This window comes from Pinus tabuliformis, chromosome Q (genome assembly GCF_031772625.1).
Source record: "Pinus tabuliformis cultivar Carrire ecotype Pingquan chromosome Q, CPIR1, whole genome shotgun sequence".
In the NCBI taxonomy this organism is placed as follows: Eukaryota; Viridiplantae; Streptophyta; class Pinopsida; order Pinales; family Pinaceae; genus Pinus; species Pinus tabuliformis.
In genome coordinates this window covers 821278487-821350575 of record NC_142296.1, presented here as the reverse complement: position 1 = coordinate 821350575, position 72089 = coordinate 821278487, and positions in this window count along the sequence as shown.

The window sequence follows — 72089 nt, the reverse complement described above, 5'->3', positions numbered from 1 at the left end:
CAAGTCAATTGTTTTAGCATGTTACGATTTGCAGTTTGAATTTACAAAGAATTTATACAATAAACACATAATAGTAAAAAAGTTGCCATTGAATGTGAGGAAAAATAGGTAAATATAGGCTAAAGGAAGGTCAAATGGGCCTTATTATTAACCTATTAATGAGACCCATCACCACTATACCACCATTCCCTTCTGGAAAAGGAGGAAATTAAGTGGTAGATTCAGGAGTTGCTACAAAAAGGGCACATGAGACCAAGTTCCTCACCTTGTGGGAGCATAATTATACTCATAGAGAAGAAGGACGGGACCTGAAGACAATACATTGATTATCAGGCACTGAATAGATCACTGTTAGGAACATATACCCGATCCCATATATTTATGACCTTATAGACGAGATCAAGGGGGCCAAGTACTTAAGCAAGAGTGATATGAATTTTGGCTATCACTAAGTTCCTATAGAATCAACAGATGTATGTAAGTTCACCTTCAAATCAAAGGAGGGCCTCTTTGAGTGGTTGGTCATGCCCTTCAGGTGGAAAAATTCTCCTGCATCTTTTATGAGGCTGGTGTATAACATCTTTCGGCCTTTCACCAACTCATTCATGCTTGTATATCTGGAAAACATCCTCATATTCAACAATATTTGGGCAGAGCACTTGCAACAATTCAACAGGTACTTCAAACCATGAAACAATGCAAACTATGTGCCAATTTGGAGAGATTATCCTTTGGCATGAACCAGGTCCAATATCTAGGCTACATAATTGATGAGAAGGGCATGCATGTGGATTCAGCTAAGATCCAAGTCATTCGAGATTGGCCAGCCAAGATGACTCTCACAAATATTTGCAATTTTTTGGGCCTTGCATATTCCTATCACAGTTTCGTGTTGGGAATCTCTCATATCACTTGGCCTTTGAGTCAAGTTACCAAGGGCGGAGAAAAATCAAAGTGTGTTTGTTCCAAGGAACAACATAAGGCATTTTGGGGCTGAAACATCACCTTTTCTCTGTGCCAATGCTCATATTTCCAAACCTGCAACAACCATTTGAAATTGAGACAGATGCTTCCGACTATGTTATTGGTGCCATCCTCACCCAACAAGGGCATTCGTTGGCATACCGTAGCGAGACACTCTATGATAATATTTGGCAATACCCCAACTATGATAAGGAGATGTACTCCATCGTACAAACTTTCCTACATTGGAAACATTACATTTTGGGAAGGAGACGATCATCCACATAGATCACCGACCTCTTCAGTTTATATAGACATAAGGGAATTTTTAGAACAATCGCCATTAGAAATGGTCCACATACCTGAAACAATTCCATTTGAATATTAAATACAAGAAGGGAAATACCAATAATGTTGTATATTTCCTCATTTGGTCCCCAATTATGGAATTGACCACTGTTCTCAACTCTTGTGGGCACGAGACTTCTAGATGGATGCAATTGTACTAAAATGATCCAAAATTTTCCAACACCTACTAGATGCTAATGTATGTCAAGCAAGTACTTAAATTCCACCTCGAGGATGCATTATTATGCTACTTAGGGAACCTTTGTGTTCATTCAAGTGAGCATGCCAAGCTTATTTTGGAGGAACATTACAGTCAGGTCGTAGGACACTTTGGTTTGGATAAAATCATGGCAGTATTGTAAAAGTATTTTTATTGGCCAAAACTACGACATGATGTTAGAAAATATAATATATCTTGCACTTCTTGTGCCATCACTAAGCTAACCATTAAAAATCTTGACCTATACACTCCTATGCCTACTCTTAGTTAGCCTTGGGAATTGATCTCCATGGACTATATGTTTGGCCTTCCTTCTACCAAGCATGGTAACATCTGTGTATTTCTGGTCGTTGATAGATTTTCTAAGATGGAAATATCGATGGCTTACAAGAAGGGCATCACAACAAAAGACACTGCCAAACTCTTCTTCGAATCAGTGTGGGTACATGTTGAGATCCCATATACCGTTATATCAAATCTGGATAGCAAGTTCCTAAGGGAATTCAGGTCGAGCCTCTGGTTATTCTTGGACACTAAGCTCACCAAGTCAATTGCATTCCATCCTCAGACTGATGGCTAGATGGAGGTTGTTGATAGGATGGTAATGCACATACTACACATGTACAACTCCAAGAATCTAGGAACATCAGATGAGAGTTTCCCCTTTGTGCAACATAGTTATAGGAAAGCTCTCCATAACTCTACTAGCCACAATCCTGTTCAAGTGGGCATGGAATTTCAACCATTTTGTCCCATTGATGTTGCAATACCTATTGTGACTACACAAACATAATCTGCACATGATCAATATGAAGCTAATAAAGACACCAATTTTATTGAACCCATCCAACACATGCACCAACAGGCTCATGATACCATGGATAAAGCCAATTCCAAGTAAAAACAATGTCATGATCAACGTTAGGTGCCGCTTAAGTTTCAAGTGGGCGATAATTTTTGGTTGCATTTGCATAAGGAACAACTTATTAGAGCTGATAGGAAGTCTCAACCAATCTGATATGGGCCTTAGACCATCACCAAGGCTATGGGTGACAATTCTTTCGAGCTTAGCATTCCCCCATTGCTTGGCCTGCACCTAGTGTTCAATGTGGACCACCTTCGACCATACTTTCCACCATTTTTGGACACATAAGACATTGCTGAGAAACTAACATCAACAAAGCTCAACCCATATTGCATTGAAAAGGCCATGAATGATCAAATCATGGACACACAAATTAAGAACACTCGCCAACAAAGAATCCAAATCTATCGGGTTTTCATAGCTGACCAACTCCTGCACCAAGGCAAGTGGCTCACTAGGGACAAAGTTCAACAGAAGTTTCCCGATCTCATGGAGCCACTTTATGTAACGGGGATAATTCCTTCCTAAAGGGGGAGGATTGATCCCAGTGGATATTGGTGGCCACTTGTCTATTCCACTTGGATCCCCAACAATACTATTTCTTTTAAATTTTGTAATTTATAGCACAATTTACTATTTTTGGTAGTTTTTTGGGTCCTAAACATTTGGAGCCATTTTGAGGCACTAAACAACGTTAGGAAAAGAGGCAAACCCAAAGCCTATGATAGGGTTTTTCATTCAAAAGTTGTCCTCAAATAGATCTTTCTAACGAGGTGTTGTAAAAGCCAAATAGAGAATGTATGCCTCATCTTGTGGGAGCCCAATTGTACTTGTATAGAAGAAGGATGGGACCTAGAGACTTTGCATTGATTATCAGGCATTGAATAAGGTAACTTTCAGGAATAGATACCCGATAACATAAATTGATGACCTTTTATACTAGCTCAAGGGGGCCAAGTACTTTAACAAGATTGATATGAAGTCTAGCTGTCACCAAGTTCCTATGGAACCCACAGATGTATGGAAGACCACCTTCAAATCCAAGGATTGCATTTTTGAGTGGCTGGTCATGCCCTGCAGGTTTCGAAATTCCCCTGTAAATTTTATGAGGTTTATGAATGACATCTGGTGGCCTTTCACCAACTCTTTTGTGGTTTTGTATCTGGACGACATCCTCATCTTCATCAAGAGTTGGGTAGAGCATTTGGCACATATTCAATAGGTCCTTCAAACCCTGCAAAATCACAACCTATGTGAAAATTTGGAGAAATGACCCTTTGGTATGAACCGGGTCCAACATCTAGGCTACATAATTAATGAGCAAGGAGTGCATGTGGATCCGCCTAAGATCCAAGTCAGTTGGGATTGCCAATCTTGACGAATCTCATCGAGATTTACAACTTTTTGGGCATTGCTAATTTATATCGGAGGTTCATGTTTGGATTCTCTTATATCATTGACAATCCTCTCTATGGACAGAGACCATCCCTCTATCCGAATGAGTGGGAATAACAACCTACGTGACAATCTACTAGACACTTTCCTAAGTTACAATCAAAATAGAAGAAGAGGAAGATGGCCTACCTTGTTTTGATGCTACGATATCCTCCTTTTTTAAAGACTTCGAATCGCTTGCGCCACGGGCTCGATCTTACTGCCCATATTGTTTAAATGCCTACACAAGAGTTCAAGAGACAACAAAGCATACACATACAAATAGCATAATTGAAAGTAACCTACTTAACAGAACAAGGAGAATTAAGATAAATGATGCATTAACATACACATTTATGGAAAATGAACCAGTAGTTGTATATATTAACAGAATAAAGAAGGAAGCATACATCCAAGCCTTGATGTCAATAAGCTCTCATTGAGTGAATGTCCAAGTCCAATTTCAAGCTCTCCAAGCACTCATTCTCCAAGCCAAATGAGTAGCATGTAGGCACAATCTCAACATATGGGTGCAAATAGACAAAGACAAACCATTTGGGAATGGGAGAGGATGAATATATAGGTAGGGGAATGGAGTTAGGATCTCTCCAAATATAGGAGAAGGCCCTCATCTCAAGGAGGTAGCTCATAGGGATAAGACCAAAAGGCCAATTTGAGAGAACTCGACCTCATCCATGCTGAACAACCTCCAACTCGTCGTTTTGGAAGCCCCTAGATCACGAAGCTTCTTGTCCTCTTTGGGAAAATTTCCTTTTAGGGATCATTGCTGGTATCCAAGTCAAAAGAACTATGGCATCATGGGGCTAGTATAGTGTAACTAGCGATCATCACAATTTCTAGTGTTAGGGGGGCGATGATGCCAAAATTAGGGTTTTAAAGCCATTTCCTTTAGGAAAATCTCAAGGAATTTTTCAATCATTGTTTAAGGGAGGATCTGAGCTACATATCTAGATGAGTAAACTACATGATGGTCATGTTTTGGGCACTTCGAGGTATGTTACAGGGAAGTGCAGGAGGTGTGACAAAATACTATGTAACAGATTCCCCCTAAAGCATGAAGGCATAATATAGAGTGATGGCTGAGATGCTTTACAAGATTTTGCAAGGACGAGAACAAAAACTGTCGGGAGACCTACAAATCAAGGACGCATATACATATACATATCTAATATCAAAACATGAATCCACAATGTGGATGCAACCATCTGGATAATAAGGGCTATGAGAAAGATCCATGGCATGGGAACAACCATCCGAATGAGAAGGATCATCATAAATGTAAAGTCCCATGGTATAGTCACTTCCATCCGTATAGTAGAAACATGTGTACAATCATGAATAATACATAACTCCATGCAACCTTGTTTCCCAGAAAACTAGTGTCTTTTCGATTTGCTAGTCCCACTAGGATTGGTAGCTATCCTAGAAACAAAAAATCAAAGTAATTTGCGATTTCCTTTATTTATCTAAATAAGAGAGGAGCAAAGAGACCAACCTGGATTTTCTACTTGACTTCTTACTTGATTCCTCTCTCCCTTGATAGAGCTTGCACCTCTTCTCCTACTTATCCTGCTCAATGAATACCTGTAGAGACAAAGTAACAAAACACCATCAAAGCATCTCGATCTATTATATCATAAACAATGCAGAATCAGAAATCCATTGATCATATAATGGCATTCACAAACAACAACATTCAAAAATACACGATTGTATGGAGGAAAACTCAAAGAAATTTATTAATAGTAGAAGGGAGAATTACAACCTAGCTGTATGATCCAACATCATCCTCCCAGCATCAAAGCCTTCTTCACCTCATGAAAAGCAAGATCACCCAACAATACAATTCTCTTTCTCAAAGATAAACTATTAGCACTTCCTTACAAATTACAAAATTCCAGCCTCCAGATCTCTCAGATGAGGGATCCATTTATAGATGTCTACAAGGGTGTGAGTCATCTCTAGGTTTTTGATTAGTGTCATTCCACTTGTTGTTCTTGGTTCCACTTGGAGATTTCTTGGATCTCTTACTCATCCCTCGACGAATTCAGAGAGGCAAGTATCATAGGAGAAGTTTCTGGAAGATTCCATGAGCATACACTTAGCAAACTGTCTCAGACATTTTTCCATCCTCACCCATCACACCCTACAGAAAGCCTCTTCAGTATGCATCGTACCTGGCTAGTGTAGACGTCAGTATGCATCGCACCTTGACAGTGGGGCAGTTAGTATGCTCTAGTTTTGGCCAGTTCTGAATAGTTTTTCAAGTGGAACTTTTGGGGAATGATGTAATCAGCTGACCATGATCCTTTAGGGTATGAAACAACACTTTTAGGGGTTAAAGAGCCCTTGGTTTATCGACATATAAGATTGGGGTTGCAGTGCCCAAATATGTCTATAACAAGCCTGAGTCATATCAAACAAGACTCAGGGTCTTGCGCTCCATCCCAACCGGATCAAAGTACGAATTCTAACATGTGAATGAATGTTTCGAAGTTAAACATGCTAGAAAACCACCTGATTATTGGCCAATGATGTGGACTATTAATAGGAACGAGAGAAATCACCTGTAATGACAATGGCTCTCAAGATACAATAGTACAATCCGTGAATGTGAAAATGAAGCTAAAGTCGAATACTCGTGGAATCATCCAATTGAAGGCCAATGATGAAAGCCTGTCATTGAATGCGAAGAAATTTCCATTAAGGCATGGAATTTATAAGGTACTGAAAGGGAGTCTCTAAGTCATCTTCCTAGAAAATGAGCTAAAGTTGACAGGAAGTGACTTGTCGAAGGAGGGCCATGATGATTCCCCCATTATTGACATGAATGAGGAATAAATTGGAATGAAATGAATATGATCCAAGACTATAACAAAGGGTTAGACAATGTATAGGTAATGAACTTTAGATAGGACTTCTCTTGAACATCGGCAACATGACTCAGGAGTGTGGCAGCATTTGACTCAACATAATACTAGGGGTCATGATGAAGTGGAATAGTTAGATGAGAGGAAAAATGGATCACCCAAACCCAGGAAGATAAGTGGTTGGTGAGGTTATCCCAATCCTGACACGAGAAGTAGAAGAGTGTCATGTTCAAGAACGACATGCTGCCTATATAAGGGATGTTTCACTTTCATTTTTCCCCACTATTTCTAGTGAGTACCCCAATTATTTTTTATCACAAGCTTGAAGGGGATAGCATATGCTTGTCATATAAGTTCATTCTTCAAATGAATCCATCCTAGTAAGTTTTACAAGTCCTAGGAAGGATAAACTTGATATCATCATGGTGACGATTCTTTCGTCGTAAAATTTTTAATGGGTCCGACGGAAGAATAACTTGGCATCATTTTTATATTTAGAGAGTTTGAAAAAGAGACGAAAAAGAAAACTCCATCTTGTCCCTTTTCGTAATTTGTCCATCGAACCCGAAAAGGTAGAAAACAATATTTGAGAGAACCTATTGATCATCTCGACCAAGGTGTACCTTTTTCGTAAATAGTCAACCTCAGCCCGAAAAAGGGGTAAACATATACTGAGATGATGTCAATTCATTTAATTTAACGAGTTCGAAAAGACAAGTACTCGACAATCTTTTCATGTTTCGAGAGTCAGAAAAGAGCTTAAAGATGACTCCAGAGGGTTCCTTTTTTGTTTATTTTTAATGAGTCCGAAAAAGAGATAAAATGCGACTCCTTGAATCAGTCAAGAATAATCATTGTATCCACCAAAAAGTACCTGTAACTGCACAAAGATATCCACACATCAATGATATCGAGGAAAATAATAAAATATTAATAAAATATTGGCAAAAATGAGTTTAAAACTTATAAATAGACTACAAGTAAAAACATTTTTACCACTTCATTGGAGTAAGTTTGAGAGTGAATTTTTTCTAGGGCATCATTTCTCAAACCGTTAGTTGCAGGTAAGAGCTCTGCTTTTTCTCTTACATTTCATTGTATTTTTATGCATTTTTATCAAATTTTTTCTTGCTATAAGGAAGGATTTTAATTTTTAATAGCGGGGGAGATTATCATGGGTTTTCTGATCGGACCCATGATGGTCATCCCTAAGCAGAAAGGCCCTTGCGATGACATCACAAGTTTAATAAAAATAATAGCGATGATAGTGGGGTGAATTTTTTTGAGAAAAATGTCCCTCTTAGGGCAAAATTTCTGAGTTGTAATCCATGGAAAGACATTTAATTGATGTTTAATGGTTATTTTATAGGAGCTTTTGGCATCAAGGTCCTTGAATGGAAGGAAATAGGTCGTGAGGTAGAAGATCACCAGGCGGCACAAGATCCAGAATGTGTGAATGCTTTGAGGAACTGTGGGCTACTGAAATTCTTCTAAACTACAGGACTGAGAGCCCAAAATGAGTTGTTGCACTATTTGATTAGTTTATGGGATGTTGATCGGGAGATATTCATTATTGGAGACCAGGAACTGGAACTAGAAGAAACATACATTTACTTCATTACTGGATTATCTAGAAGATGGGAAAGAGTTAAACTCTTCAGATCTCATCCTGGAGGTGAGAGAACCAATGCCCTAATCAGGAGACATTGCCTGAGTGCCGAGATGAAAATGGGTGGGAAGGTGAAGATAACAATAATAAAAATTCTTCCCTTGAGAATGATCCTATTCACCATAGCTCGCATATCTAGGACACAGGCTTTACACGAGACTTCAAAATCTCAATTCTAATATGCAGTAGAATGACTTACTCCAACAGTATTCAACTGGTGTGGGGGGTTATTGGCCAATATGAAGAGGCAACTGACCAAAGGTAAGCGAAGAAACTTGAAACAATTTGGTTTCAGTTCGATTATGGTTACTTTCTTTCTGGAGCGTGTGCCTTTGTTTTGGTATCAGTGGAGGGAGGTACTAGATCTTGCTCCACAAGATCCGAGGCTGGTCAGATGGAGAAAAATCATGCCTCGGGGAGGAGGGGGAAAACATATGCATTTCCCTCCATAATTTTTTATTTGGTTGTGTCACCAATTGATTTTGTGGATGACTATGCCTACACAGGCACATGTTTTAGATGGGATCTGGATATACCTCTGCCACCAGGTGAACAGTGGACTGATGCAAGTAAAACTTGTTTTTGGATTTTTCAAGTTTTATGAATTTTTTGTGAAAGTGTATATGATATTTAACTTGTGATAAATGTGCAAATGTTGGGCCATAAAGGTCTCCTAGTATGTATCCAATAGCATGACGAGTAGCACGTCAGCTAGAAGATGCTCCCTATGAGGAAGGAGAAAATCCCATGGTGGAGATGGAATGCAATTTGGAAGTCATCATTGATGGGATTCCATAATATGCGACTATAGACGATGTTCCATTGCGATACCAGAGGCATACAGTCAGAGTGTCCGTGAGACTATGTCAGTTATTAGGCCGAGTGATTAGAGTAGTCTCGTATTATCACGAGTATCATGCAGGCAAATAATCTTTCTAGCTGTTTTTGCACTATGTAGGATTTGAAAGACAAGTGTCTCGGAACACTTTATTTTTTGAGATTTTGATTTGAAAACTCTGACAGACATGATATATACATATATATATATGCATGTTTTATTTTCTACTTATGTGTTCATGTGTCATGGTGATATGACCAGTTTTACAAATTACGCAAATGTCTATCACCAGAGGCATACAGTCAGAGTGTCTGCGAGACTACGTTAGTTATTAGGCCGAGTGATTAGAGTAGTCTTGTGTTATCATGAGTATCATGCAGGAAAATAACCTTTCTAGCTGTTTTTGCGCTATGTAGGCTTTGAAAGACAAGTGTCTTAGAACAATTTATTTTTTGAGATTTTGATTGAAAAATCTGACAGATGTGATATATATATATATAGATATATATATATATATATTATTCTCTACTTATGTGTTCATGTGTCATGGTGATATGACCAATTTTACAAATTACGCAAATGTCTATCAAGAACATAATTCGCTAATTCATTTGTCAATGTATTCAAATTACGTGGAATGTGTTGATATGTGATAAAATCAAAATTCCTTTCCAGTAATCAAACATGTATATACATACATAGAATTTGTGGATTTCTTATTGAATAATGATTAATTAATTGTAACACAACGAGTTGTGAATTTAATTTAACAACTAAATTTCTAATGGCAAGAGAAACTGCTTCTGACAATAGTTCAATGACTACACTGTATTCAACAATATTATTAATTGTCCATCCCAGGAAAATAAATTGTAAATAGACCAACTCGCCATCAGGGGAAAGAGTGCCCAAGCCGCGGAAGACAGGTTTCGTGTGCTATGAAAAGCACCATCAACAAAACCAAATAACGGTTTGATGAAATCTGCAAACCAAGTGGAACACATCGTAAGCAGAAAAAACATGTGTGTAAAGCAAACAATCACACCAAAAAAGAAAAAAGGCACACCAATGAATTCACACACTAATGTACAAAAGTAATATTTACATAGATTACCACGCGTAAAAAGTTCAGATGGGGCCCATTTTCGGACTCGGGTAATCGATCAACAAAGAATGAAACTGAAGTTTCACTATTGACATGACGTGTAAGCATCGACTCGGTCAAATAATGGAATAAAACTCATAAAAGGTTATGCCCCCATGGCCCCCCCGGGGCGAGTGAGGGTTATGAGTCATAGGATGAAAACCCCATTGCAATAATGGGAAAATGGTAGAGACTCGGTGAAAAAATCTCATGAAATGAGGCAAGAAAAACTTAATCTCATAGCAAGGAAAAGATGCTTCTAGTTGAACTATATTGACAAGTTCAGGTTGAACTGAAAGGTCAACAAGAAAGTTTGTAGTAATATTTCCCATGTTACCTTCAAACAAGACTTCGTTCACTAGGACAAGTGTTTGAAGTGGATGTGTCAGGTTATGAGAAAAGAAAACTTCAAGACATGAAGGAATTTCACTTAGGCTTGGAAGAAACGAAGAACGATGATTGTTATCACCAAAAAATTGATCATCTAGCCTAATTTACTAGATGGATCGAAGTACATGATGTAAGGCCAATTTTACCATAGTAAAATTGCTTTCACCACAAGAAATTACTTAATAAACCACATTTGTTAACTAATTTATAATTAAACCCATGAAGAATAATTAAATAAATAACTATTTATTTAATTTTCATCTAGGAATAATTAATTAAACCATTGATTAATTAATATTCCTTGTCATATTTGACCCAATTATGAAAAATAAACAGATAATTATTAATTATCTTATTTTTCTTTAGGAATAATGAATTAATCACTAATTAATTATTATTCATTGTCAAGTTTGACTAAATCCCTTAGGAATAATTAAATAAATCATTATTTGTTTATTATTCCTTAACCATATTTCTTGAGATGATAAATAAATCATTTATTTATTTATTATTTCTAAATAAAAGTTTAAATTTTTTTTCCCTCCTAACCAAAAATAATAAAATATTCCAAGTAGTTATTTCAAGAATGGGGTTAATAATATTTTATTATTGCTTAGTATTCAAGGATAACTCAATATTTTTTATAAATAGAAGGGCTTTCCATTCATTATTCACTTTTTATCATTTTCATTGTTGCACTCACTGCTATAACTCTGATTATTATCTTTGTCGCACACCATTTTTCTTCCATTTGAGTTCCCATTGAGCTCAAACATTTTATTTGTTGGGTTTACACATTATAGAGGAGAGAGACTCTACACAAGCTGAAGACGTTTGAGGATAGCCAAGAACTCATCCCATAGAGGGGGCCTGGTAGCATTTATTTGTTCCCTTGACAGGTGTTATTTAATAAAATTTATTCTTTGTATATCTGGTTTCCATTGGATTATTGGAGTTACCCGTATTTATTAATATTTCATTTTGTTGTTTAACTATGATTGTGACATAGATCAGGAATTTGGTAGGTTTTGTTTCTATCATTTGCTGCATATCTACAATTTTTAGTAGCCATTTATATTGTTGAGACTATTTGTCATCCACAGCCTTAAGTGTTTTCTTTTAGTACACCTTTGAGAAGAAAACACTATAACAAAGATGATGACTCCACTGGGTTTTTACTTCTGATCCAGAAACCTGGGTGACCTTCAGTTTTCAGCTTAGGGTTTCTTATTTTTTTTCAGTCTCTTAATGTTGTTTACTAGCTTTTTAACCCTAGATCTGTCAAATTTCTAACTTATAGAAGTTTTCTGGTCTTTTTCGCAAGTCAGAGGAATCAGCCGCGCCATAGATGACAAATTTTTCTGAGACTTTCTGACTGGGAATCAAGGAGGATAATTCACACTTTTCTACCCCAAAAGTGCTACCTAGAGGTCCAGAGTGCACCTTTCAGCCCAAAAAGTACGATCCCCCTAAAATCAGGCCAATACCTGGGATTTTTAGGGTTTCTAGGATTTTGTCAGATTTGTTTCTGGGTTTTTCCAAGAGTTGTCTGCTGGGTTGGTTAACCACTTTCCTATCCCGCTTAGGCCTTGATCTACTATGATTTACTCGTCGAAGTGGAATTTAGCCCCTTAGGGCTTCTAGTACGCTTCCACCTTTATAGGAGAAGTTTAGCTGAGTAAGAAGTCTGAGTTTTTGCAGCACTTCCAACCATATTTTCTAGATTTGTACCCTTCTATTTTAGAGATAGGTTATTTCCATCAAAAGTTCCATCTTAAACCTTGTTTTGTCATTGGCCTCAGGGTATCATTGGTTTCCCTAGGTTTTACACCCATCTCCCTATCTTTTTGCAATGATCTTCCTCTCTGGTTTTTGGTTGTTGTTGCACCACTTTCCAAGAGACTAGTGTCATTTGATCCTAGTCACACCGACACTTAGATCTCTTGACCTTCTTAGTGTGTTTTTAGTTGATTTCACCACCAACCAGCACAGTGTTTGCAAACCCAGTTTGGGTGGGTCTTAGTTAATTGATTTTCTGTTGTTAATTTCAGTTTATTTTCAGCAATTTTTTTCTTTTTTCAAACACGATCTGGGCTTAATTAATAAATACACTTGCACACACAAACACACATTAAGCGAAGAGCGCTTGGTTTACATAACCAAGCCAAGACTTAACATAATTAATTTATCTCCCTACACAGAGACAAAGCATATTGTTGATCTCCCTTCACCATTTCCGTGTCACTTGTGTCTTACCACCATTGTGCCACCAAGGCATTTATCATAGAGACTCTTAGGCCTTCGTCCCCAGTTTCCACTTGGGCATATTACTGCTTCCTATAGGGTTCGAGTTCATATTCCCCCAACTCCCCATACCGACCCTTATTTTGTTTCATCTGATTCCTCATCTAATTCTGAGCCTCCTTCACCTCATATCATCACCATGTCTAGACCCACAGTTGGTGGAGGAACCCAACTTGGTGGTTGCTCTGGTTCTACTCTGGTGGTCACATCTAGCAGAACCGTCTCAGGAACCATTCTGGAAGCCTCCATGCTCCCTTTTATGGCTAGGTTAAGTCTCCCAGATTTTAGCTAGTTGATAAATGACCATATACACCATGATGTTGGTTAGCCTGCTATACCGACTATGCTTCCCTCTGACATCTCAAAGTTTGAGGGTAATTCTAGAAAGGACCCTACCAATCATGATTGCTCATTCCACATGTGGTGTTCATCTAATTCCAACACCAATGACTCCATTCATCTTCAACTTTTCCAATGCACGCTCACTGGAGATGCTGCAAAATGGTATGTAGACCAGCCCACCACATCTCATTCCATTTTCGTGATACTTGCTAAAGCATTCCTCTCATGTTTTCAGTTGCCTCTCTGATATGACACTGGTATGGAGCTCTTGACCTCATTCCGTTAGTCCTCCGCCACTCGTCTTTCCGATCATGTTCAGGAGTGGTGTAGAAGTAGGAGCACATGCCGTGCCCCGCCCTTCGAAGACCGTGTCTATCTTGATTGGTTTCTTAGGAGCCTTTTATCACCCATTGGAAAATATGTCGCATCCCATTTTCCTAAGATAGAGGAAGAAGATCTCCAAACTGCTTTGAGATATGACTTGATTTATGCACAATCTGGTTATGTCTATACAATTATTCCAGACCTCCCCCATCCTGGAGGTGCCAATTCACTAGGGGCATCTCACGCCACCAATGGTATCGTTGGATACCTTTCACATCCTTCGCCATATACTCAACAAAGTTATGGCTATTCACAGGGGGGCACTAGTTCCTCCAACACTTATTCTCCTCCTCCTAGAAACATGTTTTCAGGGCTAACCAATGCTCAACCTGTGTACTAGTCTATTGCCCCTTCACCATCTTACACCTATGCACCGTCGAGTGCTCCAACCCCTCAGGCATTAGCGCCATAGCCTCCCATGCATCCTCAGCCCTAGCAGCCACCGCCCCCTCAGGGTCAAGTGTTTTCACAACAGAGTGCAACCAATCCCCAAAATTCGAAGAAAAAGAATAAGGGGAAAGGTAACAAGGGTAACCAGGGTAATCAAGGTAATCAACCTAGTAAGCCCCAAGGGAACCAACCTAACACCAACAACCAACAACAGGGCAGCCAGACCAAGCAAAACAAGGCTATCTATATGAACAAGCCTTGTGCATGTTGTGGTGTACATGGCCATTATACACATGAGTGTCCTCTCTTACCCTAGATGCACCAAATGTGGGAAGCTCAAGAAACTTCTAGAGGTCAACCACCCATCCAGCAATCGCCTCAGAATCCTGCGCCATCTCAACCGGCAGTGCTTACAAATCCTTTCCCTCAGCAAGGATTTTTTGCTGCTCAACCTCAGCCAGGTCAAGCAGCCCATCCCCCGAACCTTCTGGTCCTGGTGACTACCAGATCCTCATGATGAATTCTGACGAGGTCAATACCTCTAATGTCAACTTGCAAACTCGATCGCATCAATATGACAAGCCATCGACTTCATCCACAACTAAGACCAAAACCAAAGCATCTACTGAGCCTCTTACGACACCAAATGGCCCGTTACAGATCCCTCAGCCTAAATGTGAGGCAATTCCAAAGATCCCAAAGAGACCATTACACCGTAATGTGGATCCTAACCAAGCTACCCATACATACAATATAGTAGGTAACATGGCACAATCACTTGCCACCATGTCGACGCTGGAGGGACTTCAGTCGTTCCCATATCAAAATAAAGCACTACTAACTGCTTTGGGCACAATAGATCCTTCCGATGATCGTTTGATTGTCTTCCCAATTGATACATAAGAACACCCCCCATCACCTTCATCCATTTCTTTCCAGATACTAGTCCGAGTCCGTAATGCCATCATCTCTCAATGCATTATTGACGAAGGTGCATCCACCTGTGTGATGTCCACTTCCATTTGGAAACAACTTAAGTCACCTGAGTTGTCCCCATCCACCATCACTTTGCGTGCTTGGGACGGTCACTCCTCCCAACCTCTTGGCATGTATCGCAATTGTCCTGTGACTCTTGTGGGAAAGACTGTCCATGTAGACAATGAGGTTGTTGATGCCCCTTTAGATTACAACATTCTCTTGAGTCATAGTTACATATATGCAATGTCAGCTGTCGCATCTACGGTTTTCCGCAAGATGTACTTCCCACATGAAGGGAAGATCATCTCCATCAATCAGTTGACTTACTAAAAACCGACATCAGTGACATCCCTTGAGTCCTTTATCTCGTCAATGCCAGATAAGAAGTCTTCAACTCCTCTCACTGGTGTTTCACCCAGAGTCTACAAAGATTCCTCATTGTTGGGTGCTTTCCTCGGTCCTCCCCCTCTCATCTCAGAGCCTAACTCTTTGAGGGTTTGCATGTTACAAGCGTCACCGGCTGCTCTCAAGTATTCTAGCACATTTGATCAACAACCAGCTCCTCAGCACCCTGCTATTACCCTCTTAGCCGAGCCGTCCAAATCCATCCCCCTAGGACCTCCTCCATTTTTGGGTGCCTCTCCTATATTCCCACCAGGAACTGCTCCTCCAGGTCTCAACCATCTAGGAGCTGTTTCGCCGGGACCTTACCCTGTAGGCAAGATGCCTCTCTTGTTTCCTCCTCCAGAAATATTTTTTGTCACTATCATGGCTTCGATGGTCCTCCCTAACATGAATTTGGGGATCCCAATATGGTACATTGATCCCCATGCAATAACTCCGCTTGGTCAGCTAAGACCTTATCATGCTTTGATCCCGGTTCAATAGGTCCCTACGGCCCGCCACTGCTCCAGTTCCATCACAACCTCAATGGGAACCTTCTCCTATTGCGAAAGCATATGGATAGGGGGCAAATCCAATAGGAAAGAACCTAAGGACAAGGCCCCCAAGGCCCCAAATTCGTCACCTCAGTGCGCTTTGAGTAAATTGTTGGGCATGCCACCAATAATTGTCCCGAACTCCCACATATCAAACCTTTGGTTCATGAAACGTTCCTTGAGTCAAATATCCCCAAAGTTCATGTTAACTTACCGGGTCCAGCCAAGAAACTCATAACATTACACACAAATCACCCTTGTTCCTTGTGCGATCGTCATGGTCACTATTCCCATTGTTGCCCTCGTCTCAATGAATTTCGCGATTGCCTTGAGGTGCTTCGCGAATACGAGACCACTCGTTGTGGATCACCTATTCCTCTACCCTTGGATTCTAGTATCACTAGTAAACCAGAACAGGGGGGCTCTGGTCCTACCATCATGATCCCTCCCCTCGATGTTGAGATGACAGACTCCATGGGCCATACCCTTTACCTGTCGTCATCCTTGAGTTCATCGTAGGCAAACCATTTTGAGGTTTCTATGCCTGTTTCTATCGAACCTCTTTCGACAGAATCCCAGGTCTCAACATCCATAGATCCTCCATCTACTATCTCATTGTCCACCATTCCAAATGATGCGTATGTGAACCTTCTCTCTTAGGTTGATGCACTAGGTACCGCCGCCACGTCATGTAGTCAGTCTTCCTCCCGTCTGCTCATCTTCCATTCTAATAAGGACATAATGGAAGCTATGTCTACCCCTGATTACCCTTACACTTAGGCAAGGGGGCATATTTTTTGGAGGATTATGAAGGACATTTCCTTCCTAATTCTCCTAGTGCACTCTACCTCAAGAAATTTTGCTCATAGCATATCCCTTTGATTTACGTGTCTTTATTTCTGTCATGAAGTTAGGTAGGTTTCATCATCTCATCCATTGTCTTTTTCACCTTTTAGATGGATCCATCATCCACATCATATATCAATCATGCTGACGGTGTGAGTCGCTTCTCCAAGAATCTAGCCTCGACAGTCAGGGCCATTTTTACCCCCTTGCATACGTTAGTCCTTTTGAACGACGTGTGCATTGGATCTGCCACCAACAACCAGGCCGAATATGGTGCAGTGATAGGTTTGTTAGTCGATTCCCTCGCTCATCGCATCCTTCATTGTCATGTTCATTTAGATTCCTTGCTATGTGTCATGCAATTGAATGGTGTGTATCATATACATAATCAAGTCCTATTTAGAAAATCCCTATGAGTTAAGATGTTGGCACGTGAATTTGAAACCATTACATTTAGTCATGTTCTTAGAGCCCAAAATAACTATGGAGATACCATTGTAAATAACATTCTAGATTGGAATTTATCACATGTATACCATAGAATACAACCATAAAACACAACACATGGTGGACCATCATCGTCATATAAAATGCATAATCATATTATGTAACACATAAAACATATAAGTGTTTGGAGCCCATAACTCTAAATACATCTAGTACACCCATAACATACTGGGGGGAACATAGGCCCCTACATCTCCTTATCATCCTTTGGAGGATCTCGTGCCAAGTTGGGCTGAGATGCTTGAATCTCTTTTTCGAGCACTCAAAACACAATAGAGCTCCACAAACTCCTCTTGATAGGGGGAATCATTCCCACCTTTACATACCAGATTAGTCCCCTCCATCACATATGCTTGCGGGAAGTATCCCATGCTTGGGGGCATGATGGTTTTACCCTGGCCATCTTCTCAATTGATTAATAGAAGTCTCGGCCTAGATCCCTCTAAATCTAGGTATGGTCGATTATCCTCCCATTCCTTGGATAGTTTGTCCTACCAGCCTCTCCGATGAGCCATATGCACATTGCATATCGTAGACGTTTGATACCATATCTTCAAATATTCTACTCTATGTCCACATAGTCACGATGTGTTGACTTCATGGGTGATAATGATTCTAGACCTCCTCTAGTAGTTCATTCTCGTTTTCCTCTTCCCTTAATTCTTTACCAGAAACCATCGTTCCAAGAAGTAGTAAGGCCATCTTTAGACAAGTAGGGCCACTTCCCTAAAATTCATTGATCCCGATTATGACAGTTGGTTTGTCTGCTATGATCTTCACAAGATTTAGGGCCTCTTCCTCCTCTCAAAATTCACCACAACTCACTTAGAAAATGAATGTAAATTGGAGGGAAAACGTCCTTTTATAGAAGAACCCACAATTTTTGTCGCCCATTGCGACCAAACCATAGCTCAGTTTGACGAACCGTCAGAACCATTGGAAAGATCTCATCGAGTACTATAATGGGTCTTTCTCATTTTTTGATGATTTGATACTTCACCAGGAAGTCATTTTTCCAAGAAGGGTCACTTCGTCGCCTCTCAAAATCGATTTTCTTCATATGTGACGCTTGTACTTTTGGGACCACCTTCCCTTGGTGCTTGTTGTCTCACGTGTCAATTTTATTCATGAGTAACCATCATTTACTCATGATTTCATGGTCTCCACCGGGCCTATTCTGTGTGGCAGCGTCATCGAGTCACCCTTGTTCAAAGCATCCGCGATGAGTCACCTTTGCATCCATGGAGTCTATTTCACATCCCATTATATCATGTCACAGTGTTCCATCCATTTTTTCATATCGTTCATCCTGTGTTTACCATTTTGGCCTCCAATCATATTGTCCCCCATCCCCTCCGGAGTTGAGTTAGTCACTGCCAGGTAAACCATTCACTTTATGCTCTGAAAAGGGAGGCTGTCTATTTGTCCCTCAGTCCCATCACTGTCCCTGGTGTTAGTCCATCAGTCACATTACTATTTTCCCCCATGCCTTAGTTGAGGATCCTCATTTCCTCACCTATCGCGAGCCCTATTCTGTCGACATCAGCTCATTTATTCTAGAAGAATGGCCTAGAGGGCAGTGTATCTTGGTTCCAACTTCCATTCTTGTTCGGTACCTTGGATCGAGCAGAGGGACTCATTATTTCCCTTTGAATTGGTTGTTTCATGCTCTTGATTCATACACTTGATGGTCCAGTGATACAACAGATTGTATTAGTGAGTCCCAGGTGTGTGTGAGATGTTTCAAACCTCATGAGGGAGTGGCCCTTCAGGTAGCCCCCCACATGCCCGGATGCCTTCATATTATGCTACAGCCTCAGATGTAGTTCTTCAGATCTGATGGGTTCGGTTCCTACCGGTTATAGTGTTCATAGCGTGCACGTCTCCTTTAGATGGTCCATCCAGTTTTACAAAGCCCTTCCCCGTTCAACTGGGCTTCTTCGGTTTTTCTACCCTCCCTCCCACCCATTTTTTGAGGGAAGGGCCACTATATCTCATGTACTTAGATGATATTGTAATCAGTCCTGGCTCATGTTTTTCCTAGGTGCATTATGTATATGGGACACATTGTATTATTTTCTGGCTCAGTTATGCCAACATGTCATTTACCATTCAACATGTACTTCATTGCTTAGTTTTATGTTTTTGGGCACATCATTATTTTTGTAATAAGTTATCTCGACGCATATAGGTATGCCTCCCCCGCCTCACTGAGATCCGGTACCACAATATAAAAGGAGACTTGCATTGGCATCACCCCCTTAGTCCCTTGCCTCTTTTGCTCTAGCTCTCTCTCTCTCTCTCTCTCTCTCTCTCTCTCTCTCTCTCTCTCTCTGACTCCACTTTGTTGTCTAGTGATTGTGTCTTTACAACGTACTTCAGTCATGTGTTTTGCTCCTAACACTCGTACGTTGGGGGGCAATCTGCTATCACCAAAAAATGATCATCTAGCCTAATTTACTAGATGGATCGAAGTACACCATGTAAAGCCAATTTTACCATAGTAAAATTGCTTTCACTGTGAGAAATTACTTAATAAACCACATTTGTTAAGTAATTTATAATTAAACCCATGAAGAATAATTAAATAAATCACTATTTATTTAATTTTCTTCTAGGAATAATTAATTAAACCATTGATTAATTAATATTCCTTGTCATATTTGACCCAATTATGAAAAATAGATAGATAAATTATTAATTATCTTATTTTTCTCTAGGAATAATTAATTAATCACTAATTAATTATTATTAGTTGTCAAGTTTGACTAAATCCATTAGGAATAATTAAATAAATCATTATTTGTTTATTATTACTTAACCATATTTCTTGAGATGATAAATAAAACATTTATTTATTTATTATTTCTAAATAAAAGTTAAATACTTTTTCCCTCCTAACCAAAAATAATAAAATATTCCAAGTGGTTATTTCAAGAATGGGGTTAATAATATTTTATTATTGCTCATTATTCGAGGATAAATTAATGTTTTGTTATAAATAGAAGGGTTTTCCATTCATTATTCACTTTTGATCATTTTCATTGTTGCACTTATTGTTGTAACTCTGACTATTATCACTGTCGCACACCATTTTTCTTCCATTTGAGTTCTCATTGAGCTCAAATGTTTACACATTATAGAGGAGAAAGACTCTACACAAGATGAACACGTTTGAGGATAGCCAAGAACCCATCCCATATAGAGGGACTGGTAGCATTTATTTGTTCCCTTCACAAGTGCTATTTAATAAAATCTACTCTTTGTATATCTGGTTTCCATTGGATTATTGGAGTTACCCTTATTTATTACTATTTCATTTTGCTGTTTAACTATTATTGTGGCATAGATCACGACTTTGGAAGGTTTTTTTTCTATCATTTGCTACAAATATACAAAGTTTAGCAGCCATTTATATTGTTGAGACTTTTTGTCATCCAGAGCCTTAGGTGATTTCTTTCCATACACCTTTGATAAAAAACACTATAACAATGATGAATATCATTCCAAGGAGATTCATCAAGAGACATAACCTCAACAATACTCTCATCGGTGGGGAATGTCTCGTTCAAAGGATCTGGGGAATCCCAAGAACCAAGCCAAGGAGATTGCTCATAAGTATCCAAATTCATATTGAAAACAACATGACTTTCTAAAGCAACCGTTGACGTTGAAACAATTTCATGGTAAGCATGTTCCAACGAACTTGGTGGCATGGAATCACCAAACGAATCAATCTGATTCGGAGAAGGAATAATCCAAGGATCTGTAGAGACATAGATCATATTGATCGAGGAGACATTCAGAGGTGGGAGAGAAAAAGTTTCCATTAAAGCAGAATCTTTAAAAAGACTTGCCCCCATGCACTCATATGGAATATCGATATTTCCCACATATGGAACGTTCCCGTTCGAAGCATAGGAAGAGAAAAAACACAATTGGTCAACGATGACTATGTTTCCTTCATGAGGAAAATAGAGCACCCAGAAAAAAGAGGAAACCACACAAAACATGTAATGGGTCCAACTTCACCCTAGAAGAGGGTTGTAATTAAGATTTGCGTCTACAAATTCCACTTCTAGCTCAAAAATCTTTCCTTCCAAAGTGATAGGCAAATTTGTGAGAATACCATACAGACGAGAGCCTTTTCCATCAAAGGCCTCCAAGGTGTTCGGGGACTGGTTAAGGGGTGGTGAGCCATTGGCTTTCCAACATGAAACATACATGATGCAGGTGGAAGCACCTTAATCAATGACAGTCTGATGGATCGTATTTACTTTTATAATAACTTGAATAAGAAAAGTAATCCAATGAGGAAGACGAGGAACATGGTTTTCAAGATCGAAAATAATCAAACTAGAATCAACATGATCAATGGATCCTATATCTGGTTGTTAGAAAATTATATATTACAGAGAAATGGAACACATAAAATATTGCAGAAATATAAACACAGAAAATGCATAAAACAAGAGAGACATAGATATACGTGGTTCACCTAGTTTGGGCTATGTCCACGGAGAAACAGCTAATCCTTCCATTTATATTATCCAACAAACTAAAGAGATACAACCTACAACAGATCCACTCTAATTCCCACTTCGCTCTCAATCTCCTCTCTCTTCCTCAGTCAGGATATAGATGTACATAGATGCAATACAATTCCCTCATATATAGCGAGGGGTTGCCTTCTAGGGCAAAAAACCATAAATTAAACATAACTTCTACTGTCAGATCTTCGTCTAATGAATGGCCCAGATTGACTACTAAATTACAAAATTTTACAAGGAAAGTGGAAGTGGAAGACATATTCAACAACAGTCCATTGGATAGATAAGAGATCATGTTCTTTAATGGAGTGTTCATGAGAAAATGATCTATCAAAGAATGATTGTCAATATAGCTCATCAAGGATTTCATAAGGCTCATTCATGGATGGATTCTGCAAGAATGCCTAATCATCATAAGCTCCCCCTAACTATATGCATGGTCTTCCTTTTGGCAGAGTCTCCCCATCAAATACCTAGATTATCAAGGATCAGGTCAACAACATGTGTTGTTCGCTGGAGAGTTCAAGATATTTTTGGATTGAATCTATGTAAGACATCTTCAAAAACATTCCATTGGATAGATAAGAGATCATTTTCTTCAATGGAGTGTTCCTAAGAAAATGATCTATCAAAGAATGATTGTTAATATAGCTCATCAAGGATTTCATAAGGCTCATTCACGAATGGATTCTGCAAGAATGCTTAATCAACATAAGCTCCCCCTAACTGTATGCATGGTCTTCCTTTTGGAAGAGACTCCCCATCAAATACCTAGATTATCAAGGATCAGGTCAACAACATGTGTTTTTGGTTGGAGAGTTCAAGATATTTTCGGATTGAATCTGCTTCTTTCTCTATACTAGTGTAACTTTCTTCTCTGGCATAGTTCTAGCTTGAGTAGGTTCCCAATTCAAGTTAAAATCACGTGCCATATGTCCAATGTTATGACACTTGAAGCACTCTATGTTGTTCATGAATAAGAATTCATGACTTCTTCTTGCAAAATTACTTCTCGGAGATTGACGGGGACCATTATATTTATCTTTGTGATATGCCCTATAATATTTTTCCATGTGCCCAAATTTCCTACAAGAATAAAAATAACCAAGAAATATACTTTGGTACCTGGGAGAAGAAGGTTTCCTTGATGTACTTCTGAATTCTTTTTGCCTTGGGATCCTTTGATGATAACCATTGCTTCTTGCATCCTTGACACCATTTGAATTTCTTCTTGGAGGAGGGTTTCTTACATAGTTGTCTTGAATCTTCTCCTTGCCTTTGCTGGAACTAGGAGAATCAACATTTCTTCCAGGCTTCCTCACATCCTTGTTCTTTGAAGCATTAGGGTTTGCATCATTCTTTCCTAAGGATTCACCTGCATAGCCAATACCTGATTTATCGATGGGAGACCTTTGATGACTTAGGATGTCATCTAGGGTTTGATAACTTTTAAAGTTCTTATTCTACAAGTCAACTTCCTTTTTAAGAAAGACAATTTATTCCTTCATTTTCTTGCATTCTTCATCCTTCTTTGATAGAATGATCTCCATTTCTTCCATCATGTTGGTTACTTCACACAATTGGGCCTTAAAAGAAGTGATTTCTGATTTTAACTTTTTGATGTCACCATCCTTTTCTTCTAGCTATTATGTCATTGTGTTTCTCTCCTTTTCTGCTTCATCAACTTGTCCTTCTATGAATGTCAAAGCCTCCATCACCTTCTTAGCTCCTTGTGCTTTTTTCCTTGCTTCTTCTAGTTGAGATCTAAGGGAGGTTAGACCTCCTCCTTGTGTTGACCAATCTCTGCTTCAAGTTTGTTCAAGCTCTTGTGCTTTTGTTCAAGTTGGCTTGACAAGGTATCTTCCCGTTTCTTTGCCTTATCCAATTGATTTGTCTTGGATATGACTTCTTCATGATGCTTTCTCTTGTTTTGATGAAATTTTTCCTTAATCTTAGTGATCTCCTCATCTCTTTCTTGTACTTGAAGTTTGATAAGGTCAACTTCCTTCCTTGTCTTGTCCTAGTCACCAACTTGTGCTTTCTTCTTAAGTTGCTCATTTTCCTTTTTCAAATTGTTAATCTCTTCCATGGCAACCATAAGTTTAGTGAGGAGATCTTCTTCAAAATCTTCTTCATTTTCTTCATCTTCTAGGTCTTGTTTAGCCTTGATGTTATTACTCTTATCTTCATCTTCCTTGATGGGCTCTGGATTTCCTTCTTGTTTTCCATCATTTTCTTAACTAGAGATTATCGTCAATGCTCCTTTTGAGTGAAGATCATGAAGTTTATCCCATATTCCTTTTGCTGACGAACATTTTTTAAAATTGGCCTTCATATAATCAGGTAGCCCATTCAATATTGCTTTCGTTGCTCTTGTATTATGTTCCTTGGATTCTCCATCCATCATGCTATCAGCAATCACTGATTTCGAAACTTCAATGCCTTGAGTCTTTAAGAAATTCCTCATTCTTACCTCCCATATATCAAAGTTTCCATTGAACAATGGAGCCTTCAGAAATTGACTGACTTCAATTTCGGTGGTTGAGGGATACACATTTTTAGGAGGATTGAAGACTTTCTTACTTGGCTTCACCATTTGTGTTCTAATGATCAACCTTCAAGCTATTAGACTTTGAGTGAAGGTATTGGCTCTGATACCAATTGATGGAAATACTGAGAGGGGGGTGAATCCATATTTCTTTTCAATTGTTACTTTTACGAGTTACATCACTTATAGTTAGAACACAAAAATGAACAATAGAAGTAAATGTTTTTATTAATATAATATTTATAATGAATCAAGTACAATATGGGTAAGGTTCCAACCCTTGATGAAGACACCTAGGCTCCAACATGGGATGTACCAAGCACCTACTTAGACTTTAGTGAGGCTTCGACCTCTAGGGCTTTGACCATATCTTATTCGAGGCACCAACCTTTAGTTTAGGAGCACCAACTCCAAGGACACCAATCCTTTAGCTTTTCTTTGTCAAGATATGTTAGGTTTATCTTCACGGCTCCTAAAGTCTTCTTCAACGAGCGCTGTCAATCTTTAGCAATCCCTTCACTTAATTGTCACGTCATATCATGAATGAAAACCTTGTTCTTCACATGAAGGTGTATCTGCTGTTCTTCATGGTACCCAATCAAAGATCTCCAAATCACCTCATGATGATATCATCTTCTCTAAGCCTCTTCAAAGGTTTCTTTAATTGTTGCTAAAAAACACATCAGATATGCTTAAATATTCTACTCGCAGGTATGAGAGATAAGCTCCAAAAAATACTTCAAAGGTACTCCAAAAAGGGTCTTCAACCAATTTCAACAACGATGGCTTAATAGGGCTCCCCAAGATATTCTACATAAAGTCATTCCATCAGGACTTCAACAATGTCCTTAAGATCTCCAAGAATATCTTTAAGAACAATTTCTGCAAGTCTACTAAGGGATCTTCAAGTCAAAAACTTTCAAAAGCTTTCTCCAATGTCTGCACAAAGATCTTGACTGCTTCCAAAATACCTTCAAAGAGATCCCAATCTCAAAGATAATCTCTTAAAGGATTGCTTTCAAATGCACTATTAAACCTGCTCCAAAAGATAACTTCACAAGGCTGATCTAAGCCCTCACACTGAGTCTTCAAACGAATTGTCACACATGTGTATTCACCTATAGGTCCTAGCCTTGTGATTGTTCTCTGTCACAAAGCCTGAGTGACTGTCTGAGATCTATACAAATCCAAAGACACAAGAATATCCTAAGACAAAGCTGTTGTTTATTTACCTCAGAGGGATCCGAGCTACTGTTTAGATGTCACAGTCCAGTTTATCCACCTGTCTGAGCAAAGATGCTTGAGCTATTGTATGATAGGTTGTTGCACCAATGATGATCCACTGTCAAGAATGCAAGCTGCACCACAGTAAGGCTATACTCTGTCCAAGTTGTGACATTCCAAAATTCTAAATTATCACCAAATAAAGTCATCCACTGTTCAGGGGTCCGAGCCTCTTAAGTTTATTGATACACAGAACCAAAGATGTATCATTGTCCGAGCCTTCCACTGTAGCTTCTATGGCTTTGTTTTGTTACCAAGCAAGTGATTCGAGCTTCCTAAGTATGTTGCTACAAAAAAAATGAGCCTTCCAGACGTATTACTAGAATTCGAGTATCAACTCCTGCAGTTTGAGTATTATTACCATAGAGCTATTACAAATCTGATGTTCAATAAAATCAAGCCCAAAAAAAATATTTTCCTGCTCCTCGGCCTCCTATAGATATCTCTGAAAGTGTTGACCGAATTCCTGTAGTTATTCCTCTTGCCGTGCATTAGAAATGGATGTACAAGCTTCTATTTATACGCCAAGTTTATTTAAGAGACGAATAGACATGTCTCCTTAGAGTAGGCCAACATGGGAAAGTAGCTTAGGTCGGCTTACAATTAAAAATATTTTTTATAACTTAAAAATTTATTATCTCCTAGAATATTTGGAGTTTCAGGGCATGTGATAGCTCATTAGAAAGCTAAAAATATGCTCTAAAAGATGGCATAGGCATCATGTTTAGTTGCTACCTCTAAAGAGTGAAAAATATGTTTTTATGTGGCTGGCCAATAAATTTGTGTGCATGAAATGTTTGGGACAACATTATTTCTCCATTGTTTTATCATAGGATCATAGTGTCATCATGTAGCATTCATGTCATTTTAATAACATTACGTATCAGTGTCATTATATACTAGTGCAGTGATATGTCATAGTGCAGCATCCTTTAATTTTCCTTTAGAAGAGCTCATCAAGTAGTCTTCTAATCATCAAATGAGATCTTCCATGTCATCATAAAGTCTTCCAACCATGTCACCAAGACCATCATCAAGTATCATCAAGTATAGTCCTCCACATGTCATCAAGGGCTTGTATATTAGATACACCATTGGTCTAGATCATCAATCAAGGCACATAATTGGTACTTGGCAACATCATAGTTAGTTCAAGGACTTCTTAGGGAAGGACTCCTTCATCAGTGGCTTTACATCTTCACATATTCATTGATGACATCCTTAAACAAGAGTTTTTTCAACATATACCTTATGACATCATCATCTGGGACTAGGCATCTATTGTCTTCAAACTTATCATCACATTCTAGGGTTTCATGATGTTCATTACGCATTTCAAAAATATTTTCCATCTCAGCCAATGCCACATTGACATCAATGACAACCTTGATTAACAATCTCCCCCTTTGTCATTGATGGCAATATTCTTTCCCTTTCAAATATTCTCTCCCCCTTTGACATCAATGGAAAAAGAGGTGTCCAAGAACTCCCCCTGTCAAGCTGCTTCTTTTCTTTACAAATAGTAGTTCTTTATAGGTATGTTACTCCCCCTGTCACAATGCTCTTCTTTCTGGCAATGTGGTTCATAACATATGTGCTTACATTCCTTTATGTGATGAAACAACTCCCCCTATCTACACAACCTCCTCTAGCTCGGGAAAGATCACCTGCTTAGTGATCAAGTGGAAGACATATTCAACAGCAGTCCATTAGATAGAGAAGCAATCATGTTCTTCAATGGAGTGTTCCTGAGAAAATGATCCATCGAAGAATGATTGTCAATATAGCTCATCAAGGATTTCATAAGGCTCATTCACGGATGGCTTCTACAAGAATAATTAATCATCATAAGCTCCCCCTAACTATATGCATGGTCTTCCTTTTGGCAGATTTTCCCCAACAAATACCTAGATTATTAAGGATCAAGTCAACAACATGTGTTGTTGGTTGGAGAGTTCAAGATATTTTCAGATTGAATCTGCTTCTTTCTTCATACTAGTGTAACTTTCTTCTATGGGAAAGTTCTAGCTTGAGTAGGTGCCCAATTCAAGTTACAATCACGTGCCATATGTCCAATGTTATGACACTTGAAACACTCTATGCTGTTCATGAATAAGAATTCATGACTTCTTCTTGCAAAATTTCTTCTCGGAAATTGACGGGGACCATTATATTTATCTTTGTGATATGCCCTACAATATTTTGTCATGTGCCCAAAGTTCATTCAAGAATAAAAATAACCAAGAAATATACTTTGGTACCTAGGAGAAGAAGGTTTCCTTGATGTACTTCTGAAGTCTTTTTGCCTTGGGATCCTTTGATGATAACCATTGATTCTTGCATCCTTGACACTGTTAGTGACAATATTGTTTGCCTATCACTAGTGATCAAATATACTTTTACCAAGTCTGTCAGGGGGTCTCAAAATCAAAATTTTACCATGTCACTAGGTTTACATAGTAAAATTTGGTTAGTTTCTAGTTGGTCTGGGAATGAGTTTACTATTTTGTGAAAGTCACATATGATGGTCACCTATCTCATTTAGATGAAGGTGTCATAATAAAAGCAAGTTTTCCTTATATCAGTCGTCATCATCATTTCATTCAGTTTAAGGTTTTTTTCATTAGGTCATTAGGGTTTTCAAGGTCCATCATTATCATGTGTAAATCCAGCATTGAATAAAGCATGAAAAGAAACTCTTTGACATTAACTTGTTGAGTTTTCACAAGTTCATCATGATTTCAGTTTGAAAGGCTCCAGGAGAAGAAGTTCCAGTGTTCAAAAAGTGAAAATACAACCCAAGTTTCAACATTCTACAATGAATCATCTTGAAGGTGGAAACTCAGTTTTTCAAAAGGTTTGTGGGGCCCATTTCTTTTCAAAGAGGAAATTAACTTTCCTATATAAACCAAAAAACCCCAAACTCATTTTATTTGCCTCTTATTCTTCCTTGTGCATCGAGCTCTCCCTCTCACTTGTGAGAAAACTTGGGTTTTTAGGCAAAATTAGCAAAAAAATCTAGGCGTTGTGCTTCCAGAGACTGTGCTGTGCTTTTAGGGCCGGCACTGCGCTTCTGGAAATTGCGCTGCACTTTGGCACTGCTCTTCTAGAGACTGCACTGCGCTTGTTTCAGAGCAGCTCAAAATCACCCAGAACTCACCCAAATCAAAATTTAAAACTTGCAAATTGTTTTTCTTGCAAACCTAGACTTATCTACAAGTAAGTACATCATCTTACTCACCTTTTTATTTTGCAAGATGAATTCAAAGCTAAATATTTCTTCATTTAGGGTTTCTAGTGAATTTGTCATGAAATGATGCTAGGGTTGATGATGGTCATCTAGTTTTCATAAGTTTAAACATGTAAAACCTCATCCTACACCTCTACACATGTTTAATATACATCATGAACCACTGAACCAACTACAAACCACTAAATTACTTCACCAAAAATGAAACCCTAGATCATTCCTATGGAATTTGGACATCTTTCCTAGAAACCATGTTTTCTCTTTTTCACAAATACACCATTCCTTCATTTCACCTCCTTTCATCTTCATAAGTTGTTCATAGTCCATATCCACCTCCTACAAACTCCCCTTGCCATTTTTTCCACTCCACCTACCCATCATTACATTTTTCACTCATCCCTCACTATTTTTCTCATTTTCTTGCTGCTAGGGTTTCTGTTTAGATGGAAGGAGACTCTTCACCAGAAAGGAAGAAACACCACAAGGGAGGTAAAATTCTCAAATATGAACCATCCAAATGCAATGAGATCAACTCATCACCCTTTATCAAACAGTGCTTTGAAGATGTGAATCGTCGAAATTTTTGCAAAAGGGTGTATGAAGTAGGATTCCATGAGTAGTTGACAGATTGGGTTGCTACTCATTTGAAAGGTGAAAGTGCCATTATTGTTGGTGTTGAGTTCACATTTTCAGTGGCTTCTATTTCACTTACCACAGGGATACCAAATCATGGTGAATACTGGTTCAAGGGGATGAACCTAGATCTTGTACATTATAGATCTTTCTTGAAAACACCATAAAGGGAAACCCATACTCATATCATGAATTTCAGGTACCTATTGGAGAAGTATGCTCCATTGATGAAATTTATCATGAAATTCTTCACATGTGAAGGAAGGTTCTCTAGACTATATGCCTATCATATCCGACTTCTAATGCACTTTACAACTTAGAAACCTCTAAACAGTTCAACTATTTATCCAAGAGCCTTTCCAAGATGTTAGAGAAGGTATAGGTGAAGAGAAAAGAACACTATCCTAGTCTCTTTCATCATAGTTTGGTCAAGATTGTAGTGCTTCATCAACTCACCGAGAAGAATATGACATGGGAATCTTTCTTGGAGACAACTTTGAAATGACATGAATCCAATGTGGCAGTTCAACATTCTAACATGCCAACATAGCAAATGGAGTTTGGGTCCTCGAGTAGATCAGTGGAAATTCCTAAATCACCTAAACCTGAGGTGACTAGGATGTACAAAATAGGAAAGAGGCTTGTGTTTTCTTCTCATGGTGAGAAAGGGGCCAAGCCTTCTACATCACAAAAATAGGGACCACCAGTGCAGGATAAAGATTTGGTTGAACATGAGTTTGAGTTGGTTGACTTAGAAGCAGAAAATGAGCCTTCAAACATGCAACAGATCATCAAAGAAAAGGATTCTAAGATCAAATAACTCATTGATAACATGGCAAGGGTAAGATTTGTCATTTCATTCTTAGAACATGAAAACGGTCAACTGAAGGCAAAACAACTAATCATGGAAAAGGAGCAAGCTAAAATATTGCAGCAAGCAGGCAAGGGAAAAGCAGCCTTGGAAATCAATGAGCCTAAAGGAACTCAAGAATAAGGTAAGAGAAAGAGGCCAAGAACCAAAGGGCTTAAGAAGGCATTAAAAGAAGAGGAAAAACACATCTTACTGGATGAGGAACTAGAGTTAGAAGACATAATTGCCTTAGAAGTCAATCAATATAGAGAGTACTGGTTAGACTAGGTAAATGGCCACTTGGAGAAGCTTCTAGACAAGGCCAATAGAGACAATCAGCTACTAAGGCACATGGCACATCACTACTAGGCCTAGAACATGATTTGCAATGTCAAGGTCAAACAACTTGAAAACAAGGTCAAAGAAGCCCTAAAAGACCAAAATGAGAAAGGAAACTTGGAGATGCTTGCTGAAGCATCCATGAGGGCTTAATATACATAATTTTATAGCTCTTGACAAATTTTGAAGAAATTATGATCATTTTTGGTTTTTTGGAAATTTTAGTGCCTTATGTAGAAATTTGGCCAGTCACAGAAGCACAACACCTTGGCGCTGCGCTTTTTCCTCAGGCACCCAAATAAGGAATGAATTTTATTTTTTGAAATTCCTTGGCATCCTCTCAAAACCAATTTCTTCAGATTTTCCCCAGGTGGCCTAAATTTTGAGAAAAAAGGGAAAAAGTGGCCAAAAACAACTTTCTAGACCTCTTTTTGACAGGCGATGCGACCTTGGGAAATTGGAGTGTTGAATGCCTTCCCATGGGTAGTTTTCAAACATTCAGGTGTTCGGGAAACTAGACTTGAAAATCTAGTTCATCATTCTTTCAGACCTTCATTTTGACCTCCAGAAGGCACAAGGGAAAATTTTAAGAACCCCCCTAAATTTATAAATATAATAAATGGGTGAATCTCCATGGTATATAGGAAAAATGAAAGGTGATTTTATCAATAATATAATATGTATATATAATTTTTTGGCGAATCTCTCACCAGGCATGGCGAATATTTTACTCAAGTATAAAATCTTGTAAGATCTTGGTGAGTATTTCACTAAATAATAAAACTTTGTAAAGTCCTAGTGAATCTTAGCATAGGCTACATGCTGGTTTAATTCCCCCATTTAAATAGGCTACATTCCAGGTGAATACCATGGGTCAATACCATGTGCCATTTTGGTGAATACCATGGGTCAATACCATGTGCCATTTTGGTGAATACCATGGGTCAATACCATGTGCTATTTTTATTTTTATTAATTCTAATATTAGGGTTAATAATGGTTTTTTGCATGGTATTAATAACAATCTAGTCCATGGTATTTGTCCCACAGTATTTTGGCCATAGGTTTCACCTCAATATAACCCATTTTTTGAGTGTTCGTAAATATAAGGTGACTTATGGAGTAAATATAAAAAATGTTTTATTTGTTTACCATACCTCTCATTTATTTATATTTTTATTAATTTACCATACCTCTTTTACAAATATGGTATTATATTTTTATTAATTTACCATACCTCTTTTACAAATATGGTATTTGGCCCATAGGATTCACTTAAATAAAACCTCTTTCTTGAGCCTTCATAAATAGAACGAGGGTTATGGACTAAATATAAAAAGAGGTTTTATTTATTTACATACGTCTAGTTTATTTATATTTTTATTTATTTACCATACCTTTTGAGTAAGTATAAAAAGACGTTTTATTTATTTACCATACCTCCACTTTACTTATATTTTTATTTGTTTACACCCTTACATGTATATAAGGTGACTTATGGAGTAAATATAAAAAATGTTTTATTTATTTACCATACCTCTCATTTATTTATATTTTTATTAATTTACCATACCTGTTTTATAAATATGGTATTTGGCCCACAGGATTCACTTAAATAGAACCTATTCTTGAAAATGGGTGAATGGATTCACTTAAATAAAAGCTATTCTTGAAAATGGGCGAATGGAAGGTTGTAAGTCCTAATTTCAAGGGCTAAATTTATCTTTTTTACCCTCTCCCTTAAAATAAGGTGGGCTATTTGAGGTGATTTGTAAAAATGTATTATGATACAAAATATTCGCTCACTAAAAATTTAAAACCCCTTAATTTCGCCAAAGGGCGAACATTTTCCCCTAAAATTATCCTTGGAAGGCACCTTAAAGTGGGTTCAAAGTTGCTTCTGCAATTTCTTGTGCTTTTTATTTTAAATTTCACTATGTAAATTTCCTAGTTTTCAGTTTGACTTGGTCAAAGTCAAAAATCTTAATGTAATACGTTTTTTTTGATGTTTAATAGGCCTCATTGAGGAAGTATAGTCCAAAACAAAGTCTACAAGTAATGTTTGTATTTGACCTTCTCACTCTCACCTGTTGGTTGAGAGAATCTTGCAATCAGTTCCACCACCTGGGAATTTGACTCCTGAAGGTGGTGAAGTGGTTCAATTGAGTCTATATGTACTATTTCTCATTCAGATAAAAGGGTTGGACTTTTGTGGAGGAGGCCCAGATGTTATGATCTTTTCAGCTAATACAAGAGTAGTTGTAGCTATTTTTCAGGAACTCTATTTCTACGAGTATAAGGTGTTTGTTTAATATTTCTATCAATTTCTAATGGCTAAATTATCTTTCTTCACATTCTTTGTCTTCTATATATGAATTAACTTGCAGTTAAATAGACATGATTATTGATTTCAAGCTTTGTTTATGTGGTGTTCATAGTTGTGTTTATTTCTTCTAAAAGCTAATGAACTCATACTTACATATGCTCATTAGTATCTTCAAAACTTCTAATCTATACTACATTGACATATTTCAAGTTCACCATAGACTTCAGATGCGTAGCTCCTTTCTATATTTTTCTCTGCATTCCTAAAGCATATACCTAATCAATAGCTCTAAACCCTACTCTAGCAAACCCTAAAATCTCAAATTCACAAACACACAAACAAACATAAATATCTAGCCTAAAAACATTTTTCTTTAAAGCTATTCATTGATAAAAAATTTGAGAGATCCCTCTCGGGCTTAGTAGGGCTAGCTACTAAGCTAAAAGTGGTTCGAGGTTACCTCTTTCGATCTCCTCCTCAGCCTAAGAAATTGTAGAGGCCAATAGGCACCATTTGAATTTCTTCTTGGAGGAGAGTTTCTTACATAGTTGTCTTGACTCTTCTCCTTGCCTTTGCTGTAACTAGGAGCATCAACATTTCTTCCAAGCTTCCTCACGTCCTTATTGTTCTAAGCATTAGGGTTTGCATCATTCTTTCTTGAGGATTCACTTGCGTAGCCAATACCTGATTCATTGAGGGGAGACCTTTGATGACTTAGGATGCCATCTAGGGTTTGATAACTTTTAAAGTTCTTATTCAACAAGTCAACTTCCTTTTTAAGAAAGACAATTTCTTCCTTTATTTTCATGCATTCTTCATCACTCTTTGATAGAATGATCTCCATTTCTTCCCTCATCTTGGTGGCTTCACACAATTGGGCCTTAAGAGAAGTGATTTCTAATTTTAACTTGGTGATGTCATCATCCTTTTCTTCTAGTTGGTATATCATGGTGTTTCTCTCCTTCTCTGCTTCATCGAGTTGTCCTTCTATGAATGTCAAAGCTTCCATCACCTTCTTAGCTCCTTGTTCTTGTTTCCTTGCTTCTTCTAGTTGATATCTAAGGGAGGAGACCTCCTCCTTGTATTGACCAATATATGCTTCAAGTTTGTTCAAGCTCTTGTGCTTTTGTTCAAGGTGGCTTGACAAGGTATCTTCTCGTTTCTTTGCCTTATCCAATTTTTTGTCATGGATATGAATTCTTCATGATGATTTCTCTTGTTTTGATGAAATTCTTCCTCAATCTTAGTGAGATCCTCATCTCTTTCTTGTACTTGAAGCTTGACAAGGTCAACTTCCTTCCTTGTCTTGTCCTAGTCACCAACTTGTGCTTTCTTCTTAAGTTCCTCATTTTCCTTTTTCGAATTGTTAATATCTTCCATGGAAGCCATAAGTTTAGTGAGGAGATCTTCTTAAAAATATTCTTTGTTCACTTCATCTTCTAGGTCTTCTTTAGCCTTGATGTTATTACTCTTATCTTCAGCTTCCTTGATGGGATTTGGATTTCCTTCTTGTTTTCCATCATTTTCTTGACTAGAGATCATTGTCAACACTCCTTTTGAGTGAAGATCATGAAGTTTATCCCATATGCCTTTTGCTGACGAACATTTTTCAAAATTGGCCTTCATATAATTAGGTAGCCCATTCAAGATTGCTTTCATTGCTCTTGCATTATGTTCCTTGGATTCTCCATCCATCATGCTATCAACAATCATCGATTTCTAAACTTCAATGCCTTGAATCTTTAAGAAATTCCTCATTCTAACCTCTCATATATCAAAGTTTTCATTGAATAGTGGAGCCTTCACAAATTGACTGACTTCAATTTCGGTGGATGAGGGAGACACATCTTTAGGAGGACTGGAGACTTTCTTCCTTGGCTTCGCCATTTGTGTTCTAATGATCAACCTTCAAGCTGTTAGGCTTTGAGTGAAGGTATTGACTCTAATACCAATTATTGGAAATACTGAGAGGGGGGTGAATCAATATTTCTTTTCAATTGTTACTTTTACGAGTTAGATCACTTGTATTTAGAACATAAAAATTAACAATAGAAGTAAATGTTTTTATTAATATAATCTTTATAATGAATCCAAATCTCAACAAGGAAATAACACATGCAACCTGTTACCTACAATGGACTTCGACTGTAGCTACTAATCCAACCTTATTTTTCTGTTGCCCACAATTCCTTTGCTTGTCTTTTTCTTGCTTCGCTCTAATTCCAAGTGCATTCTATGATGTTCTAAGAATGCTTTAAGTGTGCAAGAGTGTAAGAGAGCTAAAATGAACAAGAAATGAGCCAAAAACTGCCAAAAGTTGTCAATTGTTTCTTTAATGCCTTTTTATCATTGGTGTCTTATGTATCTTCCTTTCCTTTTCCTGTTTCTTTCATTTTCTCTCTAATTTCCCTTGCATGCATATTTGTGTCTCTTCATCTTCCTTTTCTCATATTTATGTTATTTCTCATATTAAATTGCCATTTATTTCTTCTTTTCCTTTGTCATTTTCTATAGTCATTAATTAACCACAAGCTACCCCCAATGTGATGTTTTCCCCCCTCATTCAACTTGGAATATGTGTCCCATGACCTTGGTTGGTTTTTGTCTTTTGCATGGAGATATAACCAAGGGTTGCTACAAATTGTTGGAATTTTAAGGCTTTTTAGAGACATGATATTTTATCTTTAACGCCATGTTTGAAAATTGTTGGAATTTTAAGGTTTTTCAGAGTCATAATATTTTATCTTTCATGTCATTGCTAAAAAAAGTTGAAAATTTACCCAAAAAAAACGCTGTTCCAGCATCAAAACTTTATTATTATTATTATTATTTTTCAGTTTGATTTTTCATGTTTTTTTTTGCGCAAAAAAATGGTTTTTGTTGCTATTTTTAAAAAATGTTGAAAATTTACCAAAAAAATGTTGTTCCACCATCAATACTTCTCATTTTTGGGTTGTTTTTTCATATTTTTTGGGGGTTTTTTGGCTAGAGTTCTCGTTTTGAGGTCACAATTCTTGTTTGATTGGTAAATTTGTTTAATGATCTTGCCAAGAATAATCAAACATTTAAGTATATGTTTTTCATGTAAAGTATCTAAAAGGTTGATGAAGTTTCACTTGGTTAATTTGTATGTAAGATTTTGTTCCATTGTATATGATAACAAATAGAATCACTCTTACTAACAAAAAAAAAACATATTGGCGGTGAAAAAAAGAAAAGAAAAAAAGAGGCATAAAAAAATCACACAAAAAATGGATATGAGCTCAGATATCTATTAAAGTAGGAAGGTATTTTAAGTGGAAAGAAATAATAGGAGGGAGTTTAAGAAAATATAAGTTTGGAGATAAAAACAGAAATACATATATTCTTTATTGTTGTGCAAACACATGTGCTATACCATTGATGTACTAAGTGAATGTGTAAACTCATGTGCTACACCATAGATGTACTAAGTGAATCCTCGAGGTTGGAATATGAGTATGTTTTTGTCATAGTTTTGTGCTAAAACACACTCTTATTTTTGTTTTACATCGATGAGAAATTTTCATTGTTCAGAGGCTTTACCACAATATAGTCCAACTAATTTTTGTAATCTGTTTATCGCCTCGTTACATTGTCCATCTATCATTCAATTCCCTATCAATGGATCCTTAGAATCCACTATCGCACTAACTCACTCCTTGCTTGGAATTCTTTTATATTTATAGTTGTTGTGCACCATTAAGTAAAATCACTTACTTGGTTAGAAGTGGATTCTCCATGTACAATGCAAAAAAATTATTGCAAAGATTTAAATTATGTTAATATGATTCAATTGAATATTCTTCTAGCAATTGTTTCTTTACATTTTGTTAATTGAAACTAGCTTAGTTGGTTGGGAGGATAAAAAAATTCGCTAGAACTAAAAGATAAGATTTTTATACTCGCAAAATCCACAACAAAAAAGGCAAAGTAATGAAAGCACAAAAATAAAAGAGTAGTAAGAGATTCCAAACCAAAGGAAAGATAGCTAAATGGCATTAGACAAGAAACATGCAGATGTTCAACAACAAAATTTACAGAGTAAAGTCGAAAGAAAACCATAAATATTAAGAGAAAACAACCTTGCATTAAGGGGAAGATGCGAGATGAGAAGGGCCAACAACGTCATTGTTAGCATGATCCTTCCTTGAAATTGGTGACTTGAGATGTGGAAGGATGAGGATATTATTCCAAAGTGAAATGATGGGGAGGGCCATTGGATTTCAAAGGGGGTGATTCAGTACATGAAAATATGTGATCTAAGTCCTGAGAACCCCCCTCCCCCCAAGCTCATATTGAATTTGATGAAGTGACTGTTTGCGGTGGATTAAAATGGCCATGGATGTTTCAAATTGAGCCGCCAAATTGCAATTGGAATTCGATTAATCTCCTCCCTCAATTACCCCCTCCCTCTTGTTGCCCGAGAGCCATCCCGAAGTCAATTATTTTTCTATGAGTTATGAAGATAGAGCCTTCAAGTTTACCACCGTCCAATAAGGAAAAGTATCTAAAAACCACAAAGCTTAATCGAGACAACAAAAAAAATTGAGTGAGTGAGGAGGTTCAAGGTAGAAACAAAGGCTGTGACAAACAATTGACTAAGTGAGGAGGTTGCCCGCACCAAATGAAACCATAGAATGCTCATTTTCCATCCATTCCATAACTCCACTAGCTCCATGTTGCACCATAATGTCTCAAGCGATGAACATATATTCCATGAACGGATGAATTACACCATGTTAGTCCCCTAATTTGCACCCTTTTCGACCATTTTTCCCTTCCCAAATCATAACCATTTACCCTTGTTTTACCCATCTTATACGCCCTCATCTTGCACTAGTGCAAGAACGATGCCACATTTTGCATTAACTTCATATTTTACATTTTATAACTTAACTTAGCATTTATTAATTATTTGTTATGTGATTTCTTGCTTATAATTACTTTCGTAACTTATCGATACCTCCTATGTTATTTAATAGTTAAATTCTCACCTTGACCGCTGATCTTAGTGCAGATCGGATCTCGCACCAGTGCCAGTGCCATGAATCTTGGCAGCAAATCCAGATCTCTTTGATTGCCACCTAATTTTGCACCGCCTTAGCCACAACAACAGAACATATCTGAAGGCAGTCGAGTCCCAGTTATGACAGCAAGGCAATCTAGAGTAGCTAAGATCGGATTTAGGAGGGATGAACAGATGGAGATAGCCACGGCCTGTTCTATTAAAATACCTAATTTTGAAGGCCAAAAGCTTATTTTGCAATCGGTTATGTAATTTGTTGTAACGATCTAAATTATGCAATCAGCTATGTAACGAGTTAAATGATCCTTTTGGCCTTCGGCCAAGGATCTATATAAGGAGAAATGTAAATAGGACGAAATGGTTAATGATTAATAGAGTTGTATAGAACAGAGATAGAACCAGGAAGGCGGTAACATGCCTATCTTTTGTTATCGCCCGAATCTGGGCTGGATATGTAATCACACATGTATTTGCCTTTATGATTTAATAAGAAAGGGAGCTCCACCTTACGTTTTATGAATCTTATTTTTTATGTTTAACAACTGATGAATTGATATAATACTGAGTAGTGTTTCCATTTGAAAGGGAAATGTGTTGGTTGGCTAGGGCCCAACCAACCCAACATGTTCTGCCTACTTTCCGTTCTTGTAGTTTATGTTTTAAACTGCCAAGTGTGATTTAATTTACAACATCTGAATTTCTGTTTGAGTGAAAGCACATCTGCAGCATGAAGTAGTTAATTTTCCTTTCCCTGCATCTGATTTTGGATTAGTTTTCCCCGCCTGGTTCGAGCAGGAGAAATTACCTGCACCAGTGCATGTTGATGTGCTATTCACTTTCTGCACATTTTGTTTGGTTTTCCACACCTGGTTCGAGCAGGAGAAATTACTTGCACCAGTGCACGTTGGTGTGCTATTCACTTTCTGCACATTTTGTTTGGTTTTCCCTGCCTGGTTTGAGTAGGAGAAATTACCTGCACCAGTGCACATTGGTGTGCTATTCACTTTCTGCACGTTCTGTTTGGTTTTCCCTGCCTAGTTCGAGAAAAAGAACTGTTCCTACACCAGTGCTAGATGGTGTGATGCAGCAAGCCTTTTTAGTTTACTTCTAACATATTTCTTGCTTTCACTAATATTTAATAATAGGATAAATTAAAAATATTGTTTCTCTATTTTTGCATTTTGATAAACTCAGAAACATTCATCTTTTTGGTATGAAATTTGGCTTCATAACACTTGTAGTAATTAAGCACTGATTTCAAGAATTAAAAGTTAAAGCGTAAGAAGCTCTGATCGAGTACAAGAACTAGTTTCTTGTTACTAGATCTGAGTGCTCCGAACTTGAGAAAGTTCAAGCCCTTGCATGAAGAAAAGCACTTTTAGTACATACATCATTTTACACCCTCTGCATAAATCGTTGTTCCTGCACTAGTGCAAGATCGATTCTTGCGAGAAGGAAATCTTTACATAAGCAGGTTTGAAGGGCCCATCTGTTGAAGACTGCTAAAGTGTCTTTGCTAAAGAAAACACACTCTCAATAGTTAATCAATAGTCAGCTAGAGTAATTTCCCCCTTTTATTTCTGAATCTCTTTTGCAAGTACATTTCTTCTTGTTCCAACCTTAGATTATTTTGATGATTCAAGTTGCCTTTTTCTCTATAGTTTGATTCTGCAATCTTTCCTTTAAAGAAAGTAGGAGTTGATATTAGAAACATTCATACCATCTCTAGCATTGCTTGTGTTTTGTCTCTAAGTTTACGAATTCCCTGTGTTGACAATTTAAGTGTTGAGGAGTTTACTTAAGTGTAATTCCTGCACCCAACATTTTGGTGCCGTTGCTGGGGAGGCGATTTGATTTGGTAAGAATTTTCTGATTATACAATAGAGGTAATTTTTCTTTATTTTTCCAGTATTGTTTGGAAAAGATTTTTCTCTTGAAGGAATTTTACTGGTGTTAATTTATTTCTGACAACATTTTTTATTAGAAATTACTTGTTGTTTTTCTTTCTTTTTCTGAAATGAATTCTTAGGAAAGGTAAGGGTTCAAATCCCACTAAGGGCCAAAATAATTCTGAAAACAATTCTCATATTGGGTCTCCTTATGTGAGCAGGAAGCCCAATCCAATTCAAACCCATCACGCAGGAACAATCCACCTGGATTCTGGTGACAACAACTCAGGTGTGGTTCAACCTGTTGAGAGTCGGAGAGAAACAATGGAAGATCATGAATATTACGTGGAAGGGTCTAGTGAAAACTAGGTAAGTGGAGAATAATCCACTTTTGTGTTTCCAATTGTGGATCCTAATACTGTGGCGCAAATGAAGAATATTCCACCATCAACTCTACCCCATTTCCATGGTAAAGTTCATGAAGACCCTGACTCTTTTCTATTTGATTTTGATATTCTGTGTAGAAGTTATGATTATTCAACTGACGCTCAGAAGTTAAGATTATTTCCTACTACTCTCAAGGACTCAGCCCTGCACTGGTTCATGGGGCTAAGAGGAAACTCTATAACCTCTTGGGAATAGATGAAGAAAGTGTTTTTGTCTAAATATCAGGAATATTTCAAAACTCGGGACATGCATGATGAAATTTTTATGATCATACAGGATGATGATGAAACTCTTGAGGATTACTTAGAAAGATTTCTGTATATTTTACAAAGGTCGAAACTTAAGCTGGATTCCAACACCATTAGAACCTTGTTCTTAAGAGGACTTACTGATAATGCTAGAAATAATCTAAATCTTCTAGGACAAGGTGATATCTCCCAGCAAAATTTTGATCAAATTTGTGAATTATGCAGGAAATTTTCAAGAAATCAGTATAGATCTAGTAGAGGAACTCGAAATAGAAATAGAAAAAGTGAATCTACCGATGCTATGATTATTGGAATAGAAAATAAAATGTAAAACATGAAAATCGATATAATGAATGCCATTTCTAAATAGTTGGACTCTTTAAAATTTCAGAAAAAACTTATAAAAGAACAAGAGTAACTATGTATTTTCTGTCCTAAATGTAGAGATAAGCATTCGCCTAAAGAGTGTCCTCTTAATTTAAAAGAAACTAATAAGTGTGATATTTGTGCAGACGACCATATCACAGAAAAATGTCCCTCTAGACTAGGACTTAAAGTTGTATTTACAAGGGGACAGCCTGAAGCTGAATACTTGAATGATATGGGAGCAAGAAGAAATTGGCCTCAGGTAGGTGCAGGTATGGCTCTTGAATTTTCTCCACACTATTTTGGTTATAATTCAAATGCATATTATTATCCTAACACTAATCAGTAGTGGCAGTATGTAAATCAATATCAACATGGGCAACCTTCTCAACCATGGCGGTAAGGTTGGAGAGGGCTAACTCATTCCCCATATTCCTACCAGCCATCTATGAAGTCATATCCTCATACACAACATTCAATGCCACAACTTCCGAGTCAGTCTAATCCACCATTTCCTTTACCTCCACCCTTTCGACCTCCTCAATTGCCTGCTCAACCTATTCCCAATCCTAACAATAACAAAGTAGTGCAAATGATTTATGTAACAAACCCACCTTTATCATTTGAGTACTAGTCTATTCCAGTTGGGTTTCATGATAATCAGTAGAGATCGGGAAGGACTGTAACATCAAAAAATCAGAATCGACCCACAATGATTGTTGAAGAGAAAGGAGAAGAGGAAACTCCTGACCATTCTCTAAAAGCAGTCACCAAGCAGCCCTTACCCGCTGGATCCCTGCCACCTTCTTCCAACTAGCCTCCCTTCCCAGAGAGGCTAGTGATGGAAAGAAGTGAGACTATTTATGAGACTAGCTTGGCATCAGAGCTTCAGAATCTTCTCATTAAGATACCTTTGCTTCAAGCCATCAAATAGATCCCTATTTGCACTAATATTTTTTAGGAACTCTGTCTCAAGAAACCCAGGAAGCAGAAATTAGAACCCCAAACCATTCAATTTGTTGGTAGGGCAGCAGGGTTGATGACATGATGTATATCTATGGAAAAATATACTGATCCTGGAAACCCTATTGTCTCAGTTCAGATTGGTAATGTCCTTGTCTCTAATGTTCTTATAGACCTAGGGGCAGCCATTAATGTCATGACTAAGCAAACCATGGATCAACTTCAGTTATCCCATCTTCGCTGTACTCCCACTGTGCTTGAATTAGCAGATAGATCTAAAATTAAGCCAGAAGGAGTATTGGATGATGTGATCATATCATTAGATTCTTGGGAATATCCTGCTGATTTCATTATCCTTCAGCCAAAGAACCCAGTAGGAGGACATCCCTTGATCTTGGGTCGACCATGGCTTGCTACTGCCGATGCATATATTGGATTTCATTCCGGTGATATGTATATTTCACATGGAGACTCTAGAAAGAAAGTTACCTTATATCCCCTTGCTAGATCCATTCAGGACCTTCGAGATACTTTGCCGTTGGATCAAAGTAGTGATGACGAGACTCAACCCATCTCCCTTATCCATCATTATACTGGGTCTTCACAAGAAGATGAGATTCAATACTTCCTGAATAATCTAGACACAATGCCTAATTTTGAGCAATTGAGCCAAATTTTCAGCCTAGATTTTCAAGATGATCATGATCCCTATTCTTCTGTACCGCTGCATTTGACCACTCCCTTGAGTACTCCCGAGCTTGATACTACTCTTGTTGAGATTAGCCCTGGTAAATCCTTGTATATTAGTTCAGATTTGGACTCATCTCAGCAAGAGCAGCTTTTGAATTTGTTGCGAAACCATCTTAGTGCCTTTGCATGGGGCTATGAAGATATGAAGGGTATCCCTCCTAAAACTTGCACACATCATATCTATATTCAGGAAGGAGCCTGTCCTATCTGACAACCCTAAAGGTGAATGAATCCAACTCTAAGAGATATTGTGAAGGAAGAAATACAAAAACTCTTGGATGCCGGTTTTATCTATCCTATTTCTGACAGTCAATGGGTCTCTCCATTAGTACTAGTACCTAAGAAAGATGGAAGATGGCGTATTTGTATTGACTATCAAGAATTAAACAAAGCCACTCTAAAAGATTATTTCCCTCTCCCATTCATTGACCAGGTGCTTGATACCCTTGCAGGAAAGAAATACTTTTCCTTTTTGGATGGCTTTAGTGGCTATAACCAGATACAGATTCTACCTAAAGATCAGGATAAGACTACTTTTACATGTCCATGGGGTACATTTGCTTATAGAGTGCTTCCCCTTGGCTTATGTAATGCCCCGACTACCTTTCAAAGGGAAGTCTTGGCTATTTTTGCTGATTTGGAATTTGTGGAAATTTATATGGATGACATTTCTCAGTTTGGTGATTCTTTTCAAGAAGCTCTTGAAAACTTGGAAAAAGTACTTCTTCATTGTGAGGAAGCACATCTCACTTTGAGCGACAAGAAATGTAGATTGATGTGCAAAGCGGGAGTGGTACTTGGCTATTTGATTTCTAGTAAAGGTATCCAGGTTGATCCAGCAAAGATTGAAATCATTTTGCATATTCCTGCACCCGAAACTCAAAGGGAAGTAAGAGGTTTTTTAGGACATGCTGGTTACTATAGAAGATTCATTGAAATTTTTTCTAAGATAGCTGCTCCTCTTTTCTGACTTCTAGCTAAGGATAGTGAATTTTCTTGGACTACAGCTTGCCAACAATCTTTTGAAACATTGAAGGAAAATTTAGTATAGGCAATAGTTCTGAGAGGTCATAACTGGTCTCTGCCTTTTCATATTTCCTCTGATGCTTCAGATTTGGCTATTGGTGCAGCTTTAGGACAAGAGGAAAATAAACAATCCTATGCTATTTATTATATTAGTAATAATTTGTCTTCTACTGAATTAAATTATACAGTCACAAAGAAAGAGTTTTTAGCTGTAATTTTTGCAATTAATAATTTCAAGAACTATATTACAGGATATGAAGTATTTGTACATACTGATCATTCCGCGATTAAATATTTGATGAACAAACCATTAACTAGTGGTAGAGTGACTAGGTGGTTACTATTGTTACAGGAATTTAATATTACTATTGTTGATAGACAAGGAAAATCTAATGTTGTAGTAGATTTTCTTTCTAGATTAGATAATCCTAATTTTCCAGATGAACATCTTTTTGCCATATCAACAGATTCTCCATGGTTTTCTGACATTGCTAATTATTGGGAAAACACCACCCCACCTGTCCGCTCGTGAAAAGCGGAATATTATTAAGAAAAGTGTTGCATACTCCTAGATTCAAGGAGATCTCTTTTACACAGGTTCAGATCTGATTATTTGTAGGTGTGTAAGAGAGGAGGAAGTATTTGACATTTTGAAATCTACTCATGATGAACCTTGTGGACCCCACTTCACTGATAAGCAGACTGCATATAAAGTATTGCGCTGGTTACTTTTGGCCTTCCTTGTTTAAGGATGCCAGACAGTATGTCAAGGGTTGTGATAGCTATCAATGAATGGGCCAGCCTAATCAAACCAATGAAATGCCTTTATGCCCTCAAGTTATGATTGAGCCATTTGAAAAATGGGTTATTTATTTTATAGGGCCAATAAATCCAACATCATTAAGTAAAAAAAATATTTTGGTTTGTACAGATTTTGTTACAAAATGGGTAGAAGCTAAAGCTGTTTCTTTTGCGACAAAAAAAGTTGTTGTTGATTTTCTTTTTACTGAAATATTTACTAGATTTGGTGTGCCTAGAGATTTTTTTTTTGACAAGGGTCCGCAATTTATTTCTAATCTGGTACAGGGTGTAGTGGAGCAATACAAGATCCGGCATAGGAAATCCACACCATATCACCCACAAGAAAACGGCCAGGTGGAATCTATAAAAAAAGTGATCGAGTCCATTCTTACAAAGACAGTTAATATGCATCAAAAAGACTGGGCTAAAATATTACTAGAAGCTTTGTGGGCATATAGAACCACTTGGAGAAATAGCACGAGACATACACCATATGAGCTGGTATATGGAAAACAGGTTCTGTTACCAATTGAATTCCAGATCAAAACTTTCAGGACTGTAATTCAACTAGGATTAGATCTCTTTGAGGCATAGCAACAACGTCTTCTCCAATTAAATGAGTTAGATGAGTTTTGAAGAGATGCTGTTCAGCAGAACATACTAATTCAGCAGCAACGTAAGAAATGACATGACAAGTTTATTCAAAAAAATCAGTTCCAACCAAGGGATTGGGTGCTCCTTTATGATTCTAGATTTAAAATTTTTAAAGGGAAATTCCATACATGTTGGATGGGACCTTATGAAGTGATCCAAGTATTTGAAAATGGAGCAATAGAAGTTAAAACTATTGATGGACATAATTCAATATTCTTGGTAAATGGACACAGGTTAAATAAGTACTTTCAACCACTTACCAGGAAAGATTTTACACAACAAGTCCAACAAAAATTTGGGACGGTAATGGAGAATGGTAATACCAACCTTTTGGAAACATGAATTCTTCTTCTTCTCAAAAATAAACATAGAAAAATATATAAAAATAGAAAAAAAAGTAAAGAAAAAATATTTTCTTGTAATTATGAAAATTAGTTTGTTTACATGATTGCAGAAGGATCAACCTGAAAACCAGCTTGTTGGCAGGAAGATCAAAAATTTCTAATAAAAAGAAAATGTTGCTTGATCTTTAGATGTGCTAAGATACCACCAAGTAGAAGCAGGTTCAACAGAACCAACCTTTATACAATTGGGGTAACGCTTAATTTTCGCTGCAGTTATTTTTCTTGCACTAGTGCAAGCAGACTTTCCAGAAAATTGTTTGCCTTTCTTCATATTCCACTTTCATAATACTCCCTTAGTTTTCTTCTTTGATCCCATAATATTGACCTTCCCACATTCTTCTAAATTTACCTTGTTTTCTTTGAAGAAATCCCACTTTATCCCTGAACGTTTTTGTTTTGAAACCAACTCAAGAAAAGATAGAAAAGATAGATCAACGCCTTAGAATTCAGCTTCTTCGAGGGGGCAACCTCCTTTACATTACATAAATGAACAATTCTTGGATGATACAAATGAAAATACCTCCTTTCTATATATAAGAGTCTAAGGGGTCATAACATAATCAGAGCCGACATAACAATAATAATGTAAGGGCACAATAATAACAATAGTGGGCTTCTATGGGGCACAATAGTAACAATATGGGCACTACATGGGTACAAAAATATAATAAGTGGGTTATACTAATAAAAATAAGGGGTTACACTAGTAGTATAGGGGCCTAACATGCCCCTCTCCTTCAAAAAGCGTTGTCCTCAACGCTTGAGTAGTTCTTGATGGTTCTGTATAAAATTCTTGTCCTCCCCTGTGGAATCTTCAACGGGTAAGTTCTTCCACTTGATGAGATACTCTAAAATTGATCGATTTCGTAGCTGTCGGGTTCTTGTTTCTGTGATTGCTCCAGGTTCCAATATGATTTTTCCTTCCTCTTCAGTTTCTAGCAATATTGTTTGAATTGGGATCTTTTGCAACTTTTGAATAAGTGGCCATACTTCTTCGTCCTTATTCCATTCATCCCTTGCTTTGTTTATCCAATCTGGTTGGATAATATAAATAGCACAAAACAATGCTTCCACATCCTCATCCTTGAAGAGTCTTCCCATTTGGTAAGGTCACCATTTTTTAAGTGCATGTAGTATTGCCAACATTTCCTTCTCATAAATAGCTTGCTTGAGATGTAGTAGTAAAAATACCCAATCACCTACATCAAAACATTTTTCACTACAATGTTTATCTACCTGTTTTTTCGTTTGATTTTACACCGAAGTGGCATTATCCTTTAAAAGTTGGAGAACTTGTTGTTGATGCTCGATGTGATATTTCATTGCTTGAACCTTTTTCTTCTTGATATGTCCTTCTATCTCTAGAGTTTGAGGAGTGGTAATTTCTTCCAATCCTTTACAAGATATGGTCGGATTCATTTCTTGATGCTCGATGTGATCTTTCACTTCTTGAACATTTTTCTTCTTGATATGTCCTTCTATCTTGATAGTTTGAGGAGTGGTAATTTCGAACAATGAATTACAAGATATGGTTGGATTCATTTCTTCTTTCTCGATGTGATCTTTCACTTCTTGCACATTTTTATTCTTGATATGTCCTATCTTGAGAGTTTGAGGAGTGGTAATTCTTGCCAATGCTTTACAAGATATGGTCTGATTCATTTCTTCTTTCTCTGGGGTGGGGTCCTGGCATATATCCTCTTCTTTTGATGTTTCTTGATCCTTTTCTTCCTCCTCTTCATACTCTATGTAAAATAATTTCTTCTCAGCACACTTATGACCTTTAGTGCATTTGCTGTCACAATTGTAACAAAGCCATTTTTCTCTTTTTTCTTCCAATTGTTGTGGTGTAACCCTTGTAGGTTGTGGAAGGCTAGGAGAAACAACACGTCCATCTTTAAAGTTGTGAGGGTTAGACTTCCTTGTTGCCATAATTTTACTTTCAAATATGTCACAAAGCCCTTTTACTCTTTCCAATTGTTGTGGTGTTGCTCTAAAGAAGGTGTTGCTCTTTGTATCCTCATAATGTGCTATCATTTCCTCCGTGAGAATTGACCACGTAACAAGTTGTTTACGAGAACAAAGCCCTTTATACCATAAAAATTGATCCGGTTCTAAATATGAAGATGCAATACATACCTTTGTAACAGTGGTACACCATGTAGATAAAATTATTGCTCCATCTGAAGTATCCAATTTACCGGATCCTTGCCATCAAACTTCCTCATCTTGCTTTTTCTTGATTTTAGGACCTTGATCTTGAAACGACTGTAATTCTGTACTTGCAGATATTTAAGTTCTAAAATTGCTACCTGTAGTATCCCTCTGTGTCCTCTTTCCAATGCCACTAGTCTAATCCAAATTGGATTCTCCAAAAAAGAGTTATGCACAATCTCTCAAGATGACCTGATTATAGACTTTTCCAGAAGAGCCAACTTGTATGAAGTGTCACGTGTCAATTTTTCGACCTTTGGCTCTGAAAAAGATATACAAGAAACTACAGTCCGTCCTCTTTCTGTCCCTTCTTATGAAATTTCAATCCAATGCTTAGGGAGAAAGTTATGACTTTTTTCCCCAGGTCACCTGTTTGGAATGTAATTCAGGAGTCTGCAAAAAGACCAACTTCCTTAGATCATATCTCTGCAAATATAGCGCGAAAATCTCTGAAATTGGGACCCAAGGTTCAGCGCGATTTCTTCTCAAATGGGTTTTTTTGCAACTTCTGAAACGTCACAGAAAAAAAGTTATAGCGAAAATGCTACGATGACCTGTTTGGAGCAGCGAAACCCTAGAATCCAAAGCTCTGATACCAAATGTTATGAAACCAGCTCAAGAAAAGATAGAAAAGATAGATCAACGCCTTAGAATTCAGCCTCTTCAAGGGAGAAACCTCCTTTACATTACATAAATGAACAATTCTTGGATGATACAAATGAAAATACCTCCTTTCTATATATAAGAGTCTAAGGGGTCATAACATAATTAGAGCCGACATAACAATAATAATGTAAGGGCACAATAATAACAATAGTGGGCTTCTATGGGGCACAATAGTAACAATATGGGCACTACATGGGTACAACAATATAATAAGTGGGTTATAATAATAACAATAAGGGGTTACACTAGTAGTATAGGGGCCTAACAGTTTTTCCCTATCCCACTTCTATTTATTCCCTCTTTTGGTACTTTCTTGGAATCCCTGTAATAGAATTCCTTCCCATTCTAAAAATTACCCTTTCCCACTTTTTTATTCCCTCATGAACTTATTACAGGATCTTGCATATAAAGAGCAAAAGGATATGCCCTGAAACATCAGAAAGGGCAAAGCAAAATAAAGTTGAGGAAATCATGTGAAATTCCAGCCTATATTTTAATGCTCTGTTTTAATATTATGCTTGCACTAGTGCAAGCATGTTGTCCTATGTGATAAAGATAAGCAGAAAAGTACCAGCAAAACGATATGATTTAAGCAGTGCAAGATCAGTACGAGCATGCACCTCGTCAGCAGCATAGTACAAGTTATCATATGGCATAAGAAAGTGGTCATTATGGAAAGTTATATGAAGTCTTTTCATTTCATCGACAAGTATTTATGCTATTATACTACCTAGGAGGAAATTAATTAAAAGTACAAAGTTTTTTAAGTAGAAATCATGATCTTTTTTTAATGAATGCTAAGTTTCTTTTTTAATTATGAAGAAATGTAAAAATGTGTTAATCGTTGCTTGCATGTAATCTACCCCGCTCTGCCATGATCTTAAATGTCTTTCACTCATAATTCCCCCACTCCTCCATTTATCCTAAACATCCCTTCACCATAATTATTATTGCACTTAACTGTTAAACCACCGCTGCGTGTGCTAATTACGCCTGACCAGAAATGATGAGTATCTACGGTGAATGAATTAGAGATACGATGGATGAACGTTTAGATTTTTATTTATGAAGGCCGATTTTCCGGTATTGCATGAAAAGTCTCAGAGCTCCACTGTTCACAGCCTCTAGCAGCAATGCCGCCTGTCCGAAATGAACCCCTATTTCTCACAAAATTGAGCAAACTGTCGAATATCGCAATAGTCTTGCACTGTTGCGAGAGTTGGGATTTGTACAGTTCCTGCAAAAGTTCGATGGGTATGACAGAGAAGTCGCCCTACGATTTGCAAGAAGTTTTAAGAACAGCCAAGTGAGAATTGGGCCGCTCAAATTTAAAGTCACGGAGGAATTTATAGCAGCAACAATGGGCTTGGAGAACACAGGAGAACAATGGTTCAAGAATCAAAAGCTGGAAAGCAAACGCTGGCAGCGTTTTGTAGTTGATAAAAATATAGAGGTGAATTGGAAATTAGGAGTTCCGCGCAAATCCCTACTGGGACAGTGGCAGGACCTCCTCTTTATTTTGCAAAAGTTCGTGACCTACGAAGGGAGATACACCTGCACCCTGGTGTATCATTTTAGAATGCTACAACATTTTGAAGCAGGCCGACACATTCGTTGGAGGATGAACTTCACGTACTTTTTTCTCAAAATCTTGGAGAAAATGGCTAGAAGCATACATGATGGAAGGGAGGACTAGGTCAATACAAGGTTATACCATCATGGCCTGATCAAAATCTTGGTCCTAAAACAGCTGGAGAGGAAAGGTATGTCATGGGAAGAGCTGTTGAAACAACTCCACGAAGGGTCAACCAAGGAAAATAAGATAGAGGACCCCGCTAGCACAAGCAAGGGCCCGAGAAAAAGCAAAAAGGGAAGTCCTTCTCGCACTCGTGTGAAAAGGAAGCAGTCAGAGGAATCGATAGAAGAGAAGGCCTTGTCTTCCACTAAGGAAAAAACGAGCGCACCCACTGAAGAAGCCCCTTCTACACAGGCACAAGCCTCTGAGAATGACAATCTGTCGGTCCTTGCAGATGCGGCAAATATTGCAGAGGTCCGGGACGATACTCTGCTGACCGATTTTATCAAAAGGCCCCATAAGAAGAGTAAAGTTTCTGATGTAGGTGAAGAACCACAACCCCCATAGGGTGCAGAACCCCATCCTGCACCAGTACAAGAAGAAGCACCAGTGCGAGAGAAGGAACCAAAAACATAAGAAAAAGCAGCAGAAGAAGAAGATGCAAGAAGAGAAGAATCTGCAGAAGAATCTCCAGAGGAAAAAGAACCAGAAGAAGAAGAGATAGGAGAGGAGGAACCAACAACGAAGAAACAGAAGAAGAAGAAGAAGAGGTAGAAGAATCTGAAAAGAAAACGTAAAACTGGATGAAGAGGAACCAGATGAAGAGGAATCAGAGGAAGAAGAGCAGAAGGAAGAAGACTCGGAAAAAGAGGGACCAGAGGGAGAAGAATTCCCTGATGTGACCATGGTAGATATGGAAGTCCCTGAGAAAGTTACAGCCCCTACTGAGATAGAGGGAGGAAAAGAATTGGTGACTCCTGTTGCTCAGATAGCTGAGTTAGAGCTCCAAGTGCAAAACTTGGAGCAACTTGTGGCCGAAGCACAGGAGGAGAAAGAACAAAGAAGAGGAGAATTGATGGCAGAGCTCAAACAAAAGAAAAGTGAGGTCAGAGTTTGGAAATATCAGGTTGGACGCTGTTTCAGGTGGTTGAAAAAGGTAGCAAAGAAGTTAAGGCACATCAAGAAGAAGAAGGCTGAAACAGTGCAGCCAGAGGACAATGTGCCAGAGCAGGATTGAGTGGAGTGCTCAAAATTTGAAGTTTTTGTGGAGGTAAAGAGTTGTGTGAGGACACACAACAGTTTAGGGATGGGAGGATGTTAGTCCCCTAATTTTCACCCTTTTTGACCATTTTTCCCTTCCCAAATCATAACCATTTACCCCTGTTTTACCTATCTTATATGCCCTCATCTTGCACTAGTGCAAGAACGATGACACATTTTGCATTAACTTCATATTTTACATTTTCTAACTTAACTTAGCATTTATTAATTATCTATTATGTGATTTCTTGCTTATAATTACTTTCATAACTTATTGATACCTCCTATGTTATTTAATAGTTAAATGCTCACCTTGACCGCTGATCTCAATGCAGATCGGATCTCACACCAGTGCCAGCTCCGCGAATATTGGCAACAAATCCGAATCTCTTTGATTGCCACCTAATTTTGCACCGCCGTAGCCATGATAGCAAAACATATCCAAAGGCAGTCGAGTCCTAGTTATGATAGCAAGGCAATCTAGAGTAGCTAAGATCGGATTTAGGAGGGACGAACAGTTGGAGATAGCCACGACCTGTTATGTTAAAATACCTAATTTTGAAGGCCAAAAGCTTATTTTGCAATTGGTTACGTAATTTGTTGTAACGATCTAAATTCTGTGATCGGCTGTGTAACGAGTTAAACGATCCTTTTGGCCTTTGGCCAAGGATCTATATAAGGAGAAATGTAAATAGGACGAAATGGTTAATGATTAATAGAGTTGTATAGAACAAAGATAGAACCAGGAAGGCGGTAACATGCCTATCTTTTGTTATCGCTCGAATCTAGGCTGGATATGTAATCACACATGTATTTGCCTTTATGATTTAATAAGAAAGGGAGCTCCGCCTTACGTTTTATGAATCTTATTTTTTATGTTTAACAACTGATGAATTGATACAGTACTGAGTAACATTTCCATTTGAAAGGGAAACGTGCTGGTTGGCTAGGGCCCAGCCAACCTAGCATGTTCTCCCTCTTTTCTGTTCTTGTAATTTATGTTTTAAACTTCCAAGTGTGATTTAATTTACAACATCTGAATTTTTGTTTGAGTGAAAGCAGATCTGCAACGTGAAGTAGTTAAATTTCCTTTCCCTGCATCTGATTTTGGATTGGTTTTCCCCACCTGGTTCGAGCAGGAGAAATTACCTACACCAGTCCACGTTGGTGTGCTATTCACTTTCTACACATTTTGTTTGGTTTTCCCCGCCTAGTTCGAGCAGGAGAAATTACCTGCACCAGTGCACGTTGGTGTGCTATTCACTTTCTACACGTTTTGTTTGGTTTTCCCCACCTGGTTCGAGCAAGAGAAATTACCTGCACCAGTGCACGTTGGTGTGCTATTCACTTTCTGCACATTCTGTTTGGTTTTCCCCGCTTGGTTCGAGCAGAAGAACTGTTCCTGCACTAGTGCTAGATGGTGTGATGCAACAAGCCTTTTTAGTTTACTTCTAACATATTTCTTGATTTCACTAATATTTCATAACAGGATAAATTAAAAAGGTTGTTTCTCTATTTCTGCATTTTGATAAACTCAGAAACATTCATCTTTTTGGTATGCAATTTGGCTTCATAACACTTGCAGTAATTAAGCACTGATTTCAAGAATTAAAAGTTAAAGTGTAAGAAGCTCTGATCGGGTACAAGAACTAGTTTCTTGTTACTAGATCTGAGTGCTCTAGACTTGAGAAAGTTCAAGCCCTTGCACGAAGAAAAGCACTTTTAGTACAGACATCATTTTACACCCTCTGCATAAATCGTTGTTCCTGCACTAGTGCAAGTAGACTACACTAGTTCAAGATCGATTCTTGTGAGAAGGATAGCTTTACATAAGAAGGTTTGAAGGGCCCATCTGTTGAAGACTGCTAAAGTGTCTTTGGTAAATAAAACACACTCTCAGTAGTTAATCAATAGTCAGCGAGAGTAATTGCCCCAATTATTTCTAAATCTCTTTTGCAAGTACATTTCTTCTTGTTCCAGCCTTAGATTATTTTGATGAATCAAGTTGCCTTTTTCTCTATAGTTTGATTTTGCAATCTTTCCTTTAAAGAAAGTAGGAGTTGATATTAGAAACATTCATACCATCTTTGGCATTGCCTATGCTTCGTCTCTAAGTTTACGAATTCCCCGGGTTGACAATTTAAGTGTTGAGGAGTTTACTTAAGTGTAATTCCTGCACCCAACACACCACAATCCAATGGAGAACATGGGAACTAAACAAGAGGGTGGTTTCTATGCTTGTCCAATCAATGAGAGGTCACAAGTTCTGCAATGTGTTAATGACAAAGACCCTTAAATCAGATTTTGTGTGATTGAATTAAATTTTATGAGTGGCCCATCATGGTACTCATTGAATAAGACATTGGCCATTAACCAAAAGTTCACCTTCTTTTTCCTTAAGTGCTTTGTTAGCTTGAAGGTCAGTAGGCACATCGTTCAAGCTATGTACGTGATAAAAATCCACCCACATAATGGAAAGGTGAGACAAATCTAATGTGTTGAAAAATCGAGTTCAACCTTATAATAGAGGGATTTGAAGTCAAATGTGGATGATGAATTGTGTTTTTAGAGTCTCCAACAAATATGAGCTTCTGAATATTATGTAAAGAGGTTATTTTGATCTCTTGTAATAGAGCATAAATTTTCGTTTGTTTGTTAGTAGCCAAGCCTAGAGTCTAAGAGCATGTGATTTTTAGGTTTGATAAGAGTTAAAGAGAACCCTACCCACTCCTGTTGCCCCAGTTGGGATGAAACATTGTTATCGTCCCCATCCATGTTTGCTTCTTGGTAGTAACAAGTTTGCACTTTTTTATGAGATAATTGTTGATATGGCTCTTTCTCTTCATGAGATAATTGTTGATAAGTATTAAGGACCACGGTTTTAAGTTTTGAAGGACCTACTCTACCATGGGTACCATTCTCAAATGAGGGGAAGTGTTTCAAGGTTTCTTTCGAATAAATATTTTATGGAAAAAATAATAAATTTAAATTATATATATATATATATATATATATATATATTTTTTTTTCTTCTAGTTAAATTCAATTAATTGCCATGTGAAGTTAATCCCCCTGATTTATTAACAAACAAACAAACAAACAAACTATATATAGTGAAGAAGGTAATGATCATCTCAAGGTGCGTGGGTGGTAGGAGTGTGTGGGCTCATCTTAGACCCTAGAGAAACATAAGAAAATTCCTTTGTTTGGGGATTAGGGACCTATTAGATCAAAATGTCTTACTTCTAGAGATAAATTCCAAAAGCTTAAGTGTGAAATATTGTGTAATTCAAGAGGGGGGCTCATTGTCACCTCACCAACCCTATTCTCACTTTTAGTTGTCTTTCCTATGGCTTAAGTGGGGTTCTCCATAAGATAGTATTGTTATGGTTTTAGGGCTTTGAAGGTAATCTCAAGATTTGAATTCAAATAGAAGATCCCCAAACACACACAATCAAGAAATTATAAGGTGATTTTGAAGAGTAAATGAGGTCAAAATTGTATAAATGATTTTGAAAGAAAATAAAGTGACGTGAACACTGAAGATTGATGTATTTGCTCGCCAATATTTTTTTGGGCACATGGGGTTAGTGATTAACTCATTTGAAGATGATTGGAGTAGCTTTGGGTTCAATAGGGTAGGGCTAGTCCACTCACTATCCCTAGATTTTTCAATGGATGAGATAAGGGTAGGAGCCCACCTGCTCCTTCCTCAGAGACTTAGAAGAAGGGTGTGTTAAGGGGGATAATGAAAATAAAATACCAAGCCCACCTACATAATGTTTAATTTCCATTATCCATAAGCATAACTAAGACAAAGAAAGTACACTTACTAGATTATCACGCATCCGTCCAAGCTTCACCTATATTCATCCCATAAAAGGAGTGAAATCCACATCAACAAGGCCTCTCCAAGAGGTTTTTCAATTCATCCATCCATAACCAAATTAAAAGAAGATAAAATTTTAGAAATTTTAGACTTTCTAAGGGATTTATCCCCCAATCTAGCCACAAGAAAATGAGAGGAAATGTACCTCTATTTATAGAGGAGGTGGTTAACTTCTTTTATATTGAAATATTAATTTCTTGGGCTAAAATCCCTTAATCTATCCTATGGAGGGGCAAAAGGCCATATTCTAGATTAATTTAGATTAGATCAAATAAGTGGTATTCATGTCACATTTACAAATATCAAGGGGCATAATACCTCAAAAATCACTCATCTTCATAAATGAGGGGAATAAGGGGACTTTGGCACACCATCTAACCTCTAAAGGCCCTTGAAGATTGCTTGCTTAATAAGTTATGCATATGTAAACCCAACTTTCCAAGATAAGTGAGGGGTTTCCAAATATGCACATTTGACCCTCAAATGCTTTCCAAAGTGGGTCTCCTCCACCAAGCATATAAAAAAAACCCCAAGTTCTCCTTCAAGGTGGAAATTCCAACTTCCCAAGCAAAATAACTCCACAAAGCAAATTAGATAACCACCGAAAATGGAACAACCTCTCCCAAAACAAACTTTAATGTACCATGTGCAAAATTTAAAGGAGTTTTTAGGGTACATATATTACTAACAAATCATGTAAGTGAAACGTTTAAGCCATCATCATTTTTTCAAAAGGTGGACACATCATTTTCTACATGCACTTAAGGTTCACTAACCTATGTAGCTTAGGTCAGCCCAAATGAATTTAAGATTAAACAAATCAACTTCAAAGAAAATGTAGGTCATCCATACTAATCTATCCCAACAACACACACACACATAGATATGGTAGACCTCATCTACTCAAACCACTTTTTGAGTGCGTTGGTACCATTATGCCATAAATGACACTGCAATTTGACTATTTCCCTACAATGACAAGAATGTTTAGGGTATTTCCATAGGTGCTTTGCTCAAGGTCAGGTCACTGAGCTACACTTCAAATTCATTTTCTAATGGACATTCATCACCCCGACACAATGTGCCTTGTTCAAAGACTCCAACGGTAACAACTTTCTAGATCATGTTTCTTGGTTTATTTCCTGTCAGGTTTTGGAGACAAAAGAATTAGAGCAGCTACCTATAGAAATCATACCCCACAAACAAGATCATCACAAAATTTCTTCCCAAGAGTTGGATCCCTTAATAGACATATATATTTTTGAATATTCAGTATATAAGGGTCATTGATAAAATTGAAAAAACACGAATTGATGGATGTTACAATATTTTGTGGTTTAGATTTAGATATATTCTATGAGAAATAAATATAAGCCAAATTAGTTTGTTGTCATGCCAAGCTACTAGGAAATTCATCTCTACAAGAGTCAAAAATGGATCACACTTTATATAGAAGGTCTTGAACACTGGTTTACTTGAACACATATTTGATTTTTTTGCCAATTTGAAAATAAAGTCCTTTGACATATCCAAGCTAGTCAAAAAAATCATTCTACCAAGTAAAATTCCTATTGCAAATGCACCATAACCTCAAGAAAGCCTTGGAACTACAACCACAACTAGACTTTTACGATAGTCCTCCCAATCCATATAAATGAAAGATGGTGAATAAATATTTGATTTTATGAGGAAGACAATACACATCTAATAGCCCTTATAACATTTTGACACCAAACTTCAACTGATCTTGATCCTTAATCTCGTGGAATAGCACAAGAAATAACCTTACTAATTCCATAATCATGATTTTAACACAAGATTCATCTTTCCCTCCCCAATATCTCGCCTCAAAGCACTAATATACCAAAATCTGATTTTAAGAGGCTCAAACAACCAATTTTGGTCCTAGACAAAATTTGTGCCAAGGATTTGGCTCCAACTTGGGGAGAAGTGTCCTTGTTGAGGGCACTTGAGAATCCTAGAAGCTCATCTAAATAAAATATGTGCAAGAAACCACTGGGAAGTGAAATCAACAAACCAATGCAACCACTTCCTTATATCTTTTGCACAATTCCCCTTTTCCTCTGTGTTTGATCACTTCCCAAAATAGAGAATTATTAAAATATAGATGCTCACTGGTTGGTTTCTTCATCATTATAGATTGATATTATCGAAAACAAAGTGACCATGTTCAATAGTTCCATATGCATCACTAGGCATAATGGCATTAACATCAAGCCGATATGCATTTTGGAAAATTGTTAGGATATTCCGACACATAGGATATAGTTAAGTTCAACTTGGTCTAGTGTAGAGTTAGGTATAGAGTTAGGTAAAGTGTGTTTCTTTACCGTTGTACATTTTGTAACTTACAATCCGACGGTCACGATATGTAGTGATCCGACGGTTCATTCTCTCCTCGGTATTACCGACACTTGATCCGTGGCTTGACACCCGATTGGTCCATGAGTTCTATTTAAAGCGCATGGAGGGTCATTGTTCGGGTAATCCGTGCATGAGAGAAGCTTATGTAAATTTTCATTCTTTGATTAATAAATTGCCTGTAGTAGCCACGTTGGCGCAGGTCGTGGACTGTTTCCCTCTTTGAGGGTTTTAACCACGTCAAAAATACTGGTGTATTGATCTGTGATCTGGTTGTGAGCGGTGTCCTTTTGGTGTTCTTTCTGAGGAACTTACCCTGTAAATTCCTACATGGTATCAGAGCTATTTGAGGGCCGCGTCCGTTGGTGATCCAAATCTGAAGCCGGTAGAACTGCATGCGGCTGTCGTTTCCTAGATCTGCTGTTTCTGACTGCTTTCAGGCCGAGAGGACTACTCTGTTGCGTTCGGAGCATCTGTTCCAGTGAGGAACCCCTTTCGTTTCATGCGAAAAGGTTTCCGGTAGCCCTAGCTGCGTCATTTTTCAGATCGGGAGGTATACAGTGTTTTTGCAGTTTACTGTTATTTTCTCTCTGCTTATTTCGGTTTCGGTTTATTTACCCTTTTTTTTAACCGGATCTATACCTTTCATTTCTGCGTATGCTCTTTGCTCTGCGACTCTGTGCGATCTGGGCAAATCAGAAACAGAAAGGAAGGATTTTTCTCATGCGTATGCTCTTTTCCTTGCACCTTAGTGTGATCTCGGAAAATCAGAAACATTGAGAAAAATATTTAGTTTTTCGGCTAAAGCTAACTTCGAGCCGCAAGGTTCGTTTTTCTTTGCATATTCGTGTTGGGTTTTGTGTTTTGTGTTTTGTAGGGAAAAAGAGCTTTCTCAAGGCAAGCACGCAAACCGAGCCCCCCCCCCCCCTCTCTCTCTCTCTCTCAAATTTTTTGTATAGGTCAATTGGTTCAAAGCTATTTTAAGAGAGTAGAGGTCTTGGGTTCAAGTCTCCATTTTGTGGGGGCAGATTTTTTTTCATTCCCGCACATTTGCGCACTTTGCCGGCAACTTCAACAATTTTTTTTCAAAAAGCCATAACTTCTTCATCCGGAAGCCTTTTTCAGAGCCGTTTTTTTTAAAACAGCCTAATTTTTCGAGATCTATCCATTGGAACACTTACTTTCAGCATCTTCAGCTTCAGTTTTTTTTTTAAAAAAAATGGAAAGTCCATGCCAAGTCATTCTTGACAGCACTAACTACTTCCAATGGATAGCCTACCTGGAAGATTTACTTCGAAGTAAAGGTCTATACAGAATAGCCACAGACCAAGAGAAGAAACCAAAAGATGAAGACAAGGCTGCAAAATGGGAAAATAGACAAGATCAAGCACGTGGTTTGATAGGGATGTCTATTTCTCCTGATCTTAGATTCCATATTGCAGAACTTGAGACTCCTCATGAAGCATTGGAAAAAATCGCTAAAGTTTTTGGGATTAAAAATGAAATTAGAGCCCATCAACTTGAAAATGAGTTGCTTACTTTGGCTCCTAATAATTTTTCTTGCATTGAAGATTTCTTGTCCAAATTCAAGACCCTTAGATATCTCTTGGAAGGTGTTAAGGTTAAGAAAGAAGATGGTAACCTTATTTATTCCATCTTTACTAAGTTGGGACCAGCCTACTCTGTATTTGTTTCCACTTTCCATTCTACAAGGGAAGCTTTCATTTGTCAAGGAAAAGACTACAAGGCCCCTTCCTTTGACTCCTTTTGTGATTCCTTAATAAGAGAACAAGAAAAACTCTTACACCTTGGTCTTCTTAATCTTGGAAACTCTTCCACGAAAGCGTTAGCCGCCCAACAGCAACCAAATTCAAAGAATCCTAAGAAGTCATATCCTCAAAAGAATGGTCCTAAACCAACTCAGCCTCAAAATGAAAGATCATTTCAACAAAATGATAAGACCAATAAAAACAAATGGAAGAAGACTGATAGACATTGTAACTTTTGTAATCGAGATGGCCACTTAGAATCTAAATGCTTTAAGAAGATGGAAACCTTGGAAGCCGCAATGAAGAAACATAACATCCATGTGGAGCCTACTTCAACTTCAACTTCCGGAATGGCACTTTCTGCATGTCGTTGTCAATCATCTCAGTCTGGTTATGCATTAAATGTATCTTCTTCCTCTCCTTCTCATGAGTGGCTCATTGATTCTGGAGCCTCTTATCACATGGCCAAAAACCAAGCCATGTTTTCTTCTTTAAATGATTGTAACACCAAAAATATATATGTTGGTGATGATAGATCTCTTAATGTTGTCGGGACTGGAACTGTTCATCTAGACAATGGTCAGTTTAATGATGTATTATGTGTTCCAACCTTATCCTGCAACCTTCTATCTGTATATCAGATAACTCATTCAGGTGAAGGTAAAATTGTTGAATTTTCACCTCATGATGTTGTAATCAAGGATCTAAGAGATCCTAAACAGATTCTAGCTACTGGTATTGCTGATGATTCCACAAGGTTGTATAAGTTTCACAACTTTGGGTCATCTAATCTTCCCTCAGTATTTGTTGCTCATAATGATGAAGTGAGCAAACTTTGGCATGAGCGATTTGGTCACTTAAACTATCGCTCCCTTCAGCATCTATGTAAAGAAAATATGGTGACAGGTCTTCCTATGGTATCTTGCAGAGATGGTGTTTGTTCCGGATGTGTACTCGGAAAACATCATCGGGACAGTTTTGACAAACGTGCCTCTTGGCACGCCTCAACCCCTTTACAGCTTGTGCACAGTGATTTATGTGGTCCTCTTCCTGTTGCTTCATTCTCTGGCTGCAAGTATTTCTTAACTTTCATTGATGATTTCTCCAGACGCACTTGGGTATACTTCTTAAAACTCAAGAGCGAAGTATTTAACACATTTTTGGCCTTCAAAGCCTTTGTTGAAAAACAATCTGGACATCAAATTCTTAAGCTAAGAACTGATAATGGTGGAGAATATGTTAAAAACACATTCATCAACTTTTGCACCGAAAATGGAATTCAAATGCAACATACTGTTCCATACACTCCACAACAAAATGGTGTAGCTGAAAGAAAAAATCGCACCTTAAAGGAAATGGCTAATTGTATGCTGCAATCTAAAGGACTCAGTCTTAGTTTTTGGGCCGAAGCAATTAATTGTGCAAATTATATAATCAATCGCACTCCTACTAAGGTTCTAGAGAATATCACTCCAGAAGAAGCTTGGAGTTCCATTAAACCAGATGTAAGTCACTTTCGTGTTTTTGGAAGTGAAGCATGGGCCCATATTCCAGATGAAAAGCATAAAGCTTTAGAACCTAAGAGTGAGAAATGTACTTTTGTTGGATATTTTGAAGATGTAAAAGGTTATAGACTTATTCCATTTAAGTCCAAAAATGTTATCATTAGAAGAGATGTAAAATTTGATGAAAATAAATCGGCTTGCGAGCCTAGTCCGGCGGATGTGCCACCTCTTCCTATCTCTTCTACTTTTGAAAACATTTCTTCTTCAGATGATGAAAGTGAGGATGACAATCCTCCCCCACCTTCTCAGGATCCTCAACTTCCAAGATGGGTCCGTGCTACTCGGGATGCAGCAGGTGATCTTGCCGGTGATCCTACAGATCAGCGACGTACACGTTCTCAGTTTGAAAGAGCCTCTTCTTTACTGGCTCAAGCTCCAGTAAATCATGATCCTGACACTTTTGCAGAAGCTTCAGGCCATCCACATTGGGAAGCAGCTATGAATGAAGAATATCATTCATTGTTGACAAATGATACATGGGATCTTGTTCCTCTACCAAAGGGACGCAAACTTGTTAGATGTAAATGGGTTTACAGAACCAAGTATGGACCAGATGGGAAAGTTGATAAACATAAAGCTCGTCTTGTTGCTAAGGGCTTTTCACAGGTTGAAGGCATTGACTACACTGAAACCTTCTCCCCTGTTGCCAAAATGAACTCTATCCGCCTTGTTCTTTCCCTTGCTGCCTCTTTAAAATGGGAAGTCCATCAGATGGATGTTAAATCTGCTTTCTTGCATGGGGACTTGCAGGAAGAAATCTATATGGAACAACCCATTGGCTTCATACAAACAGACTCCAGCCTTGTTTGTCGACTTAAGAAATCCCTTTATGGTCTCAAGCAAGCTCCTCGGGCTTGGTATGCCAAAATGGATAGCTTTCTTTTAGAATCTGGCTTTTCTAGGTGTCATTCTGACAATACTGTCTACACCAAGAAAGTGGGAAACTCTCTTATCATCCTTGTTCTTTATGTTGATGATCTTATTCTTACTGGTAGTGATCCCAACCTTATAAACCATGTGAAGTCCAGCCTTAAAAAGAAATTTGAAATGACAGACTTAGGACACTTACACTATTTTCTTGGTCTTCAAGTCTTGCAATCCAAGGAGGGTATTTTCCTTTCCCAGTCCAAGTATGCTTGTGATATTCTTCGTCATTTTCACATGGAAGAATGTAAGCCAGCCCCTTCTCCCTTTCAGTCTGGAGTCAAACTTTCAGTCTCTTGTACTTCTCCTGAAGTTGATGCTACCTTATACCGTCAACTTGTAGGAAAACTCTTGTATTTAACCCATACTCGTCCTGACCTTTCCTTTGCTGTTGGCCTTGTTGCTCGTTTTATGCAAAACCCCCGTGAAAGTCATTGGAAAGCAGCTAAAAGAATACTTCGTTATGTTCGAGGTACAATACAGTTTGGGATTCATTACAGTGCCAAAGCAGCTCCTCTATTAGTTGGTTTCACTGATTCTGATTGGGCTGGTGACCCTGATGATCAGAAGTCTACTGCCGGTTATGTCTTCACTCTTGGTTCAGGACCTATTACATGGGGTTGTAAGAAACAGGCTGCCATTTCTCTTTCATCAGCAGAAGCAGAGTATCGTGGTGCCGTGGAAGCTAGTAAGGAAGCCTTGTGGCTTCGTCAGATCCTATTAGAGTTTGGCTTTGAGCAGCAGCATCCAACCACACTTTGGTGTGATAATCAAAGTGCCATTAAGCTATGCAAAGATCCAGTCCAGCATCAGCGCAGCAAACACATTGAACTACACATGCACTTCATCAGAAAGCTCATTCATGACCATGTTCTTGAAGCGCAATATTGTCCAACAGATGATCAGGTTGCAGACATCTTCACAAAGGCTCTCACAGAGGCGAAGTTCACTAAACTTCGATATATGCTTGGAGTTCAGGAAGTTGTCACTAAGGGGGGATAGGCTCTAGTGCCTCCTTCCTTCTCCTATTGTGTCATATTTGTAAATCCTTCAATCATATCCCAAGTTTTTCTTAAGGGGGGATGTTAGGATATTCCGACACATAGGATATAGTTAAGTTCAACTTGGTCTAGTGTAGAGTTAGGTATAGAGTTAGGTAAAGTGTGTTTCTTTACCGTTGTACATTTTGTAACTTACAATCCGACGGTCACGATATGTAGTGATCCGACGGTTCATTCTCTCCTCGGTATTACCGACACTTGATCCGTGGCTTGACACCCGATTGGTCCATGAGTTCTATTTAAAGCGCATGGAGGGTCATTGTTTGGGTAATCCGTGCATGAGAGAAGCTTATGTAAATTTTCATTCTTTGATTAATAAATTGCCTGTAGTAGCCACATTGGCGCAGGCCGTGGACTGTTTCCGTCTTTGAGGGTTTTAACCACGTCAAAAATACTGGTGTATTGATCTGTGATCTGGTTGTGAGCGGTGTCCTTTTGGTGTTCTTTCTGAGGGACTTACCCTGTAAATTCCTACAAAAATAATACCCATTTTCTTATCAAAGGGTACAATTTTTTCCATCAACACTTCAAACTTGTAAGAAAAATTGTCTTCGAAGTATTCTCCTTTTATTGGCTCCTTGACAGTCTCTTATAAAGTATATATTTTTCATTATGACACTATTGTAGCAACTACAACCACCCTCCAAAATTTTTCCTTAGCTTCGTTTTATGAGCATCCCTACCAACCATCCTTAACAGCATGTCTTGCACTGTCCAAGTACATAGGCTTCAACTGAGTCTCAATGGATTACTAATTTGTATCGGTCAACTTGTTTGCCTCCCACTCAAGGGTTGGCATTCCAGACTTAGTCATTTTTTTGGATGAGGTGCTCACCTAGAAAATTGTGAAATTTTGGAGGGAAACCAACCTTCCCTCCAAAAATTGCGCAATACAGTTGGGCTCCAGAAATGCACAATCTAGTCAGGCAGCCTTCCCTCTGAAAATTGCGCAATGCAACCCAACATTGGGCTTCATCTCAAAAAATGCGCAATTCTGACTGATAACCAGGGCTTTATTCCAAAAATTGTGTAATGCAAGAGGGACAACCAGTCTTGCTCAACCCAAAAACTGTGGAATTGTCTTTCCTAGGCTTACAAACAGTTGCATGTGCTCCCAGGTTAACCGATCCCCTCCAGGGTTGAGCAATCTTGGTTTGCATGCATGGGCTACTTTTTCTGAAAAATCAAAAAGAAAAAAAATAAAAATCATCTCTAAATTTTAGGGATTCATTTTTAGTAGTTGGAGGTTACTTGCAAAAGCAGTTTTGGAAACCTCCCGCCAAATGTTGCTTTTTCCTAGATTTGTGGCATGCATGTCATAAGACTCGATCTTATCAAAATTATTTATTCGATGCTTCAGAGCTCATTCCTCACATCGATCTTGGAGCTATGACATCCCACATCGCATCTAGGAGCATTCGACACATTCAACTCAAATTTTTCCGGGTAAGTATGCTTTTCATGTCTTTTGCTGCTTTTCTGTTGCTTTTTGTATTTTGCTTTGTGTGAATGCTGTTTTCTAAAATTTGTTGAACACCTGCTGTCGTTTTAATGCATGTTAGCATGTAGAAGAAATGTTTCAATTTTTTCATTGCATCTCATTATTGTCGCATGCATGCCACTGTTTCTGCACTTACGGTCATTATTGCGGCGAATCACTTGACGCACATGCTTGTTTTTCCATTTTCTGAATCCTACACTCACTATTTGCATGCATGATCATTAACTCTTGTTTTCACTCAACTTTCCCATGCATTTATAACTTTTCATTTTTCAGTCGGCCGTCGGCGGGTTTGGGCTACCTTGGCTCAGACCTTGCCTTGCCCGGCTAAGAAATGCGCATTTCAGAGAGTGAAGGCTCTACCTTCCCTCCAAAAACTACATAAATATATCCCATCACTGGCCTCCAGGCTTGATTTGCAAAATTCTGGGAGGCAGTGCCTTGCTGGCCCCAAAAATTGCGCAATGCAGTTCTTGGGTTTGCATGTCATTGTTGAAGGAAACTACGCATTGCACAATTTAAGTCCTCAGCAGGCCAAGCTGGATTGTGCATTACACAGTTCTAGTAGTCAGTTAGCCTCCTAACAGCCCAGGCTGTGTCTTGTGCAGTTTTAGCAGTCAGTCTGCCAGCCTCCTGGTGAAAATTGCCTAATCTTCCCAGTCAGTCACCCATGGTATGTTGCATGCCAGTCCTCAAAGTTGTTTTGATTTTCAACTGACAGATTTCTTTCCATGAGTGTTGCTCTGTCTCCAGGTATTGCAGGTTTTCATCCATCTCTCATCATTTTAGGTACAATGGCCTCTAAGGGAGCAGAGTCAAAGGACACCATCGAGAGTGCAACTGGAGATGCATTTGAACAAGTGTCTATGAGCTTGCCTATCTATGAAGACACCAATTTGTTCATAGAAAAAGATATCAAGATGAAATGGTAGGAAATCAATGATACATTCTCAGGCACATCTGAGGAAAATCTGGAAGACCGCAAGGTCTATGCCAACATTCACAAGTCAAGCTTATACCTGATTGCATGCAGGTATCCTGCATTTCCATGCGTGGACATGATCCACTAGATTGTCTCGCACTCTGATCCTGAGACAATGGAATTAAGCAGTGCTAATGGAACAAAAATTTCTACCTTCAGGGTGAAGAACTTTCAGGTTATGTATCACTTGCCACAACCGATGATCACAATGGAGAAACCCTTCAGCAAACTCAATAACAATGCAAACTCAAGAGATATTTTGAAGAGTTGGATTAAAGATCCAGCCAATTTCAGGACAATACCCAACCATGTTTACAAGATGAAGATACTGCGGAAGACATATCATTACTTGTCATCTTTGCGTGCCGCTTATATGGCCAAGAGAGCATAGAGACCTTCCCGCAAAGTTTGTTGATCCCGTTGGACCAACTGGCCAACGAAGGAAGACCTTGCAACTGGTCCAACATTTGGATCTCATTTTGAAGGAATATGTGACAGAAGCCTGACATCCACCTAAGGGTCAGGAAGCAAAGATATACATGTCTGCTTACATTCTGTGCCCATTAGCAGTTCCCAGGCTTGGGTTGGGCATGGACACCTTCGGAAACTTCAGTGCACACTTACTACAGATTCTTCTCTGAATGCAACTTCCGTGGATTTATCATAAAGTTATCAAACCACTTTGTCACCCTGGTGTACAAAATGATATTTGAGCAGGATCCACCTTGCATGTCATAGGCAGCGATGGAGGCATTGATCAACATAGCATATTGGTATGCCTCACCCCTTGGCACCTTCATACCGATGTACATCGTGAAGAAGGCTCTGCATGTTTTACTAAAGTTTTCAGTGGACAAGCTCATCATGTAAGAGGTGTCATATCACATCTCAACAGGGCTGTCAGTGAGACTGCACATGAAGAAGAATGCACCTTGGCCCGCTATTCCTTTGCGGATCGGGTCGTATGAGATACAAAATCTCAAGAATGTTGAGACCGAGACAGAGGAATTCAAAAGATTCACCTTTGGCACTAGAAGTTTCAATCCGTATGACCCACATTGCTTAGTGAAGGACCACTATACGAGAGTTCAACATCCTTGGATCCACGGGGCGTGTCATGGGCCTGAAGAAGACCCATGGAGATACTATTATCACTCCTCTAGGCTATATGAACTGGTCGACATAGTTGTATAGTGGTTAGCAAAGAAGAAGGAAGTAGCATCTTAGAGAGAAGCATCATCATCAACAGCAGAGGGTAGCAGACCTGCGCGACAAATGCAAGAGAAAAATTGTTGACAGTGCAGAGGTAGAGAAAAGTTTCAAGTTCATAGCAGATCCACTTGTGTTGAAAGCAACTTTAGAGATTCAGGCTAATATGCGACAATGAGACAAGAGGATCATGAAAAGGCTAAGAGAGAAACATAGGATGGAGGAAATAGAAAATGAGTTATAAGAGTTGAAGTGGAAACTCAGGGAAGAACAGGAGCTGTGCAAAAGAGAGAAGGAAGTGCAGAAAAAATAGGTACAATAGGAGGCACATCATGCATAGATTGAAGAAAATGTGCCCATACAGGTTATAGACTCATCCGAGTAGCTGGCACAGAGAAGACAGGGTGAGCAATCGTAGGAGCAGGACTTAGCTCAAGAGATCGAACAGATGGATACAGATATGGTTCAACCAAAGTCAGATCAGGATATTGACCTCATGCCTCATAACTCATTGTACAGGCTTTTGGGAGCCAAACTTCCTATAGGTGTATCTTAGAGAAATATTGGAGTGTATTGTAATGATCCTTGGCTTCTCCATAGTGCAGAGCTAGTATATCTCTTTGGAGGAGCAAGCGGCAGTGACTGTAATGTTCCACTGTCAGGACTAGTGGTTGGTCATAGTTGTATGTAAGATTGGATCTTTCACTTTTTTAATATAATAGAGCCAACACATTTCATGCATATGTTGTCATTGTAATTCAACTAACTTGGTTACTCTAATGATATATGTAGTTGTTTTTTATGCATGTATGTATGGTCTTTTCTGTATATGTTTGTATGAATATTTAAATAAGAGAGAAATAACCTATTTATAGAGTTTATTTAACCCAAATTTTTGGGCTTCCAAGTGAGTCCATCCTCAAGGGATACGCTAATTTTTTAAGAGGAGATTAATGTACTGTTGGTATAACCATCACTTTGGATCATTGGCTAACCTGATTTCCAGCTTGTGATGTCTTGCTGCTCGTGTGTTCCCTTTTAAGCTGTGTGCTACCACAAGTTTCTAAGGGGCGCACTCATACCCCCTTTTCGTGTGTTAGAGCCATTCATGCACCTTCCTTGACTTGCTGCATTTGTCACACCCTTGCTACCAATAAGGACATCTTACTCAACTCTACGTGCAACTGTGATCAAGGCGATACCGTACTACCCACTGTTGGGACTCCTACACCAAACGGTCTGAGGTCTAGTAGGGACTTCTTACTGGGGAGATCCCATGACATGTTGGCGGGTCCACTACTATCAAAATTTCTAGCACTAGAAGGAGGGCCAAATGACAAGCTAAGTCCTCACATCCTTGTGGTCTGCCAAATTAACATTCACTTTCACTCTATTTTTCACCTTTATCCTCATTTTGTCACCTCATTCCATCACATTATCATTACATAACCCTTCATTATCATTACTACATGAGTTCACATTTACATTTTCCAAAGTTATTAATTTCATGTATTTAGAACGAATTTATGATTAAAAGTTAGAAAAATAACATGTATTTGCTTATACCTAAAAATGGCTTGAGTTTGATGACACGTGTAGATCATTTTGAAGCTTCCAAGGCACCCTTACGTGGCCTCCAATGCACAATTTCGAATTTCAACTCAAGAGGTGGACCATATTCGAAGGAGAAAGATCATGGATATCTTGATGTGCCATAGGATTTGTATCTGGTATTTAGGGATAAGTTGAGACATGTATGGATCTAGTAGATATTTAAGGGATCTACATTTATTGAGTAGATATCCCTAATTCATGTATAAATAAGAGGAGAATACTTCAAAGGATGTGAAAAATTATTAGTTATTCATTAGCATCAGATTTATGATTGTTCATTCAACATGAATAATATCATTTTCTCCAAAATTATGAGTTATGAGTGTTGTTTGATTCTTAAGGTGTGATAGTTGTTTGTGTGTGCTCATTGAGGAATGGACAGATCCCCATCAACCACAATTCACATACATCTGTAATATAGTTTAATTTCTGTTATTTCCTTTCATATAGGTGTGATTTACTTTCTGCAAGTGTGTTTTGTTATGTGAAGATTTAATTGTTTCTTGAATTCCAGTTTATGATTTGATGCAATGGTAATGTTGTTGGATTATAGCTCTGAGGAAGGAAAACTAGGATCTCCTAAGTTAGGAGCCTCTTCTATTGATATCTACACATCACAAACCACTACTCTTTAGTTTCTTTTCTTGGGGATAGTACTGTGAGGAAGGACAATTAAGACCTCCTAAGTTAGGAGCCTCTTCTCTTGCTTGCAGCATCTTGAATCAGAAAATTTTTAGTTTCTTTAAACTAGAAGTTATTTGTAATATGCATTTCCTTTCTTTCTTTCCATCGTAAACAAACTTTCTACAACAGTTTCATCTGAGGTCCCATATATTTTGGTTTGATTCTAATTTTACAAAACACCCGGGTTGACATATTAAAATGACAAGGGATTTAACATACCATTAAATCGCCCTACATTTTTGGCACCGTTGCTGGGGAAGCAAACTTAGATGTAAGCTAGTTAGGAGGATTGTTCAGGAAGCATTTTTCATTTAGGGTCATTTCCATTTAGGGTTAACTGCATTTAGGCATTTTCATTTAAGTTTATTTTGCATTTGCATATAGAAAAAAACCACAAATTAAAAACCCCCATTCACTAAAAAAAAAAAAAAAAACAATAAAACAATAAAAATCCATATGTATATCTGTAAGAAAGACGAGTATAAGTTTGGAACAACTCACTCAGATCCTAGCAAGAGTCAAGATATCCTCTTCTTGCAAAGAAGATATCTTGATAGCAGCCAACAACTTAACTACTCCTCGAGAAGAAAACAACAAATCAACATTCGAAGAATCCTGTACATCTGATGAGGAACAATTATTCGAACAGGAGATTGAGGAAGACAAAGAGAAGTTGCAGCATGATTCAAATCAAAGTAGAAATCACGCGTATGAAAGCCTTATTGAAAAATGGTTTTGATGGTTTCAAGAAAATACTAGGTTAGATCAATTTCATTTTTGTTTTTATTTCACTAAATCACAGTTACAACAATTATATCCAATCATCCTTGTATATTTTCATTTAAAATTGCGAAATTGAAAATGAATATTCTTTTACTAGTATTGCGTGAATGGTTACATTGGAAATTTAATTACACGTAATGGTTTGTAATTTCCAATTAGCATAAAGTAGGTAGGATTTTATTTTCAGTTTCGAATAAGTATGCTCTCCTCCTGCATCTTCACACGATCTCGAGGATCAGAAAGTAGGATGTCTATAAACTTTTTCAGGGTTTGCAATATGCTTGTCTCCATTTGCTAAAAAATTTCATCCTAAATCAATAAAAAATTCCTAGTTTGTTTCAGGGATAAGATAGAATTAAATTTATTTTTAGATTTTAGTTTTTAAAAACAAAACATAATAAATCATTTTTTTTTTAATTTTAGTTTAAAAAAAACAATACAAAATAATTTTTATTTTAAAATTTTAGTTCTTAATAAAAATACAAAACAAATAAATAAAAAATATAATATATAAAAAAATTAATTTCTTTTGAAATATTTTAATTTTTAAAGACAACATAAAATTAAAAAAAATTAAGAATAGGATTTGATTTCTTTGTTGTAGTTTTTTATACAATACAAAATTAATCAATTAAAAAAAAAAAACACATTTGTTCAACTACCATAGCTTACTATCCCTCCCAGCCGCGGGGATTGGAGAGTCGAATCGAAGGTGACACTGATTGGGAACTCTGGTGTGAGCAAGTCCAATCTGCGGTTGAGGTCTACGAGGAACGAGTTCAGCTTGGAGTGCAAATCCACCATTGGAATGAAGTTCACAATTCAGAGTTAACAACTGATGATAAGGATTTGGGACACAACTGCTCAAGAAAGATACGAGCCATAACAAGTGCATATTATCAAGGAGCAGTTGGTTCACTGACTAGTTTATGATGTAACCAGACATGTAATCTTTGAGAACGTGGAGGGATGACTTGAGGAGCTTAGAGACCACACTGATGCCAATATTATGATAATGCTTGTTGGTAACAAAGATGATTTGCACCATCTTAGAGCTGTTTCTATAGAGGATGGCAAAACATTTGCAGAATGAGAAAATACATATTTGGAATCAACAAATGTTGAGAATGCATTCACAGAAGTAATTAGCCATATTTTCTGGATTGTGAGTAAGAAATCTCTTGGGGAAAACCCAACAACCGTGCCCAGTAAAGGATAGAAGATACATGTTGGCAATAAGAATGATGTGACAACAATGAAGAAAATTGGGTGTTGTGTAGTGTTGTAAAGTTTTGTCATCTGAAGCTTTTGCTTCTAAAGAGACTCTTTTTGAGGAATTGATTTAAATGTCAAAAGAAGAGGAGCCAGCCTGACCATTGATAAAAGTACACTGATACCACTCATCTAGGCGATAATTTTTTTTTCTCAGTTAAAAACAAACTTCACCCCTCATCATTTTCTAAACTTGGTCAGAGAAAAATCCTCGAAATCCATGTTACACTAAAAAATGTCACCTTGACTACTTACAGTTAGTATGGCTCAAATCAACAGTCATGCTACCCTCTTAGGCAAGTCTCATGCCTCTGTTATCCATCTCAAACTCAAAGAAGAGAGAAAGTCTTGTAAAAACTATGTTTATCTCTGGGGTCGCAGGTTCTCTCTAGCCTTACCTGCGGGGACGCTGACCATGTTCACAAAATCTGCGTCCATGGACGCTCTGTATGTTAAGGGACAGGTGCGTCCCTCTGTAAAAGGCAAAATGCGCGAGTTTTATCTTGAAAAAGTTACTTGTGGTTACTTCTAGAACATTCTAGAGGTCGGTTTGATGAAATGGATGCGCCTCCAGTTGGTTCATGTATCTCTATTAAGGGGGAACTTATCCCATCAATAAGGGAGCTATCCCACCCAAAGAGGGGGATGATCCCATTGATAGTGGACCTGAATAACCTCTTTACAGCACTATAAATAAAGACATTGAGCCAGAGGGAGAAGAGGTTGGAGCTATACATTTTCTTTGGGTAAATGCTGCAGGATTTAGGTCTTCCATTAGAGCCTTTGTGAGGAGAGATTGTCTTCACTTGATTCTACTTGGGAGAGGGTGAGCTTTGTCAAAGTAGAGGAAAACCCTTGATGGACCCTGGGAGGAACTTGCACAACACCAAGGCCAGGTTGTAAGAGTTTCTT